The sequence below is a fragment of the Zalophus californianus genome, chromosome 17 (assembly GCF_009762305.2).
Source record: "Zalophus californianus isolate mZalCal1 chromosome 17, mZalCal1.pri.v2, whole genome shotgun sequence".
Classification (NCBI taxonomy): Eukaryota; Metazoa; Chordata; class Mammalia; order Carnivora; family Otariidae; genus Zalophus; species Zalophus californianus.
Window position 1 is genome coordinate 10,021,286 of NC_045611.1, and position 72,089 is coordinate 10,093,374.

Consider the following 72,089-nt stretch of genomic DNA (forward strand, 5'->3'; position numbering starts at 1 on the left):
CTTAGAATATCTGGAAAACATAGAAAAGATAGAAGAAAATGAAAAGCACTGCCATATGCAACATTGAGATAAACATTAACACTGTTTTTTGCAGTAATTTCAAGTCAAATAAAAATGTTTATCTCTATGTAATGGCTGCTATCATAAATATACAGTTAGGTGTTCCCCTTTGTATACATGGTGAAAATTTCCCCCATATCATCGAAACTTTGCTGAAACAATGACTTCAAAGCCATAACTGGAAGTCCGTTTACAAGAGGGCGGCTCCCATACGTCAAAAAGGCCAGATGCCCCACACAGACGGAGCTCGAAGGAAATGTGCTCGGCGGGTTAGGCATAAGATTCACCGTCTGTCCTTGCTTGGCATGACTGTCCTGATAGATGGCTGAGTGGTACTGAAGAGAGAGTCTCATGGCTCCCAACCCAGTGCTGATTTCTAATCTTATTTCTTCCATAAATTGAACGATACCCTTTTCCCTCTCTGAATCTCAGTTCTTTCTCCTCCATTTGATGATTGCCAAGATAATCTCAGATCTAGGGTGTTATATCTCTAGACTTAGTACGTTGGTACCATGGACCATATGTTCATTATTAGTGTTATTGTTATTTTACATTTTCTTTCTTTCGATGCCTATAATGTTGTTGCTATATTCCAGACACTGACATGGTTTCACGTGTAACATTGACAGTCACCCTATGAAATAGGTGTCATTATTATCCTCATGCAAGAGACAAGGCGAGTGAAGCTCAGAGGGCTGCAGGGGTCAGTGGGGAGCAGAACTTTCGCTCTGCCTTACAATGATTCTCCAGAGAGCAGGCTGCTTCAGAGGAACTGACCGATCATCACCTGGAGCTGGGCGCTCCCTCGGTCAGTCCATCAGCCTCTTCTGTTGATCACCCAGTTCCTCACTTGTTGGCTCACTGGTTATGGAAGACAGAATAATGCTTCCTCCCCACCACAGATGTCCATGTCTTAATCCTCAGAATCCATAAATTTGTTATGTGGCAAAGGACAGTTAAAGTTGCAGGTGGAAGAAGGTGGCTAATCAGCAACCCTTAATATAGGTGATAGCCAGGATTATTCAGGTGCTCCCAGTATAATCACAAGAGTCTTTAAAAGTGGGAGCAGGAGGAGAAGACGAGTCAGCATCAGAACGATGTGATGTGAGAGACTCGGCCAAGCAATTGTTGGCCTTGCAGATATAAGGAGTCAAGGGCCAAGGGGTGCAGGTGGCCTCTAGGAGCTGGAAAAGATCGGGAAACAGATTGTCTCCTAGAACCTACAGGAAGAAACAGCTCTGCTGATGTCTTGATTTTAGCCCCGTGAGTCTGTCATCAGACTTCTGACCTCCAGAAGGGTGAGGTAATCATTTCAGGTTATTTTTTTTTTTTTAAGATATTTTTTATTTATTTATTTGACAGAGAGCACAGGTAGGCAGAGGGGCAGGCAGAGGGAAAGGGAGAAGCAGGCTTTCCGCTGAGCAGGGAGCCGGATGCGGGGCCCGATCCCAGGACCCTGGGATCATGACCTGAGCTGAAGGCAGTCACTTAACTGACTGAGCCACCCAGGCGCCCCTTTTTCAGGTTATTTTTATGCTAAGTTTATGGTGATTTCTGTGGTAGCTATGGGAAACTAATACAGAGGGTGTGTCCTGAGAATTACTAGAAGTCTGGAGTGTTCCAGTGTTGATGCCCACGGGGCTCGGTGTTGTTGGGGGATGGGGCAGCAGGGGGTCTAACAGGTGCTAGTATTTGGAGCAGTTGGGCAGCAGCTTCAAGGTCTGTGTAGTTGCCTGATTTTGAACAGGACTCAGCCAGTTGTCTGGGGCCTGGGTGGGACCAGCCCCTTGAAAATGATTAGACAGCGTCTTCAAGAATGAGTCAGGCAGATTTTAAAGGGACATAGAGGGATGCCTGGGTGGCTCAGTAGTTAAGCATCTGCCTTTGGCCCAGGTCATGATGCCCGGGTCCTGGGATCGAATCCCACATCAGGCTCCCCTCTCAGCGGGGAGCCTGCTTCCCCTTCTCCCTCTGCCTGCCGCTCCCCCTGCTTGTGCGCGCTCTCTCTCTCTCTCTCTCTCTCTCTCTCTCTCTCTCTCTCTGTCTCACACAAATAAAATCTTTAAAAAATTGAAAAATAAAAATAAAGGGACATAGAGTAATGGGGTCTGGGATGCTAGAGCAGTGCTGTCCAGTGGAAACATAATTAGTTATGTTATGTTTTCATTCTTCAGAAAATGTTTTATACTTTTTCTCCTCCAAAATTCAGACTTTATAGAGGCAATTTAAGTGTTGCTCAAGAAACACTTATTAATTATTGTTGTGGTGGTTCATCTCATTTTTAACTGAGCATTTACTTAACTATATTTTTTTCCATAGCATGTTCGAATGTGTTGCAGTTCAAATCCAAAATTATAACCCCTTCATGGGAATTGTTAAACTTATCAGTAGTCCTGGTGTTTGTTGGTTACATATAAAATTTTAGAACTTTTTCTAATGGGAATTGTATTGGTCTGTTGTTGGCTCAAGGAAAATAAAAAAGCAATTGAAATGCACATTGTTTGTTTCAAGATGATGGAAACAGAAAACAATTCTGAACAAGAAAACATTACCCAAAGGCAAGAAGCCAAAAGAACAATAGTGGTTAATAAACTAATATAATAAATCTAAGCCTAAATCCTTTCTCTTACATTTAAACAAAAGGGCAATAATAATTCTATTTCATAAGAGCATCTCTGGGAGTTATACATGAAAATATTTTTCCCCCTAGGCAGTATTTGAATTTTCCTGTTCTGTCCTCTATTTTTGAAACAATTTAATATCTGGTAACATCTGCTCGGTCTGCATGATCTGTATTTCATACTCAGAATAGAACATATGGCAGCATATAAGAACACACTGCCTGTTGTTAAGGAGTCTTTTATTTATTGACTGTATTTATAACTTTTGTGTTCTCTCCAAAGGAACAAAATTAAATAAAACAAAAATAAGAAATTGGGCATGGCAAGGCAAGGAGCCTGAGGAAAGAATCCATATGATAACTCTGTGGGTTAATATATTTACTGTGACTGACTTTCCAATTTGGCTCTGAGTTTTCTAGTAGCAAGAGCAAAATTAAAAAAAAAAAAAAAAAGGAATTTAAAGTATACAGAGTCCCCAGTAGCAGAAAGTTAGAATAAAAACAAGTTTATAAGGGATTTTCCCATCCCTACATATTTTTAAAAATTTTAAATCCAAAAAATACTTTCTCATTGCAATCACTTGGTCTATTCAACAGTTGAGAACCCATCACTGTGTTCTAAGGTAGTTGTTCTCAAACTCTGGCAGGTATTGGAAGCTCCTGGTGGGCGGGACCCTCTTAAAACAGATATCTGGATCCCATCCCCAGAGCTTCTGAGTCATTGTGGCCTCGGAATTTGCATTCCTAACAAGTTTCTAGGTGAATATGATACTGTTGGACTGGGCACCACACTTTGAGAACTACTGATTTCAAGGAGATTGATAGAGATACGTGAATGGAGACACCGAGTCTGGGAAAATATCTTTACGAGAAGTTCCATGGTACACACAACAGCCATTCTGATACAGATGTTCCTTGGAAACATCTTCAGCAGAAGCCAAGGGCACAACTCTGTGGAGGGGAATTTTACAATGTGCACAGTTAACATGGTCCAACAACATCCATTTGCTGTCCATCATTTCAAGGATGGAGTGTCGAGTCCCTAAGGAAATAAATGAATAATATACTTCTAAATGTAGATTATTTTCTCTAAATTTTGTTCCTTTTAAGCTGGGCTTTTGATTGAGACTCAGCTTTTTGAGTCCTCCTATTTCTCTTAGTTGGTTTCCAATTCAGGTTGGTTGTCTGTACACGTATGAACATAAGCGTTTGCTTCCGCTACTTCCAGAAATCCCATTGAAATGACTGTAGAAGAAGGAAACCGTATTTGCCTCAGAATGGGAGAGGGAGCTTTCAGTGGGTCAGTGAAGGTCATGAGTAGCCAGAAGTGGTCATGAAGATGGGGTCACAGTTACCCCCATTAAAAATATTTTTATTTTGTAATAATTAGATTTATTGGAAGTTCCAAAACAAAAAACAAAAAACACAGGGAGATTCCATATAAGTTCGATGAAGGGAGTTACCCTTCACCCAGTGTTCTCCAATGGTAACATCTTGCATAATTTGCAGAATATCAAAGCCGGGAAATACACATTGGTACAATCCAGAGTTTAGTCTGATTTCAGCAGTTTTATATGCACTCTGAATGTGTGTAGATGGGTACAATTTTATTGCACATGTTTACTCATATAACCACCACCACAGTCAAAATACAGAAATATTCCATCACAAAGTTCATCCAGATGCTACCCCTTATAATCACAGCCATGCTGTGCCTCCTCCTCCATCCCCAACTGCTGACAACTGCTAATCTGCCTGCTTCGGACTGGTCCCTCCTGTGGGGAAGCCTGCTTATTGAGAGGCCTCCACCCTGAGTTCCTGGTCTGTCCCCTATTTCAGGGAAGAGGTCCCAGTAGGGGAAAAACCTAATCAAAAACAAACACACAACCAACCAAAAAAAAAAAACAACTAAAGATTCACTTCAGTGACTTATATGAACTGATGAAGCCCTGCTTTGACAAATAGAGTCAAGACCACCAGACATTTGAGGGAAATCTCAAGGGCCAAGATGAACAAATAGAACCCTTGCCCCTGGAAGACAGAAATAATTCAAGGAACAGAAGAGAAATTTAACAAATCCTAATTGTGTCAGTGATTGTGGCCATTTAAAAGAGTGGGCAAGGGGCGCCTGGGTGGCTCAGTTGGCTAAGCGGCTGCCTTCGGCCCGGGTCATGATCCCAGTGTCCTGGGATGGAGCCCCACATCGGCTCCTTGCTCAGCAGGGAGCCTGCTTCTCCCTCTCTCTCCCTCTGCTTGTGCTCTCTCTGTCAAATAAATAAAATCTTAAAAAAAAATAAATAAAAGAGTGGGCTACTATAAAAAAGAAGAAATGGAGAACTTAGGGTTCTTTTTAAATCAGCGGTTTCAACCTGGGGTGATTGACAGTATCTGGAGACGTTTCTGGTTGTGTTGGCCGGAGACACTGGACTGTCGGCCTCCAGCAGGTAGAGAGGCCGGGGTGCTGCTAAGATACTTGAATGCATAAGGTGGTTCTCCAAGACAACCAGTGTTCCATCCTAAAATGTCCGTAGTACCAAGGTTGAAAAACCTTGCTTGAAATTAAAACTATTATTGCCACAATCGTCTTAAGAAAGAAATGTTCCTTAACACCTGAAAGAAACATTATAAAGAATCTCTCAGAATGTAAAACAGAAGAGAGAAAACATGGAAGAATCGCTGATGTGGATGATCGATACATGAGGGCCCAACTCTCGATGACTAGAAGTTCCCCAGACGGAGAACAGATTCAACGGAAGCGAGGAAATAAATAGTAGAAGACAGCTTTCCCGTGTTGGGCAAAGACACTAGACCAAAGCAGGATGAAAGGAGAAAGACTCATTTTTTGGACACCGAGGAGAAAGTGGCTGTGAACATACGAGAACCTGCGTGAGGTATATGGGAACTCAGCAACGTTTGCCATTTTTAAGGCCAAAATTAGTTCCAAATAAATACATCTAAAAAGTTTCCAGTTTGGTTTGCTGTTTTCTCTTTATTTGTCCTTGCAGATAGATCTTGATAATAGATGGTTTGGTTATGGGTCTCCTTGTATATCAGTTTAATACCATTTCCTTATTCATGCCACAGACCTACTGAGGAGTTGGTACCAAAACCCTGCCCCTTCTTGCCTAGCTCCTGCCGCATTGTCATGGAAGGGAACCTCAGTGATGATCCAGGCAAAAATGTTTATTTTCCAGGGGAAGAAGCCAAATTCCACACAGTACAGGTTAATGATCCAAGGTCATGGAGTCAGAAGGTCTGATTCTCAGACAATGGGCATTCCAGACAGTACCCAAGTAAAAGCAAACCCATTGTGTGCTAGAGTTTTGTCTGAATCACATTTGTGAACTTTAATGGATAGTGCTCAAATTCATAGACTTTGATGATTTTTTCCCCTGTGATTAATAGTCCTTTGTTTACACTTCTCAATGCCCTTGTAGTTTTCTTGAGCAGTATAGTTATTAATGCACATTACAGTTTTGTTGAGGATAGATTCTCATCTTGCATAGCACAACCTCACAAAGCAAATAGTACCACATCTTATACTTAATTGGAATTAAATGAATGTTAATTAATTCATTCAACATAAATGAGAACCTACTGTGTACCAGATACTAATTAAGGGGGTATACAGTGGACAAGGTAGATAAATTCTTTGCCTTCACAGAGTTTATATTTTATAGGGAAATGGACAATAAGCTAATATAATTTCAGGCAATTAAAAATGCACAGAAAAAAATAAATTTGAGTGAAGGGTGATTAGCTTGTTGTTTTGGATAAGGCAGGCAGGAAAGGCTTTGCATCTAGAAATGCCATTTTCAGAAAGAAAATCTACGGTCATCTTATCAGCTTTGTGCCTCCTTAACAATGAAAATTCAGAAATATATAATCACTTTTCATTACCTTATCCCTTTTAGTACTCCCTCTGGGAAAGGTAATTGGACTTTGAGAATTCCAAGACCCTTTTCAGGGCTGAAAACCTATGACAAGAGACATACTGCAGAGCAGCAGAGATTCCTATCAGAAATGTCATAAACCTCAGAGAGCTCAGGTTTTTGGGTTGAAATGATGGGTCTCATGAAAGCGTCTCTGTAAGCCATTCCTTCAGCTCCCACTGTGGTGTGGTGTGTGTGTGCCTGTGCATGTGTGTGCATGTGGATGTTAAGTGTGTGTCTAAGGTTGCACCTGAATGTTGACTCCCCGCCTCCCATCATTTCTGGCTCATTCTTCACCCTACAACCTTGGCTGATGAGGTCATGGAAAGAGGAGCCACGGAAAAGGAGGCAGCAAAGGGCAGCTAGGCAGGTACCCAACGCTCTCTTGGGATGCCATTGTTTTGTTTTCATGGTTTAAAAAAATGAGATGCAGGTGTTCATATCTTGCTTCTTCCTCTTCTCTTCTTATCCTGCGATGTCTTCCTTCCCAAGTGCACATTGTTACTCAGGCGATGCTCCGAGACTTAAGCCAACATCCTAGTAGAGCTTCTAGAGGACGCCAGCCCCAGATGCTATCTGAAGTGGCATGAAAAACCCCTAGAAAGAGCAGCAGAACTCTCCAGCTAGACAAGCTAACCCACAGACCCTTGAGCAAGAATGCAATGGCTGTTTTAAGCTACTGGGTTTGGGAATGGCTTGTCATACATGCAGCCGTAGGTAACCAGAATAGGCTATAAACTTCATTTTTCCACTACATGAGCTGAGAAGATGGAAGTGTGTTTTGCAGTATTGTTCTGAAAACAACAACAAAAATGGTGCCAGTGCTTTGTGCTGGAAGCCAACTGGTACTGGAACACCAGGGGGCAGCCTGCTAATGGGAGGATCCAGACTGCCCTTTGCTGCAAGCAAAGTGCTTTGGTGGATGTTGAAATTAAAGCCAGTTCCAGGATGGCATATCTAGAAGGTTGAGAGTCCCTGTCTGGTTTGAGGCGCACCTGGAAGGAGTTGCTGGGCAGTGCAAAATTACTGCTTCTGGTGGGGTGAGGGTGGGAGGGCAGGATACAACCCTAGACATCATAATTAGAGGATATTGTTCCGGAAATCAGTATACCCAAATAGAGGCTAAAATTAGTTGTGCATTCTTTGCTGGGCCCAGCTGCTACCAGGGCATTTGGCTCCCAGCCTTGGACACCCCCCACCTTCATTTTCATGCTTTTCCTCTCTTCAATGTTAGATTTCTTCAGTGCAAGAACTATGCATTCTTTTTGTTTCCTTGAAATCCATGTAGAATCATTCCTTTCTTGAAGGACTCCTGAGGCTTCAGGGATGTTAGGGCATCTGTTTAACTGGGAGATGCTAGAAATGTGCTCCTTTGCGCGAGAAAGTAACCATCAAATAACACATAGCCATAGTTTGAAAAAGCTATCACATGTATGATAAAGATTTTGAGGTTGATAGAAGCACAGAAGAGGTGTAGAGAGGTTTTGACTTTGCCAGAGGTCACATAGTTAGTATTAAATGGGGAGTTGGGTTTTGAGCCCACTAATGATTGGTTCCTAAGAAGAGTACTGCACATGGGGTATTGTTCTTGGGTCCTTATTAATGGTGTCTCACATTTTATCTGAGTGCAATAGATGGAGTGGTCAGAGGAGGAGGTAGATGTGGGCACCTAATGGGCACTTTGAAGTTGAGCTTGGTTGTGGCAGAGGGCAGTCAAAGGCAGAGGGAAGAGCAAAATGGAGTCCAGATAGCCTGTGATGGCTTTGACAATGCATGAGGGGCAAGTTCAAGTATTTCCTCAAGTATTATCTTATCATGTTCTCATATCAATCTTGCAAGCCAATAAAGGAAATAGAAGTTAATCTCCCCCTTTTCCTCCCCTCTCCCCTCCACCCCATAGTGCGTGTGTGTGTGTGCGCCTACGCACCTTCATTACCTTTATTCACATATATGTAAGACATTTTTCCTCATGTATACAGCATATATGTTGGTGCCTTGTCCAGCTCTCCTTTATGAGACCAGTGTATACATCCCCTGACTGCTGGAAAGTTGGCTGCTAAGGGTTCATGGCTGACCTCCTTCTCCAAAAAATTATCATCACCCGAGAATAGCCTCTTCACCTAGGAGAAATCATTCCCTCCACCCTGGGGACATCTCAGTGCCTAATACGGAGGGAAAAAGCAAGGAAAAGACTGACGTTCTTGTCTTAAGGTGGAGATTACTCTAAGATAAAACATCTCTAATGCTCCTGGTCTGTTTATTCTTCTCTCATGAGTCAGGCTAAGGCTAGACTTTATCTGAGATCATATCCTCGTTCAGCACTTTCTCCCTTTCTCTCTTGTTTCACCGACCTTAGAGGTTTGTCTCAGAGAGCATTCCCTCAGTCACATGTATCTGAATCCCTGTCTCAGGCTCTGCTTCCAGAGAACCTGACCTGTACATACACACATACACTCACACACGCACACATATGCACATACATGCATATGTACATACAATGACTTCATTTTGCAGATAACGAAATTGAGGCTGCTGAAGTTAAAAAAAAAAAAAAAGGCTTGGCCAAGTTCACATGAGATGCATTAATGTCAAAACTATGACCAGAAACCTTCTATTCCGAATGCAAATCTTGCCTTTGTTCCAAACTAGGTTGGCTCTAGCCTATAATAGTCCTTCATTAATTCCTTGGCTTTTTTGGAATTGATCATACATGGAGGAACCTGTAATTTCCTTTTGTCAATCCTGCAAGGTCAGTTCTAAGTAATCTCATCCTGGTTGATTTCAATGAGGACAGGAATATGGGTAACTTAACTAGAAGGTGGGTCACAATTTTCAACAGGTTTTGCTCTGCAGAGTGAAGTGAGAAATGTGTGGCACGGAGATGCTATCACTCTCCGGGGTCAAACATCTCTCAACCCGCAACGCATGGAAATTGTGGAATGGGGCTGTTGGAAATTTTACACATTCATAAATATTGATAGGCTGACAAAGAATTTTAATTTTGAGATGTCTGACTCTGATTATTTCTGAAACATAAACACCTTTTAATTCTCCCCTTAGGCCAAAGATCAAGCTTTGGCTGTCGTCTTTTAGATAAGGCATCTGACTATTCGATGTAATCCAGATTTGTACACATTTCTGCCCAGGGAAGCTAACCATTCAGCTGTCAAAGGAATGAGAAAGCTGGCTCTTGCCTGGGACCTCCTTGTTTATTTTGCTGTGTTATCCTCCATAGGTTTTGCCCAGGAATCTCCCACCTTGGGTGGGGGTAGGTAGGGTTCTCTTGAGTAACCCTTTCCTTTCCTTTCTGTTTTCAGATGAATTCTGATCCTCATTTTAATAGTTTTTTTTGAAGATTTTATTCATTTCTTAGAGAGAGAGAGAGAGAGGGAGGGAGTGCACAAGTCGGGGGGAGGGCAGAGGGAGAGGGAGAAGCGGACTTCCCTCTGAGCAGGGAGCCCTCGAACATAGGGCTCGATCCCAGGACTCGGAGATCATGACCTGAGCTGAAGGCAGCTGCTTAACTGAGCCACCTGGCGCCCCATCAATTTAATGTTTTTTAATGAAAAAACAATTATTATGGTATGGCAAGAACACTTCACATATAAGATCTGGGCAGATTTTTAAGTGCACTATACAATATTACTGACCAAACAATACAGTGTTACTAACTATACCCGCAGTGTTGGGCAGTAGGTCTCTAGAACTTGTTCATCTTGCATTACTGAAGCTTTAAATGCCATTTGCTTTTTGTGTGTTCGACTGTTTTTAAATGCCTCACATAAGTGGACTCAAAAATATTATCAAAAACAAACAAAAGCTGTGTTGGCGAGGGTGTGGAGACATTGGAGCCCTGGTGCACTGTTGGTGGGAATGCAAAATGGTGCAGCTGTCAGGGAAAATGGTATGGAGGTTCCTCAAAAAATCTTAAAAAGAGGCTTTTGCTTTTCAAACGCAACATTTGAGCAGCTTCTCACTGCGTTTGCGATGTAATCCAAACTAAGAGCTATGGTCGGTACCATCCTACCGCCTCATCTCGCCTCCTTTTCTCATCTCTCATTCTTGTTCACGACTCCGGCCACAGTGGTATTTGTCCCACTAACGCTCTCTTGGTCTCCTGTGCGGGGTCTTTGCTCCTGCTGCCCCGTCCTCTCGGGGTGCCCTTCCCCCACAAATGCTCTCGCTCTTAATGGATAGCTCATCCCCTCACAGAAGCCTTTCCTGACATCACTGTTAATTCATGGAAGAGTGCTCTACTTTATATTGTCCTTCAGGAGTTTTATCAGAAAATGCAAATATTCATCTGCTTCTTGTTGAAAGTAAGGACCGTATCTGTCTTGGTCGCATCCTCTGTTACCCCTGTCCTGCTTGCTTTTGGGTTATTTGAACATTTAAAAAATTACCTATTTTTTTTTTTTTTTACTCTTCTTAAATTTTATATGTCTGTAAAGTTTTTAAGTAGTTGCTTTAGGGGATAGCTAGCTACAGCTTTCCACTATCTACTGAAAATCAGCAGCCTACCATTTCCAGTGGAATGTAAACACCTTCCCACGGTTTGCGTCATATACGTCTGTACATTACACCCCATGCAGCTCTGTTCGCCCCCTCCCCAGCTGTAGGTCATCATTGCCTCCTATGGTACACCTTTATATATTGAAAACACCGTTAGACAATGTTTTAACTTTCTTCTAACCTTCAAATGTATTTTAAGGGATTCAAGACAAGAATGGTCTATGAAGTTTTTCTTTCCTTTGCTTGTTCTTCATTATTGTTGTTCCAGATTTCCATCTGGTATTATTTCTCTTTCTGAAGAATTTCTTTTTGTTAGAGCAGATCTGTTCTAAATGATTTCTTTTTGTTTTGTTTTGCTTTTCCTCATCTGAGAATGTCTTCGTATCACTTTTATTTCTGAAAGATATTTTCGCTGGATAGAGAATTTGCATCGACAGTTAATTTATTTCAAAACCTTAAAAATATTGTGCCATTTCCTTATGGCCCCATAGTCTCTAATGAGGAATCTGTAGTCATTTCAATTGCTGCCCTTTTATAGGTAATGAGTTTATTATTTTTCTCTACTTCTTAACTTTTTGGAGTTTACTCAGGTATGTCTTTCACCAAATTTGGGAAGTTTTCAACTATTTCTCTTTCAAAAAATATCAGTACCATACTCTTTCTCCTGTTTCTGTGATTCTGGTCACCTGAATGTTAACATTTTTCTCCTTATCACATAGGTCCCTGAGGCTATGTTCGATCTTTATCTCCATGCTCAGATTGAATAATTTCCATCGGTCCATCTTCAAGTTCGTGGACTGTCTTCTGTCACCTTCATTCCGCCTTTAAGTTCACACAGTAAGTTTTTACTACAGTTGTGTTTTTCAGTCCTAAAATTATTTGATTCTTCTTTATATCTTCCACTTCTTTGATGAGAATACCTGTATTTCCTTTGGCTTCAAAGTGTTTATAGGCAGTATAAACTGCTTATAGCAAATGCTCAAGCATTTTATACTAGCGTCTAAAAGGTCTTTGTCAGATAATCTCAACGTCTCTGTCACCACTGTGTTGGGGTCTGGCAATTGTCTTTGCTCATTTGAGTGCATTTCTCCCCTCGTCGCCGTATGCCGAGTAATTTTGGATTGTATCCCGAACCTTTCTAATGTTATATTAAGAGCCTCTGGGTATTTCTGAAATCCTTGGAGAATGTTGATGTTTCAGTATGTTTTTAGCCGTTGACCTGTTAGTGGTCAAACCCCAAGTTCTATGGGCTGTGATTCTCAGGTTCTTCCGTGTTCCAAAGCTTTCCAGTGTTCCGCGGATCTGTCCCGCATGTGCTCCACCTGGTGGCGGGTCTGGGTCCTGGACGGTGGTTTGCTCATTGATGGGTAGGTTTGCTATGCTGAATGGGATCAGATCCAAGCATGCACTGTAAGGGGGCTGAGTCCAAGGGTTCATAAACACATTTATGGGTCTTTTTCTTGAGTTCCTCCGTCCTTGTGATCTCTACAATGTTTTTTGGTTCTCTGGGGGCGCCTCCCTTTGGTCCTCTGACTAGAAAACGGGATTAGTCCTTTCGGTCAGCTGTGTCTGGACCATGGTGGGAGGACAGAGAGAGAAAAATGAAGGTCGCTCCTCACCCTCTTGGGACTGCACCTCCACCAAACTGACAGAAACGTGCCTCTCCCTCAGTCTTGACTCCCGTGGGCTCCCGTGACGGGTCGCTGCCATCGCCCTTACAAAATTGATTGGGGGTGTGAGAAAACAGAGCAGTGAGGAAGAAAACAAAGTGGGACATTCCCACACTCTCTTCCGGAGTTAGAAGTTCCCTGTTGAGGCCCTCAGGCTGGAAGGAGGTGACTTCTCTTGCAGCTTGTTCTGCTCCGCCCTGGTGTCTACTGCCAGGTGTAGAGTGTGCAGTTCAAGCCAAGGTAGGCCGGGGTGGGGGCGGGGCGGGCCGTGGAAGACCCACCGCTGGCTCAGTGGTGTTTCAAATTCTGATCTTCTTCCCCGATCTGTGTGCCACTGTTTGCTTTTCCGAGTCCTCAAATTGCTGCTTCTTGAATTCCGTCTGTGTTGTATTGCTATATGTTGTGGGAGAGGCCGGGTGGGGGGGGTGTATTTCTTCCCTGTTCCCTGGAACCAGAACTCCTTAATTGTTAATTTAAGCAGCATACATAACCTCTTCGTATTATTGCTATTCATCAATCCAAACAGCTGCCCGATTTTGTTCTTGGGGAGCAAGAGGAAATGGAGTATAGCAAAAGACCTGTGTACTTGGAAGCTGTGAGTTCTAAGTTCTCACCCTAGAGCTGCTATGGGATGGTCATGTAATCCTAGACAAGGGGATATCTCTGGATCATTGTGTCAACCATGAACATTGTCCTCTTCTCTGCCCAACTTGCCCCCCACCCAGGGTCATCGTGATGGTCAGATAAGATAATGGAGGTGATAATACTTGGAAGTACAAATGGTATGCAGAGAGAATGGAGTTTCCTCCCGCGACCCACGGAAAGTGACGAGGGCAGTGTTCTTGGGCCAGGGGGGCAACAGGCACTTCTGCAGGGGCTGGGGCCAGCAGCGGGTCTGTGCTGTCGACCTGCCTCCCCAGGACACTCTCTTCCACTTGTGTACTCTCTGTAACATCATTCCCAGGGCTTGAACTTGTATTCTCGCTCACATTTCTGGGCGGCATAAACAGTGCTGCTGGTGATCAAAAGAAACCAGAATTCAGAGATGGGGAAGGGTATAGTATAATGAAGAGATAAGAATTCTATCCAAGTGGCATACTTCTGAATGGATCAGCACTAGTCTTCGAGGACATACAAAACTCTAAGAGCTTAGTATTAAGAAATTATTATTATTAATAATTTATTTTTAATATTATAAATTATATTAATTTATATTTATATTATATAATATATAAAAATTAATTTATATATTATATATAACTTAATATATAATATATAAATATTATAACTTATATTATAAATTATATTTATAATTATATATTAATAAATTATAAATTAATATTATTGAGAAAAGGGCTAGCTTTCCTAATTTTCAGTGTACATTATTGGGAATATCTCCAAAGTATCCTTTGAATTATTAATACTAAATGGAAATCAACTCTGATAAAAAAAGGTCGGGGAGTAACTATGTGAGGTATGGTGTATACACATCATAGAGTGTGATATTATGAAATCTTAATTAAAATCGTCACCTCACGTTGAATTTTTAAGAGCATGGATGTACCTGTCAGCTCTTCTCCTAGGTCGCACAAGTTTTCTTTCCATCACCACAGAATGTTGTGTTTGAGGGTGCTGACCTCGAAAATTGTTTAAAAGAAATCTGGAAGAAAACAATTCTGTTTTCACAAAGTGAATACTACTTGTCTTTCCCCATTCATATATGACATCAGTAAGGAAAATAAATTCACGCCATGCCCATGTTCAGCATTCTGAAGCTTGGACTAGATCGTGATGTTGGCTGTTTCTTGTTCTGCTATTTGTGTAACAGTTACTCTGGATGAAAGTGTTATTTATTTCGGAACTTACTTCTGATCTTTGACACAGTTTTCCTTTTTTCCTCAAGCATCCACGCTAGGGAAATGGTCATCACTGAGTACAGTCAATAATAATAACCATAATTATAATAGTTAATAAACAACCACTGCTCTTTGTTGAAAGCTCAAAGTATGATAAACCCTGTGCTAAATGCTCCTTGGCAGGGATGGCCAAGTGCAGACCCAGCGTCACGGAAAAAACTGTTCCAATTTTTGCATAGAATGGGGAATGCAGTTCTTCCCCCAACACACCCCATCACACCTAGAACTCTTCTAGAAGTACACAGTCTGACAGGACTTGAAGCTCATGGCAGAAGGCAGCATTTCATTTTCATTGCTCACTGAAGTTTTCAGTGAAAATTAAAGATTAATGAGGCAAGTGTCTACAAGTCAATAAGAAGAAAAGGCCAGGACTCTGAAACATTGGTAAACAGTATAAAGCTTTGTAGTGCACAAATGTCCACAGACAGGGAAAGCTAATACCAATGCAATAAAAACCACGGGCTAGCCTTTCATGGCGTGAATGGTGCTGAACTCCCAGCGTTTGATGAATGACTACCTCGTGCCAGGGGGTCACTGGGGAGTGGCGGGGGCTTTCATGTGGTCGGGACAGCTGTGGGCAATCTTCGAGTATGGATTACCCTGAGGAGAGAAACATCTACGTGTGCAGGCAGCACAACGTTCATAGGGGGAGTTAGAAAAGAGATAAACATCAAGAACCAGTGTACATGCTGGATGAAGTCTTTGTGGGATTTTCAGCTTGATGGCATCAGCTCCTTGGCTTTTGATGGCTGCTCGGAGTGAGATCATTTTGTGTCTGATCTGATACTTACATGAGGGTAATTAGGTTTCACTGTACATTATTCCTGTCCTCTTCATAAGTCATCTGAGATGGGGCCCTTTGGCTGCCTCATCCCTTTACTAAGAGGCTCAGAGAAGCTCAGTCATTTGTCCAAGGTGGCAGAGCTGGTAAGTGGCTAAGCTGAGACTTGAACTCAGGTCTGTCTGATTCCAAAGCTTGCGTTGCCATGCAATTGAAAGTGAGTCCTAGCTTTAGATGAATATAAAGCTTATTGCTTTCTCATATAAGAGTATTGCCCTTTTTGGCAGGGGAGCCGGGGCGGGGAGCGCTGTGGGTGTAGGGCAGGGTGTGTCTCTTGACTCTCAAATCCAAAAAGGGCCACATATTAACCTCTATTTCCCTTCTACTTTTGGCTTAGTATCCCCAGTTGGATCAGAAATCAATGGAATGAGTTTCCCTTCATTGTTTTCGAGAGGGAAATGCCTGTTGAACTTTGACAACAGTATTCATGGTTGCCAGAGGCCCTCAATTTATTATTCCTCTCTCAGGAGTCCTCTATAAGTTTCCTTTGAAGAGAGTCTCCTCATCAATATTAATAATCCCTTGATGCTGTGCACATTTGTGTTGGTCAGAATGCCTTTGTGCATATGAGCTCATTTCCCCCTGAAATTTTTATGGGAACTGTCCACACATTAAGCACCGTGTTAAGTGTAGGGACTATCAAGAGTTGCCCCCCGCAACTTGGTTTTATGCGGTAGACCAGATACTGTCTCCATTTTATATACAATTCTGTGCCTCAGCGTAACCTTCTGTCCCCGCCTTTCACAGCTTCTGTGTCCTCGTTTCTCATCTGTCAAGGTGCTCACGGGTACAGGCCCTGAAACATGACTTGCTCATTTTTATCTCCCAGCTTTGGCCGATGCTCCATCTCTTCTTGATCTACTTTGCTGCCGCTCTTCTATTTCTTCCAATCCAAGGTGCCGTCTCCTCTCCTCAATGGCAGTTCCTTGAGAACTGGAGGACCGCTTCCTGCTCTACACGTTAGTGTGCTTGTGGCCGCCATCTTCTATTTGGTACTGGGAGGATAAGGCTGTTTGATACCACCATGTGTTTCCTAATGTCCCTGCGGTTGGTTTCATGGCATATCTAAATTATGGAAAGGAAAAGACCATTGATAGGCACTGTAAATAAATACATTAAAATATGATTCAACATGGACGATATTTGTTGGAAAGAACACTTGGAATAATGCAGAGACCTGTGCCAGATTTAACACCAAAATACGTATTGTTTAGCCAGCAATATGTTGCTGTACGCATGAAAAACTTTTAAAACCTCGATTGCCAGTATCTAAACATTGGGAGATTTGACAGAGCAGGCTGGACCTCTGGCTTCACTTGAAAAATCAGGAGTTCTGACAACACTTGGCTTATTTTTTGGGTCATGACCATCAGCTGAGGTTGAGAAGCGAGTGCCTCTTACATGTGAGCCTCGGATTTCCCATCCCCCCATGGCCCCCCCTGTGGCCCGTCCATCACTTCCTGGCTTATGGAGGTTGATGAGAATGAGTTTGCCATTCACCATCTAGTCATCCTGATGACTTCTTACGGTGTTAAAATGAAGGTGAAGTGCTTCTTGTTAACTCTGACTCTGTCTAAAGGAAAAAGAAAAATAGCCTGAAAGGGCTATGTGTTTGAAGAAAAATGAGAGGGAGCATTATTATTATTACCGTCATTATTATTTTGGCAGAGTGGAAAACAGAACTGTGGGTTTCACAGACAAAGACACTGTTCGTGTAGAAGCCGAAACAAAACAAACCCAAGTTGCCATTAGGGAACAAAGCTGTCTCACTCCGCTCTTTGCCAGGTGGCCCTGGCAGGCTTTTATGGAGGAGGAGGAAAGGCCTGAGGGTGGGCCGGGCCCAGCTCCTGGCCTGGCCAGGTTACTGGGGTGTGACCTTGAGTAGGTTGGTTTGATCCCACACTTCCTCTCCACGAAACTGGAATGATGCCTACAGAGGGGTGCTGTATAGACCTGCAGCGTGGTGCGTGAGGACAGATTTGTGTCTGTTCCAGGCAGCCTTATGCTATGACAGTGTGTTGGCTGTACCTGCCTGGGGCTTACCAGACGCTCAGTGAATGGATGTATGCCATGGGCGAAGCACCTAGCACAAAACCTGGCTCACAGAAGGCCATCACCAAATTTTAACCTGTTGCTAAGGAATGAATCATGTTTGCCGTGGAAGGCAAAGACTGCTGTCTTCCTAGTACCTAGGCCTGCCTCACAGCCGGCAATGGCTGCTCATTTGTGGGACGAATGGTTAATGTCTAGGAATCTGTCATTCGGCAACTGTAAAGAGCGTGGCAGCAACTACACCAGGCTGCCATTTTGGTTTGGCTACTTTTTTTTTCCTCCCTGGGATGAGAGGGTTGCTGCCATGTGCCATGTGGTATCGGTCTACTTTATTTCCCTTTTTATGGTTCTGGGAGATGGTTAATGGAGGGTGGTATCTTCTCAAGAATATTTGTTTCCCTTTTTGAGGGCCTCTCTCATGTTCCCAGCTGGCCTTCACCTTCCCCTACACCTTAGGAATAACTTGCCAGCGGGCCGAGGTGCTCTAGATAACGCAGTAGCTCTCACGGGCATCTTTAGTAACGGAGGCTCCGAGTGGACAGGTCAACCCACAGAGTCACGGGGTTTATCATTAAATCCGAGCACCAGTCTTGTTCAGTCCCGGGGAGCCAGACTCGAGCAACACATCCAGGCCAGCCATGACTTTGCCATCTTGGCTTTTCTTCGGGGGTCTTTTCTTCCTTGACATTGGTAAGTGGGCTTTGAAATAAAGGTTCCATTACCGTGTTTGTGAAGGAGAGAAGAACGAGTCAAGATCCACCTCAATGGCTCATGCTTCTCATGCTAAGCACGTATCCACTTCTGTAACTCGCAGATGCTTGTCACTAACCTTTCCAACTCTCTCAAGTTCCTCATGTGCTTCGACTTTGGTCTTCGGAGTTTGAGACCCAATGGAGGCCATGGGGATGAGGCCTGTGGAGTGCCCGGCTTTGTGTTAGGGATGTTCGTAAACGCTGACTTGTTGATTCACACAAGTTAGTTTAGTCCCTGGTGTATAATGGCTCCTGATAACTCATCCAAAACAACTTGGGGTTCTCTCTTGTGCTACGGTTGCAAGTTAGTTTTATTATCTCCCGGGAGAATGTATTCCAGACTCTCAGGGACTGTGATGCTGGGCTCACTGGAACATTTAATCTCTTAAAGATGAGTGGTTTTGTTGTTGCTGTTCTTTTGTTTTATATATCCTTTTCGAAGTAGGTGGTAATTGTGGTGGTGGTGGTGGTTTGTGCAGTTTGTGTGGTCAGGGATATCTATGAGGCATTAATCGAATATTTGCCATGAATTTTGTACCATGCAAGGCTTCCTGGGGGTAGGGAAAAATGGTGATGTGGACACGTAGTAGGTAGTCAATAAATACTTGTTAAATAAGTCTTTAGTTTCTGTTCTTTGACTGGACTGATAGATATTTTTAAATAATGTGCTTTATAAAAGATGTAACAACGATGCATGTTCCTTGTGGATCACATGGCATATATAAAAATGTAATCACTTATTCGATCAACAACTATGAATTGAACACTTACTACGTTCCGGGCTGTGTGCCGGGCACCAGGGACCTAACACGGAACAATGAACACCATCTCTTGTGGAGTTTATATCCTTATGGGGAGAAACCCAAAATGATCCTAAGTAAGAATTGTATCTTTTTGTCCCCTTCTCTTAGCCTAAGTGCCACGAAAGAAAACCAGAATAAAAACAAGTGATCGAAATAGACCACGACGTCACCCCCACGCCCCCCCTCAAGTCACTGCTGCTAGTATTTTGGTGCATTTCCATTTGGTAATCTGTGCCTGCATTTTGTGCGAGGGAACGTACAGTAACATCTGGATTCCATTTTGTTTCATTTTATTTCAATTAATGACCCATGTTAGGTTGTCGAACAAGGTAGATGTGCGAGCACCAGCCCGCGTCTTCAGGCTTTTCGAGATTACAGGAGGCAACGTTTCCAGTGAGGCGCTTTGGCCCCCTCTACCTCCCCTCATTCCTCGAGCCCACTATCCCAGAAGAAAGCCTGGCCTGGGCCCAGCGCACCTGGGACAGGCAACCTGGGGCAGCGGGGGCCGAGCCCGGCTGCGCAAACACACCCTCCCCCACCATCCTGATCTCCAGACTGTGGGCCTGCCATGGCTGTTTTCAGCTGAAATCGCATGAAAAATGAGTTCTTGTGGTGTTTTCAATATAAATAGTGGAGATGCCACAGGAATTTGAGCACTCAAGGGATGTGCTTTCTTACAGGGCTTTATACGTCCTGAGAAGACCCTGGAGTCCTGCCTTCGCACCAGCCCTTACCCCTTGGAGGCGGGGAGTGGCTGACAGTGTCCACGGGCTGGGAGTGTCCCCCACCAGGGGAGGGATCCGTCTAGCGCCGCCAGCCCAGAGCTCGCCGGGCTGCCCAGGCTGAGACCGTGAGCTCCGGAGCGACAGACTTTTTCTGTAAAGAGCCAGATAGTAAATGCTTTAGGCTTTGTGGACCTTATGGTCGCTGTCCTACTACTGGGCTCTGCTGTCCTAGCATGGAGGTGGCCCCAGACACTATGCCAGCGAATGGGCATGTTTGTGTTCCAGCAAAACTTCATTTATATATTAAAAAAAAAAAAAAAAAAAGGCAACGTACCAGATTGAGCCTGTGTGCCAGTTGGCTGTCACCTGCTCTGAGCCAAAGAGCCCAGGATCCCCCCTGGGCTTCCTGCTGGGATGGTAGGTGCACGTTCCAGCTTGCTCATTGGTTCAGTGGGGTCAATGAGAGCACTCACATGTGGTTCCTATGAGTCTCCGCGGAACAGCGTAAGAAGGGCCCCAGATCCCGATCCAGTCCGCCCCATGAGAGGTTCCTGAACAGTCCTTGCTACCGCCCATCTCTGTCTTTCCGGGCTGCTCTGGCTTCTGGGCGCATTACTTCTTCCAGTTGCTGGAACTTTGACTCATTCTCCTCTTTCAGAATGCAAGTCTTCTCACTCCTACGTATGTGAGTCTTACTAAGAGTAAAGGCCAGTTGGTCCCCAAACTTTCCCTTGATTTCTTTTCTGCAGGTTGTTCACTCACATCTGTATCCTCCCTTTCCCGGCACCTAATGTGTGCTTCTGAATGGTCCTTGTTCCTTTTCTCTGCTGATCAGTTCAGTCATCAGACATAGGATGTAGACTGTCCATTTTCCATCCAACTCAAGGTACGGTCGGCACGTGTCTTAATTAACACTTGAAGACCAAAGGCCCTCTGAGGTCAGGGTCTGTCCTGGTACCCCAGAACCTTGCATTTGGCTTGGCATAAAACACATCCTCGATAATGTGTTCTATAACGAGTGGAAGGCATTTAAATCCTGTTTCTGACTCGACTTTCCAGTCCTAACTATTTTTGCCCAGGAGCCTGGCACACAGTAGACATCAAATTAACACATGGTGGTTGAGTTCTACCTCCATCTCATTTACTCAGTCTGTAGTAGCGTTTCTTTGCTTGTGGAACCTGGTTGCCAAAAGAGTCCTTTACCTTTCACCTTGATGCTGATGGAAAGGCTGGACTTCTGGTTCGGAAGGGGGTTCTAACCCTGGGACAGCAGGACCCTGGGGTGCATGGAAGGTGTGGATGGTGGCCACGGGTCCAGAGTTCCCTCTGGGTGGCCCATGAAACCAGAAGGGATGATGATCCCTCCTGCCTCTGCACTCTAAATTATTCACATTTCCCAGGCAGGACATCAGACTCCTACGATCAGACTTGACTGCTCTGTTTCCCCTCCAGCTGACCTGAGAGCTTTTATGGATCTCAGAAAACGGCACCACACTTGGAGTCAGTGAGCCTTGGGTTTGAGTCCCAGCTTTGTGGTTTTGTAAGATTACTTTATCAATGGCAGGGATTTCAGTCTCCCCCTTCTGTGGTATGGGAGGAATAAAAACACCTGTCTTATATAGGTCTGTTGTAAAAAAAAAAAAAAAAAAAAAAAAAAAAAACCAAAACAACCAACCAGCCAAAAAACCACACAAATAGAAGTGAGTTAACACAGGTAAAATGCAGTGACTGGCATAGAGTAGGAGATCAATAAATATGTGCCATTTTCCTTTTCTTTGTCTTGTTCACTGGGGTTTGAATTATTCCCAATCCTCCCCCTTGTGGACCTGCTTTGGGAGACACTGGCTTTATAGGAGAAGAAATAAATGTTGGATGAACCTCTAGTCCAGGGGTTATCGACCTTGGCACTGTCGACGTTGGGTCCAGGTTATTCTTTGCTGTGGGGGCTGCCCTGTATATTGTAGGATATTTAGCAGCCCCCATGGCCTGACCCAGTAGATGGCTGCAGCATCCAGCCCCCCACTGGTGACAACAAAATCTTGTGCAGATTGCCAGGGGTTCCCTGAGGGTACAGCTGTCCCCTTTGAGAACTACTGGACTAATGAACCAAGGTCCCTAGCCTGGTGTGGGGGACAGAGGAGCTCGGAATGGGAGGGGCCCCTGGAAGGGGACCTCCTTGCTCCTTCCCAAGAGAAGTGTCCTCTATGGGGGTCTAAGTGCTGAAGAGGACAGAGGGCAGAGAGAAACAAGACCTTCAGACTCGAGGTCTAAAAAGCCAACAGGTGCTTTGTTTCTGGTCCCCGTGAGGGCAGTTGCCACCTACCTAACCGGGAGCTCAGGAACAGTGACTGGGCATTACTGTCCCCCCCCCCCCGCCCCCCGGTGGCCTCCCTCCCCGTGGTACACCTTACTGGTGTCCTGCTTGTGCTTTTGTCCCCACCAATCCATTCTCCACACCGTGGCCAGAGTGATTATCTTAGCAGGCAGGTCTGATCATGTTTCTCCTTCAAAAGCTTCCAAGGGCTACCCTACTAGGAATAAAATTGAAACTCCCGCCCTGGGCCCATGAGGCCTCATGTGATCTCTGCCTCCTCTCCAGCCTTGCCTCTTTCATGCTCTGCCCTGGGTTTCCACAGCCAGCTCATAGGGCTTCTTTCTTTCCCGTGATCCACCAAACTCTTTCTGCCTCAGGGCCTTTGCTCTTGCTGTTCCCTCTGTCTGCCTTTTTAGACACATGAGTCCTTTATCCTTTCAGCTCTCAGCTTAAATGTCTGTTCTTCAGGAAGAACATTCTATTCTAAACTCCCTGATCCCCAATAGGCATAGCACCGTGAGTTTTTTTTCTTTTATAGCACTTACCATGTGCTAGAATTATTTGGTTTGCTTAAGTTTCTGTTTCTTCCACAGGACAGACAAGTTCTGGGGCTTCATGAAGCTTCCAGTCTCATTGGTTTCTGAATCCCTCACACTTATTCCAGTGCCTAACACAAAATAGCTAAGTGACCCGTGTTTGCTGGATGAATGAATGAGTTTCACTTCCCTGATTTCACGGTGTTATCAAAGTAACTCCCGAAACTCGGAGACTTTGGGCGACGTAGCCATTTTTCTGGTCAAAATTATAGGCTCACCAAACATGTTTCAGCTTACCAGATTTATGAAAACATACATTTACTTGGTCCGGGGAGGTCTAGTAAGGTTATTCTCTGCCAGCATTTGGAGTAGAATCAGATCTGTTCTTTTTATGTATATGTGTGTGTGTGTGTGTGTGTGTGTGTGCGTGCAAGTGTGTGTGATTGTTTTTTCTCTTAATTTCTAAACAAGCTCTGAACTTTCACTGTAGTTATAAAAGTAAAAACTAATAGTAACATGGATACTACTACTTGTAATAATAATAATGATACTTAATATGTGAATAGTGCTTTCCGCTGAGAGGAATTCTGGGGTAATGGCTAAAGACCACTGCCATTAGAATCTGGGCCTCCCCTCCAGAACTATTGGATCAGAAACTGAGATGAAGCCTGGGAATGGTCACTTGTAACCAGCCTCCCAAGAGATTCTGATGCCCCTACCCCCCAAAGCTTTAGGATTCCTGCCCCATTGGAGAGGGCATATGCTTCGGGTTTACAGCTGAGTTTTGGGCCCATCCAACCCCAGCCCCAAAGCTTGCTAGATGTGTGATGTAGAAAGTTACGCTGAGCTGCCTCCATAAAAGAGGTTCAATAATATCGGCCTCCCTGGACAATCATAAGGACAAAATACAATTTTTTTTGGAGCACACACTGTCAGGCACTTTGGTAAGCACTTCTCATTGGTGATTTCAATGTACATTTCTATAAACTTCCAAAGGAGGGCATCATTTCACTTTTCATCACAGGGTTCTGCTATGAGGGATACTATGCCCATTTTGTAGATTAAGAAACTGAGGCTTATTGCGTCACTTCTTCAAGGGTGACGGAGACCCCTAGCCGCTAGCTCTTGGGCACATGTCAGGCGTTTGGCTGTGCACGGAGGATTTTTACCGCTCACCTTCCTCAATAGATGGTTGTGCCTGATTCCCACTGCCAGACCTTATTCAGTGTTAATGTCCAGGATTCCGTTCAAGGATAACACAGAAGAATCTAATGAGATTTCAACAAGAAGATCTCAACTGTGAAGCCGGTGCCAACTTCCCAACACGGCGAGCAGGAAATGAGTCTGCTGGACTCCTTCGCCACCTCTAGAAACAAGGAAAGAGCCTCAGAGTGATCAGTAAGTGAAGGGATCTTCGTTGTGTGTCCTGGTGATGGGGGTCCAGCTACCCTGTATAATAACTGTCTTGATATCCCTTACCCCCAACCCAGTTTACTTTTGGCTAACACCCAGGTGGGGCTTTTGCCACCAATATAAATATCCTTTCTGTGTCCCCCTTCCGCAGGAAATAGCTGCTAGGGAGGGTGAAGGCAAAGGTCAGCTCGTGTCACGTGAACTCCGCTCAAGTACCTCTTGTTTCCCTGGGCCAATTAGCTGAAAGGATTTGCAGGTTTCCCCAAGTGGAGCTGATCCCAGTTGCTAATTGAGATGAGGCAGGAAGCAGAGGCAGAAATGAATTGATGGAAGTGGGCAGCGCTTTCCTTACGTACTGGCTTTGCTTGAAAAGTCTGTTCGGGAAATTTGTGGGCATTATTTTATAAGTGTTTCTTTGACCTTAGACTTCCATGCACTCATTGTGAAAACACCCGATTAGTGAAATAGGGTGATTGTCTGAGTAATACAGGGTAACATGGCATGTGATCATAAATAAAACCCAAACACTTGCCCAAAGGCATGGGGTGGTTTTCTCTGAACTTCAGGACTGCTGAAGACTCTACCCCAGATCATCACGGTGGTGTGGACTTGGGGACCATAACTAGACCTGGCCATGTGGTGGTGACACAGAGGAAAGTTTACCAACTCATTTTGCTTTTTCAAAAGGCTGAATACTTTGCCCAGGGTTGCACAGTTGGGATTTGTGGCCAGAGTCATCTGGCCTTTAAAGCCATGTTCTTTCCATTTTATCATAGATTCACTGAATGGGAGCCTAGGGTTCCTCCCCCCACCTCCCATTTAGAATTTCCTTCCTGCTCTGTTTCATCAATGTATTTACGGTTCAGAGAATCAGCTGTATGTTGCAAGTGTGTTTCCACGAAAGGTGATTTTGTATCTTAGATCTCAGAATGGTCAAGGGGTGTTCATGTTTCAGAACAGCAGACACCAGGTACTTCTATTTTCCTGCTGCCCATGCCAGCTACACATAGATGGAGAGCAATTCAGTATGGCCTTTGTTTTTTCCCCGGTCGTTTGGCTTTGTTTAGGGTTGCTTTTCTTTTCTTTTAGTATTTTATCTATTTATGTCAAAGAGAGACGGCAAGAGCGAGAGAGGGAACACAAGCAGGGGCAGGGGCAGTGGGAGAGGGGGAAGCAGACTCCCCGCTGAGCAGGGAGCCCGATGCGGGGCTCGATCCCAGGACCCCGGGATCGCGACCTGAGCCGAAGGCAGATGCCTAACGACTGAGACACCCAGGCGCCCCTAGGGTTGCTTTTCTTGATGGTTACTTGGAAGTTTGAGGAATTCAGGTGCTAATTCTCGCTCGTAGCTCTTAAGGGTAGGAAACAGGACAAGGTGGAGTTTCTAAGCAAAGGATTAGAGACAAGAAAATGCATTGATCTTTTTAGAACCCCAAGAAATTGCCACTTTCCTTCTAAATTGCCCTTTCTGCTTCTTTGGAAACTCCTTGTTACCCGTGCAGCTCCTAGGAGTTATATATGGTAGCAGATAGAACGTCAGGGTTTAAATGGCCCTAGGAGCGTGCACGGTCCAGAGGTGTGCTGTTTTGATGGTTGCCCACCAGGTGGCGACCTCTCCAAGGGAACGGAGACCAAAATCCAGTTTGTAAGCAACCCTTAGTCTCTAAATGTTTATGGGGCCGCTCCCACAGGCTTGGCACTGTACTGAAAGCTTAAAAGATTTAGCCTCTGCCTTCAAGGAGCTTACCAAATATCTACCTTCAGAAGTCCCTTGAATTAGACCATTTCTCAGCTTCTCTGTTCAAGTCAGTCTTTATATTCCTTAGGTCTGAGTCCTTGAAAGAAAGAGTACCGTGTAGGACAGACAGGAAGTAAACGTCCTTGAGTCCTGCTGCGTGCCAGGTACCGAGCTAGGCGCTTTACACACGTAATCTTCACTGCCCCACTGGACAGAAAGGGAGCTGGACGAACATTTTAGTATTTGGAACTCCAATGCCACGGAACTAGTAAGGAGTAGAGGCAGCCTCCAAACCCAAATTCATCCATGGCCACAGGCTTTCCACTCCTCACTTTCTCACTGAGGGAAACTCGGGGAACACATTACTCCTGAGAAGTCATCCCAAGATAGAAATGGCCACAAAAGCCTTTAGATAGTTTCGCAGATGTCACATCCTTGGGAGGTGATTATGAAGGAAGACTGAGTTTTTGGAAGCACGCCTTGACCCTTGAAGGGTGATGCCAAGAGAGCCAGACTGCATTCCCACAAATTTTCCTTTGAGAGAAGGAATCCTAAGATATTCTTGTATGCTTCAGCAGTAGGTTGGCTGCAAGTTTAGCGTTTAGGTATTTCATCCTTCCTGGTTCATTTTATCTATTTTTTTTTTAAAGATTTTATTTTATTATTAGAGAGTATGTGCGCAACATGAGCGGGGGCAGGGGGCAGAGGGAGAGGGAGAAGCAGACTCCCAGCTGAGCAGGGAACTCAACTCAGGACTCAATCCCGGGACCCTGGGATCATGACCTGAGCTGAAGGCAGATACTGAATGACTGAGCCACCCAGGCGCCCCAATTTTATCTATCTTTATACTATTTTATGTGTGCATGTATGTATAATATAGTCTAAAGCTAATGTGATGTATATGAACATAGATCTAGATCTCATCCCTACCGGACTGTAAGCTAACTGAGGGTGGGGTCCTGAATGCGTTTGATATTACCACACAGTCTATTTGGACCTTTCTATGCCAATGGTTATTCTTTGAATTGTTTCTTATGCAAATATATTTCCCTCCCCCCCCTTTAAAAATCTTATTGTGGTAAGAACACAAATCTTAGGTGTAGGATACATTATTGTTGACTCTCGGTAAAGCGCTTACAGGAAAACATGGGGAAAAGACCCATGACATTGATCTTGTCAATGAGTTCATGGATAGGACATCAAAAGCACGGACAACAAAGAATGAAAATAGACAAGTGGGACTCCATCGAACCAAAAAGCTTCTGCACAGTGAAGGAAACAGTCAAGCCAGTGAAAAGGCAACCTCTGGAATGGGAGAAAATATCTGCAAAGCATATATCTGACCAGGGGTCATCTCCAGAATAAGTCTACCCTTTCTTGCCTTCACGTCTGAAAATGCTGCTGCTGGGGAGTAGAGGATCCGAGCCGGTGAAGCGGAGATGGCCCCAAGCAAGCCCCTGGGGTGAGGACTCCGGTCCGGGCAAGGCTCTCAGGGAGGCCGTGAGAGAGGACGAGAGGACAGAGGAGGGTGCCAGAGAAGACCACAGGTTCCAGCAGCGTCCCGCAGAGGGGCGTGTTAGCCTGATCTCACCGGGAAGACTGGAAGGCAAGCCATGCCTGAGAATCTGGGGCAAGGGAGATGCGGATTTCCTACTGCTGCACCTGTCGGCTGTTAACATGTTAAGAGCCACCCCCAGGAGGAGAAAAGCCAGCTCCATTGGAAGCCAAGGTCAGCCTCTTAAGATCTCCCGTGGCTGTCATTAAGTATGCAGAAGCTGGGGTGCACACAAGGAGCCCAAAGACATCATGTGGGGTATCAGCATTGTAAGCTGTGCTAGTAGGCTCTTAGCCCTGAGGTCTTTATGTAGATGGTTTCCAGTTGTCATGGAGACCTGTGATTTTGTTGTAGTGTTTTCCAGCTAGACTCTAGCTGCTAGCGTGATAATTTATTGAGGCACTAGCTCACACCTGAAATTAATGAATTCTAACCCATATTGTTTCTGACCTGCAGTCAATGTGCTAAAGATTCAGAATCCCGGGACCTACTATTCACTTTGCGGACGTTAACACACTTTCTCCCTCTCCATCGTCTCTGGATGGCAAGAGGAGGCATCCCTTAGCTGCCCTGCTAGGACCGGAGCCATCTGATTTGCTGCCAGACCGTGCCTGCCACAGGGAGAGACCATCATGCCCCAGAGGAGTAGGGGGGATGGTTGGCGAATGGCCAGTAATGACAAACACCCACTGGAATTCGTAGGTATGAAGCAGTTGAGGATCTCTGGCCCGCTTTGTGCCAAGGTGTAGACCCCGTTACAGGGTAGTGCGTGGACTGGGGACGTGGGTCTCAGATGCTGCAGTTGGATGTCAACTTTCCAGGTCACCTGTAACCTCTAGGATTTGAAGCTTCAGATCTTCACCTCAGTCATTCCTTTGGGGGCTTTCAGATTTGGCCATAGTTGAGGCTGGGCAGCATGCGTCTGGGGGGCCACACCAGGATCCTGTTGAAAACCGTGAACCACCACTGGTCAGAAAATCCTAGGTAACACCATGCTGGGCTGCGCTGGGGGAGGCTGTAAATTACATTCAAGGAATTGGGTGAAACTTCCTAAGGCAGCTGCTGCCAATCATGTTGGGAGGCCAAAGCATCCACGAGGAGCAGACTAGCATTTTTACACCCCAGGCAGGAGCTGTTCTTCCAATTTCCTGGTCAGCTCTAGGTTCTCAGGGTCACCCCTGTGGGAAACACTCACAGGCCCTAGGACACCAGAAAGGTGCTGATGTCCTCGGGACAATCACTCCAGGGAAGGTAATTACACCTCCGTGTTCTCGTTTTGGCATTTCCATCCGCTGAAGGCTTGCATTCAGCCTGAATTGCTTAAAGCTGTAGCAGCTTCCCGCTGCATGATGACAGCCCCTTCCAGGTGTGGACAGTCTGGGGAGCACCGTGGGCTGGAGGATGGCGGGCTGCGTTTCCCAGCCTGTTTTCCTTGACTGGCTGACAGCAGTTTCCCCTTGGCTGTCTTGCAAACAAGTGCTGATTGCCTCCAATTGATCAGCCGATGTTACAGTAACAGGAGGCGGCCGTAGGCTTCAGAGAGTGATTAGAGAGTCAAGTGTGGTGTGTCAACTTGGGGTCCCTGACATTGCTCTTTCCGGGTTTGGGAAGGGGATAGTAGTCAAGAGTCCAGCACAGTTTGGGATTTTGAAGTCTTTAAAAGTGGAGGTACTAACAGGTGAAGAGCATTAACAAAGGATTTGAGGCTCCCGGGGACCAGTCGCCAGTGCAAGCTCCTACACCTGCAGGACAATTGAGGGGTGGGGCCAGAGTACTGGGGACGCTTGCTACGACCATCCCGGAATGGCTTCCGTGAGGAAGTGATGCTGGGGCCCAGAGGCGTTGAAAACTGGGAGCTAACTGGTTGCAGAGGAGGTGGGCAAGTCTCATGGGAGACAGACATGACAAAGGCAGGTAAGCCTGGACACAGCCTGAGATGTTTGGGGAGTGGAGAGGGGGCCAGTGTGGCTGGAGGGCGATGCTTAGAGGGGCACATGGGAGCTGTTGCTGGGGAGTCGGGAAGGGACAACCCTGTTGCTCACAGAAAGGAGTTTTATTTTCTCCCTATGATCACAGGAAGCCATTGAAGAGTTTTAAGCAAGAGGATAACATCCCTTCCCTCATCTTGGGTGCTATTGCCCTCAGATGGCAGAAGCCCCTCTCTGACCATATCTCTGGAGTCTTCTTTGAGGCTAGTGCCTTCTCAGTGGTCATAGCTGACTGGCTCTTGACTCTCACCTGCTCCAAAGGTGGCCGGCGTTGGGGGGGGGGGTTCCTCGTAGCATCTCCTTGATCGAGCAACACCATTGCCCATGATAATTGGAGCCTCACCACTGTCAGCACATCCCAAGATGGTGCCTCTGGTCCATCCGGATGACTCTTCTAGGGTTGCCTACTCCCCCAGATACCAGAAGTGTGTCTGTCTTGGAGTCTTATCCCAGGCTGGGTATCCTTCCGGCAGGAATGTGGAACCATTCCCCAGTGGAAAATCTGTGACTCGCAGCCTCCTTACTTATGTAGTAGTTCATACAAGGACAGTTAAGTGTTCACGTGAATTATTTCACTTAGTTCTCACACTGACCGCATCTGTTATCCCCCTTTTCCAAATGAACTCAGGCTGGGAAAATTTGAGTAGCTCACTCCAGGGCAAGGGGTCACTTCATGGCAGAGCAGAATTCAAACCCAGGTTCAGATCTTAAGCTCTTGGCCACTCTGTTGTATCATCGAATATGGAGATTGATGCCGAGGCTCAAGCTTTCTTACTTCGTGCACAAATATTTAGCATCCCCCAGGGCCATTACTACCTCCACACCAGTCCAATCCTTTAGTCTTTGTGTTCCAGATCTCTGGGTTCTAAGCACCATGGGGAGAGCACGTTAATCACCTCCTAGCCATCTGGGGTCGCAACCCTAATTCCCTATCAAAGAAGTAGAAGTTTTGAGTCCTAGAAACAAATGGGACCCTCTGGCTCAAGACGATTTATTCACTTTCAGGGTGATAATCTGTCAGGGTCAAGAGTGAAGAGAAAAGGGAAAATGAGAGGAATTAGCAAATTGATGTCTTAGGTCCAACTGGAGGTGAGCCATAATTTGTGAATTAAGTTTACATCACTAAGATCGCTTTACAGACAAGCAGCTCGATATTAGAAATTACCAGTGTTTATTTGCACAGATGCAGTGGAGAGAAACATTTCCACAGGGTCATGTCAGCCCAGCTGATGGACTGATAAGGGAAGCCACACCATCCGCCGACAGCCAAGCCTCTGAGTACTTTTAGGTTCACTGTTAACCACATTTATGATAATATGAGAGGAAATGGATCATTTTGGTTTCTTCCCCATTCAAGCTCTAATTTATATTTTAAACCAAACACAGGCCCCCTTTTTCTGCCTGGAGTCTCCTTGTATGTCCCTGGACCTTCCAGTTTATATTTGCTTCCAGGAACACTTGCTGATTTGAGTTGTTTATGTCTCCTGGGATGCTGGACTCATATCATGGTGTTTGATATCCCATCTGATGCAGAAGGCTTTTGAGGCCCCTTTTGCAACTGACCAAAGAGGAAGTATTAGCGAATGGGTAACAGAGATGCTGAGAAGCAAATAGCCCGAATGCTAATTTCATTGAAAATAGACAGCAGACCATCATTTCCACGGTCTTTGAAAACAGGGAAGGGAATCCATGCAGTTCCTCTTGGTGTCTGCATCTGTGCGGGGTGGGCAGGGCAGAGAGGGGTTAGGTCCTGGGTAGTATCATGGGATGCTTCCCTCTGAGCTGGCCAAGGGGGCAGCACATTGCCCTGGGAGCCGGATTCTCGTCCTGATGCCTCTTTTTTTCTGGCTGTGTGACCTTGGCCAATCTCCCACCCTCTCTGAGCCTTGGTTAGTGGGAGTAAGATGAGAAGAATAGTCTCTTGAGTTGGCAGATACTGCCTTTTGTACCTGGGCATGATGACAAGATGTGCTCCTTGAACTCAAGGAGCACATTGTCAAGTAGAAGGACTGCTGTGTATCCCTGATCGGTGAGCAAGAATTTCAAGTAAAGAGATGATTTCAGTATATCTGAACAGTGTGCATGGGAGGGAAGGGAAAGGCAGCTAGCTCATGAGCCTGAGGGCTAAAGGAGGAAGGAAGTGATAAAAAGTGCTTTATGAAGAGCCTCAGTATCTAACTGGAGCTGAAACTTGGACACTTCCCGGTTTTAAAGCCATACAGGTCAGGATAGGCTCCTTTATGATGCAGTAATAAAAACCATACAATTCAGTGGTTTTATATAATAAAAGTTTGATTTAATTTTTTTCTGACACTCCCATTCAATTAGTTGGCAAGGGTGGGTGTGGTCTCTGACCATTGGGGTCGTTCAGAGACGCAGCCCGATGAAGGCTCTTTGTCACCATGGGAATCTGTTCTCCATGGCTGGAGACAGGGCTGTGCACAGACTCTTTTTTATTTTATTTTATTTTATTTATTTATTTATTTATTTTTTTATTCATGAGAGAGAGAGAGAGAGAGGCAGAGGGAGAAGCAGGCTTCCTGCGGAGCAGGGAGCCCGATGCTGGACTGGATCCCAGGACCCTGGGATCATGACCTGAGCCGAAGGCAGACGCTTAACCATCTGAGCCACCCAGGTGCCCCTGTGCACAGACTCTTAAAGCTTTGGTCTAGAGAACACAGTCGCACTTCTACTCACATTTCCTTTATTGGCCAAAGCAAGCCACATGACCATGCCTAATTTCAAAGGAGTCAGAGGAGGGCAATCCCACCATGTACCTAGAACATGGAGAGAGATAAGAAATTGGGAAGACCTCTAATGTCTTTGGATATTTTCTGTAGAAATACTGCTAGCCTGCTTGAGAGTCAGAAAGTGAATTTTGCTGGTTTATTCCCTGAAATCGTATAGTATCATAACTATAAATCATATGGTATCATAACTTAAGGCTCAGTAAATACCATTCCTAGGTATATATATATATCCCCGAGAAATTCTCTTCTAGATCTGCCAGGATGAACAGCAAGGCACTCTTTCATTCAGGAAGGAACTGGGGGATCTTTCATTTTCCGGCAGCTAGAAACCTGGATTATACAGTGGGCATACATTATGGAGTACTGTGGTAGGCAGGAAAATACTCTCCGCCACCACTGCCCTGCCTCCTCCAAAGTCCATGTTCTAATCCCTGGAAGCTGTGAATACATTACATGGCAAAGGGGGATTTGGGTTACATATGGTGAGTTTGCTAGTCATCTGATCTGAAAGTAGATTATTTTGGATTACCCATATGGGTCCGGTGTAATCACAAAAGTCCTTATGTGTGGAATGAGGAGATGGGAGACTCCATGTCAGGGTGATATGATTTGAGACTTGACCTGTCATTGCCTTGAGGATGGGCCACAAACTAAGGAACCAGGTGTCCTCTAGAGATGGAAAAGGCGAGGAGACGGATTCGCCAGTAAAGCTAGGGAGGTTAGAGAACAGATTCATGCCTGATATCTTGACTTTAGCCTGGTCAGACCCATTCCCGACCTCTGACCGCCACAACTGTAAGATTAATAAATTGGTATTGTTTAAGCTCCTAAGTTTGTGACAATCTCCTGTAGCAGCCATAGGAAACTAACGCAAACACTGTGCAGCATTCTAAATGAACTCATTGGACATATAATGTACAGATTTCATAAAAATTCTAATTGAGAAAAGTAAGAAACAGGGTAGGGTTTTGAACACAAACCCGGCAATGGGAATTAAGCACATAGGCACATATGTATACATAAAACATAATTTATAAGGTCATGAGCATATTAAAGGATGCATATTAAATATAGTATGGTTCGTGGGGGAGAGTATGGGAGTGGAAATCAGGGGTAAAAGGAAGAAAACTGAAAGGGCAGAGGCTCTGCATGGACCACGGAGAGTGGGCTCAAGTGAGCAGTGTGACTGAACATAGACCTTTAAATTTCTATCTCAGGCGGGGGCACCTGAATGGCTCAGTTGTTAAGCGTCAGCCTTCAGCTCGGGTGGTGATCCCAGGGTCCTGGGACTGAGCCCCACGTCGGGCTGGCTCCCTGCTCCGCGGGAAGCCTGCTTCTCCCTCTCCCACTCCCCCTGCTTGTGTTCCCTCTCTCGCTGTGTCTCTCTCTGTCAAATAAATAAATAAAATCTTTAAAAAAATTGTTTTTCTGTCTCAGGCGTTAGATGCTTTGAGTTTACAGGACTTTTTAGAAACCGTGACTCTCAACTTGGAGGGGCAGTTTGAACTAGTGAGAAATCTGGATTTTGGACTACCAAAGCAAGGCATGAGCTTGGGGACAATGTCCTTCTCACTGTAGTGCCTGGTGCAGTGCCTGGCATACACTAGACCTTCTGGAAACAGCCGCAGTGTGGCAAAATTCATGACTGAGGGAGGGAATGAGCTGAGTGAGTGAACTTCCAAATCAAGCCCGAGCTCAGACGCAGTGTTAATTGTCAGATACGGTTGCCTAATTGAACAATCCACGCCAAGTCCCCACCACGCACCTGCTGGGTGTTGGACACGGAGTTCCGTGTTGGGGATTAAGAAAAAAACAAAGTTAAGCATGCCGTCTGCTTTATGTCTTCAAGTGGTCATTTAAAGTGTAAGTAGGTGACAGCTTCCACACAGGAAACAACACGGTAAAAGCCTCCGCTGAAGCACAAAGTGGCCGGTGGTGAAGTAGGGATGATAAAGAACATTCTAGACGTGAAGCACAGTACTTCACTGTATCAGCTGCTTGAAGTGCTCATCTGGAGTATTTGAATTAATGTTCAGCTCAAGAAAACCCTCTCAATCTTGCCCGCCTGACTCTGAAGTCCAGGGCAGAGCGGAACTGGGACAATGACAAAAGGGCACTTGAGAGTCTGAGTGCGGAGAGGTGACTTAGCTGGTGTGGTGCTGGAAAGACAGGCAGCCTTCGAGGAAAATGAGGAATAGGCTGTCCCTGCCTCTGCCTGGGCTTGGCCTGGCGGCTGTGCGGCTGAGTTAGGGAGGAGGTGACCCACACAGCCAAGCTGGCCTGCCTCTCTCCTCCTCACCAGTTGGCCTCCGTCAGGCAGTTTTGATGAGCCCGGCCGCCTGGTTCGTTTTCCTCTTGGAAAGAATTGGGGGAAGTTGACCGGCATAGAGATAAGGAGGCAGATCTGTTACCTTGGCCACGGCTCTTGGCAGGTCCTCTCCAGGATTTCCCGGGGCCATCTGAGCGTCGTGGGGGAGATGAGAGGTCAGGCGTGGGCTGGGTGGGAAACTCTGGGATCTCCAAGGCAACCATATAGCTGAAGGAAGAAAAAAAACCCTCTGGTGCTCAGCCAAGACTGGCGTTTGTGGTTAGTAATCAGGATTTGGACAGTCTTTCCATCTGGGGGGAGACAGATGACTGTAAAGAAACCACTGGTTCTTCAACTTTACTTACGGAGCACCTTGTGGTAGACTGGTCCAAGGTTTTGAAATAGGTACAAACCAAACCAAAAAACAAATATCTGCTATCTCACTAAAATCAGCTCCCTCCCCACCCACCCTTCAATCCTCTCATTCACTAGGTCTACCTCTTTCTCCTGAGAAATCTGTTTTCTTTACTCTAAATCACTATTTCTTAACTACTGGGGTAACTTTGCCCCTCCAGGGGACATTTGACAATGTCCGGATTCATTGTGGGTTGTCACAACCGGGAGGTGCTATTGCCATCTAGTGGGTGGGGGCCAGCGATGCTGCTAGACATCCTGCAAGGTGCAGGAGAGCCCCCCACAAAGAATGATCTGGCCCCAAATATTGAATATCTAGCTCCTCTTCCAGGCCCCGGTTCCCATGTTGTTCCCGCTGCATCGTGGCGTTCAGCACAATGGCTCAACATGTGGGCATGTTGAGTTTAAAGGGACAGCCATCCATCCAAGGGGGTACGTAGAGAAGAATAGAATCAATGAAAGCAGACATGGGATTCGCTCTCTCTTGTCGGGAGCATTAATGAGCGTACAGTGTATTGTTCTAGTTAACCCTTGAAACAGATCTCTGACAGAGGTACATCATGGTCTCCTTTTTATAGATGAAGAAAATAGAACACACCCAAAATAAACTCTTGCTCAAGGTCATCGTGTTGTGGAGCTGGATTTGGATCCACATTTAGTCACGTGCCTTTGTGGCCCGCCCTCCCTCTGCAACACCCCTCCCTCACCTTTTCTGGGTTCTACCCACAAATTGAAATTTCCAACCTGGACAAATGACTTCTCTCTTATTTCTATCTAGTCATAACTACCCTTCAGAGTTGAAGCCCGTTCTCTCCTGCGGGAGCCTTCCCTATGTCCTGTGATCTTCACCGGCCCCCGTTTCCCCTGCTCCTCTCCAGTAGGTGTCTATGCAGGGTCTGAGAGAGTTTTAAATCCAGAGGGGACTTTGAAGTCCTAGCCCAGGAGACTGTGCAGGAGCGCCTGTCAGAATCCAGACCTTTGTGGGGATAAATTATCTCGGGGCCTCTCCTAGGAATGTACTGAGTCAGACTCTAACAAGGGGTAAGTGCCTGTCTTAAAGGACGCCTGCTGCCGACCTAATGCTCTGTTAGCAGAAAGGGAAACTGCGGCCCAGGGAGGGGAAATGAGCTGAGACCAGCACTCAGGTTTCCTGATGGCCACTTCAGGTCTCAGTATGCAGCACGAGGCCTCTTGATTCCTAGGTCTTTCCCCTAGCCACAGATCGAAGAGAAGCTAAATAAACATTTCCTGGCTGAGTGATACCAAAAAAAAAAAAAAAAAAAAAAGGAAAAAACGGCCTTAGACAAAAACATTTTTGTCATATTTGTCTTCTTCTGGCCCCACCCCTACCCTGAATCCTGCAAGTGTTAGCATTTTTTGCAGGTCATGTTATTCAGTACATAGCTCATCATCTTAAACGTCATTTTCCCATTTTCTCCTGACCTGAAAGCAATGCATGTCTCTCACCACTCCTGAAAAATGTTTATTTTCCGTCTTTTTGAACTCTTTCAGCTTCCCGAGGCTAATTAAAATGCAAGAAAAATAAGTAACATTTATTGGTTGCCTTCTGCACGTCAGGGATTGTGTTTTGATACTTCAAAATGCACAATCTCCAATCCGAGCAACCACTCCATAGCCCAGATGTTTTGTCCCGATGAGAATGAGACTCAGGCCAAAATAACTCATCCAGTGTCACCCAGCCAGGAAATGCAAGTGGCGGGCAGTAGGTCTGACAACAAAGCCTTGTGGGTTACCCCACGCTGGTTCTCAGCATCATACCAAATTCAGATGATTGAAACCACGCCACCAAGTTTCCCCTTTACCCTGTGCTTCGACTGCGACTACAGTTTTCATATCAGGTGTACCTGCTCTGAATACGGTTTGCTTGATCGTTTCCTGAAAGAAGATGTATGTATCGGCCAGAAGGTAGCCAGGAAAACAGAAACAGTCCAGGTCTTTCAAACGGAGGTGCTATAGGAGAAGGAACTGGTTCCATGGCTGATTAGCAACAGCTCTGCTGTACCTGGAGGAATGACAGGAACTCTCCAGAGTTCGGAAGCCAGGGCTGTCCACCAGGAGCTGGAGCTGCAGTGGAGATTTACAGGAACCAGAGGTGGCGGGGAGTGGGGGTGGGGGGGAGACGTACCCAGGCTTCTGTCTTCACTGCTGTGATCGCCTCCTCCACCAGTGCCTCCAATCGGTCAAACCCACGCAGGAGCCAGAGGCCAGGGGACTCGGAAATGTGGTTTTCTAAAATACAGAGGCAAGCAGGAGACGGCGGGGCACAGAGAGAGAGAAGAGAAGAGAAGAGGCAAATCACCACATGGGCAAGAACAGCGAAGCTTTCCTCTCATCCCTCAGCGGAAGAGAAGCAAACCCTGCAGCCATAGAGCTAGGCGGACTTCCATCTGAATCCTGGCCTTGCCATTTCTGGAGATGGCAGCTGAGCCCTCCGACACTGGAGGGCTCCGTCTTGAGTAAAGGAGTAAGAACGTGTCCCCCATTGTGGCATTGTTAGGATGAGAGAGGCGTGAAGTGCAAAGCTCAGTTCCTAACACAATATGGACCCACAGCAAGTAGAAACTATTTTTATTGTCTTTTGGAAGATTCTGTACAATTAGGATTTGACCACAGTGTTCGCAGTGAGACTGGGTGTTGCCACAAGCGCGTCCTGTCACCCCGGACAGCGGTAATGATGAGGCCCCGTTCTCTTCCTCTACAGACAAGCTCAGAAGACTTTTGAAAGTAGAGCTCCAAATTGTATTCAAGGAATTTTACTGCCTCTTTTCCCCATGTTTTCTGCCACCTTCCCTCCCCAAAACACACGCATGCACGCACACACATACACACTTATACATACACTTTTCTAAATTTAAACCCTGGTAGATGTTGAATCTCATACATTTTCTGGACCTGAGTTATTTCACTGACACCTTAAGTTGCCCGCTTTTCCATCTGGGGCTTCGGGGAAGTCTAAATCCAAGCTCGCAGAGGAGGGAACTTCCTGAAGCTGTAATTCAAACGCTCATGCTGTCTGCCCCGGAGAGACACAGACAGTCTGACCTACTGGGGAGGTCACCCCAAGTGTGAGTTTCTTGAGGACACGTGTTCTTGTCCAAGAACAATACTCTCGCTGGTGACCCTGGTGTACGGTAAAGATGGAAATGATTCATTAGCGCTTGCACAGAGTGCTCTGGACGGCTCAGGCAACCGGGGGCATTTCATTGTCAGCTCGGTTCCCACAGAAACCCTCTGCAAGGCTCTTTGTTCAGGCGCCCTGGTTGAAAGTCCTCTTTTGAACAGAGGTGCTTTTCCTTTCTCGGGAAAAGATGAGATGTTTCTGCAAAGTGACAAAATCAGGACATAAAGAGAAAGGTAGCCCTGTTAACATTGGAATTCACGGAGGCTTGTGAAGGTCACATGGCAGCCCAATCCCATGGTAGAAAGTGCCTCGGATTTGGGACTCAGCCTGCCAGCAAGTAGCGGAACCTAGATTTGGATGCAAATCTGAAACAATCATTTACTCATCTGTTAATTCAGCAAATATTTAGTGAGTGTGTCCTGTGTGCTGATGTATTTTAGGGGCGAGGGATAGAACAGTGAAGAACAACCAAAAATATCCCACCTTCGCAGTGCTTAGTGGGGAGACAAACGATACACGAGATGAATACTTACAGTATTTAATACATTTGATGTTTTTAAGTCTTAAGGAAAAAACCCTACTAGAGCAGAGAGGGAGTTGGAATTTTAGACATGGTGGGCTCTCTGCGACAGGACGTAAAGCCTTGGAGTAGGTGAGCAGAGGGTGGTTATCTGGGGGGAGGGCAGATCTGGTCCAGGGAGCCTGAGGGGGGGTGCATGCCTGGGCCGAGGAGGCCAGTGTGCCCAGATCATGTCTCCTTCCTAAAATGCCCCCTTCAAAACCGTTGGCACGTTGTCCATTCACTCAGCAAAAGATTTTAACCATCTACACTGTGCTTGATGTTGTGGATGGAGGATGTTAAGAATCTTACGTGTCACAGTACAATTGGGGAAAAAAATATCAGACTAGAGGGATTCTGAATTATTTAACCAGTAGGTACCAGGAACCTGCCCCAGTGGATGCTCTATCAGGAAATGCAGACATCCATGATACAAATCAGTGGTGAACCTTGATACACCTGACACGGATTTCTAGGGGCCAAGATAGAGAAGAAGCAAGGCAAGACTCCAGTGTCCTTGTTCTTAAAGAAGCTCTGGCGGAATTAGAACCGCTGGGACATGCGCAGATAGAACGAGCCAGCAACCTGTAAATAAAGCGTGGCCGGATGTTTCAGTCTTCCTCCTGCCCCCAGACATCTTCCCGGCCCACAAGGGCTGGCGAAGACACAAAGAGGGAACAAAAGAGGAGCTTTTGTAGTGTAACCCAAAGCAGACCTCGGAGGTGGATGTTTCGAGCTTAGTTGGGCTTAGCGTTATGCTAAGATCCACTCTATGAGAAATGTCTGATGGTTTTATAGACATTATCCCGAGGCAAGTTAGGGCTGCATCCGGCACCCACCTTCTAAGTAGGAATCCCATGCTGTGTTGGCCTGTTGGCTGAGTTCCAGGGGATCAAGACCCCAAACGCAGTTTTCCACGGAAGGGGGAGCTCCTTGTGGATTGTGACCAACTTCTAGCAGCTGAATTTTCTGCAGCTGCTTCTGGGCTCACTGTGTGAGATGGATCAGCCAACCCTGTGACTTTGTCTGTTTTTCTTTCTCCTCTTAATGAACCATACCGTCTCCTCCCGCTAACAGTGTTAAGGGCATATCCAGTAAGGGAGTTACAAAGTACTGATAAATATAAACAGTGAAAGCTAATTAACTAGAGGCCTGAATTTGAAAGAGAGAGAGTATGTGTGTCTAAGTTCATTTGGGAAGTTTCTGGACTCATAGGGTAGCAGGGCTGCCTGAATTTACAAGTGTGAAGCTATGCAAAGCTTCTATACGGATTAACATTGCCTTTTCTTTCCTACTCTTCCTGTTTTCCTCCTGGGATGTAAATATACACTCACCCTTCCTTGTCTCCAGTTCCAGGGGGGTAAAAGGACCCACTAGAGCCGAACGAGAATTGAAGGGGGGCAGCTGCCTGGGAGGTGACATTGTGCAGTGCCAGCCTCTGGGGAGGTCGAAGGCAGAGGCCCATGGAACAGAGCTGTCACTTGAGATGTCCCATTCACAGTAATGCTGTGAGCTCCATCCAGAGCCCCTTTATCAGATACGTGGACCCTTCCCCCAGCTCATGACTCTCATCTGCTGCCTTCTCTGGAGAATTTCCTTCCACTGGTAAGAACTGTCTCATCTGGGAAGTCATACTCAAAGGGGAAACAGCCCACAGCTGATGGCCAATGGATACAGGCGCACCACAGCGCAATCCCCTTGCTCCAAGGAAGACAGCCCAGTGGTGTAATTCATGCCCCAGAGCCTCCCTGGGCCAGGCTGTGGCTGGAACTTACCTGAGATCATGTGCTTATTCATTTCTTTCCTTCCTTTCCTACCTCACTCTGTCCTTCTAGGTTTCTCTTGAAGAGCATTCCCTCAGTGAATGACATGCACTTGAATCTGTCTCGGGATCTGCTTGTTGGGGACCCAACCTAAGTCATATTCTGTATTAGCTATATTGCTATGGAACAAATTACCCCAAAACTTAGCAGGATGAAACAGCAATAGACATTTACTGTCTCACAGTTTTTGTGAGTCAGGAATTTGGGAGCAACTTACAATCTTTCATGAGGTTGCATTCGAGACCCTGGCTGGGGCAGTGGGGATCTGAAAGCAGGACGGGGGCTGGAGGGCCCTTTGGAGGATTGTTAGTTGGTGCCTGGCTCGTCCACGCTGGCTGCTAGAGGTTTCACTCCTTGCCCTGCATGGACTTTGTCATGGGCCTTGCGTGTGCTCTCCATGAGGCGGTGGTTGGCTCCCTCCACAGGGAGTGATCTAAGGGAGGTGCTGCCGTGTTTTTTCTGCCCTCACCAAGGAAGGCATCCACAGTCATTTCTGCAGTAGCCTATTGATGACGCAGGTCAGCCCTATTCATGATCAGAGGGAACTACACAAAGCCATAAACACCAGCCAGGAAAGTGAGGCTCTTCGGAAGCCATCTTGGAGTCTGGCTCTGAATTGTGATAATGCATCCTCATGATCTTGAGCTGTGCGGCCCTTCTTCAGTCTTCCTATGTATTTTCTGACAGTAAGCTTCTCCCCCCCCCCCCCCAAATGGACATCTTAAATCCTAGTCTGGGGGACTCGAAAACTGTTGGTCTTAACCAGCAAGCTTAACTGATGTCTCCATCTTGAGTAAAAGAAACAACAGCATGAACAAGATGTTGTGCTTTGATGGCTCTGCAAATACATCCTCACTCTAATTACGTTTTATCACGCCTCTTCTGCTGGTTGAAAATGACGGTGCTGCCCACACTAACTGTGAAACCTTATTCTCCCCTCAGGCTGCTACGTTCAGGAACATTCAGTTTAGGCAATATTAAGTGACTGAGAGAGATAAGTCATGCAGGACTGAGAAGCGGGAAGCTTGGGCCAGGAGCTGTATTTCCGTTTTAGATGCGCGTCCAATGCACAGATACAGAGGAATGCTGTTAATTTATTGTGAAATCGATATAACTCATTTTCCTATCGCCTTATCATTTTCTTCTCTTACAGGAATCTAGGGAAAAGGTTGTAAGGAAATCCTATTAGAAATCTGTGGAGGTGGAGATAGGGTCTCTAGCACCACAGTTTGGCGAGAATTCTGAATTGTTAGCACATGCCGTCTGTGTGGGTTTGGTTGATGCTGGGGGCATCCATCTTTAATTTCCTCCCCTGCCTCCTCTCAAGGTCAGTCTCTTCTAGCCCCTTTCTGATTTGACACGGAGAGTCGTTGAGATGTAGAACACAGGGCTTTGGGATTAGGCACACCTAGGTTTAAATCGTTTCACGTACTTGCTGTGTGATCTTGAGCAAGTAAATGAACCTCTCTAAGCTTCTATTTTCTCATCTGAAAAACTAATACCTACTTCCCATAGCGGTTTGGAGGATTGAATGAGGTTCTGCCCGTGTTAGCACTGCTCGGCACAGTGCCTGGTTATGGACAGCGCACGAGGAGTAGAAGCTGCTGGATTTAGTCTCCATCTGCCATACCCGCTTCCTCAGCCACTTCCGGCGGCTGTGCATCAGGGTAGAGCAGGGCTCCCCCAAACCCTTGGAGCATTTTTACTTTGGTCTCAGGTGGGCGGATGCTTAACCAGCTGAGCCACCCAGGTGCCCCAGAAGTGGGAATTTAAATCTCCTGCTCCACTGTTCCCACTGGACAGACCCAGTGCCCATATTATGTGGGACTCCTTATGGAAAGAACATGGGCTCTAACAGAAGGAAGAACTTTGAATTCAAACTTCACCACCTTCCAGCTAGGTGGCCTTGGGAAACTTACTTCCCATAGGGTTGCCGTGGGATTATAGTGTTAATGAATGTACTGGTCTAAGAACAGTGACTGGTACACAGTAAGCGCTTAGTAAATGTCAGGTTATTGTTCTCCTTCCTCACTAACGTGTAGCCGCCTCTTGAACCTGCCTGAGTTTTCCCTGTTGCATGCAGATGTCACACTCAATTGGACTGGGTGCCGTTTTCCAAATAGAGGATGTCCTTTCCTCCCCCCTTCCCTCTGCAAATTCACACCACCATTTAAGATCAGAGTCTAGTACTATCCCACCCAGAAAGTCCCCCTGAACTTTCTCAGGCCTTCTGATATCTCCCCACCTGAGAAAGCAACAGAAGCTCTGAGGGTGTTCAAATCATCAGGGTGTGTTCACTGTGGGCCAGCCCTGTGTGGGCAGAGGGACACTGCATCTTCGGCCTCCCTAAAGATTATGGATTCATGGCTGGAATGTGGCTAAGCAAAGAGGCCATCACAGCACAAAAAGTGCTCTAACAAGGCGAAACAAGGTCTGGGGAAGCACGAAGGAGGGGCGTCTCGTCCACACCTATGGACTTCAGGGAAGGCATTCGGAGGAAGTGACCTATAAATGGAGAGAACTGAAGAGTGTGGATGTTATCCAGATGGAAATGGAAGAGGTGTGGTAGGAATTGGATTGTTCTAGAGAGAGAAACGAGCATGTAGGGAGGCCTGGTGCTTAGAGGTATCATGACAGTATAGAGGTGCTGAAAATTGTTCACTGTGGCTGCAATAGAGTCTTGAGGCTGAGAAGATGAAGGAGACGAGGCTGAGGCTGGGTCTTAAGAAGCCAAGATGTTATCCTGAGGACCATCGACATTGAGCAGAAGAATGACTTGATTCGATTTCCATGCTGTTTTGTTACATTTGCTTCTGTTTTACCCACAGTTATCTCCCTAAATAAAACATCACATCTCGGAGTCTTAATCTCTAGCTCTCTAAAATAGGGTAATAAGTTCACAGTTTTGCTGAGAAAACTGTAGGAAATAATGTGTGGGAAAGCATATCGTGAACCTTAAAGCTATCTACACACGAGGGGATAATTATTAATTTTGGATGGAGGCGGCGGCCTCATGTATTTTGCTCTGCTGGAAGAAGCTGAGTCCACATGCTAGCATGCCCACTACTCGGAAAAGCTGCGTAACTTTCAGATGCTGATATCACTACTTCCAGGGCACGGATGAGGGTAACACCAAATGCAGAGGGTTCTAATGAAATGCTTACAGTGTGCAATTTTAGGATGCACAGTAGTGTTTCATGAATGGTAACCTCGACACAGCCACACCCACACCCATGCTCCAAATTACTTCCCTCGTGTAAGGACAAAACACCTGTCTGCATCTTAAAAAACAAAAGAAGAGCTAGCATAGCACTGGGCAGAGTGGTAAATTATGTCTTTAAAATTAAACTAGGTAGTGGAATAATGATTGTCTCTCCTACTGTGTTTGGCATTAGACCAGCTAAGTCAAAGCCCTGACCTCAGCTCAGTTTCCCTCACCTGCAGGGAGTGCACACACCCATGCCCCCCGCCCTTATCAGACTTCTTGATCCATTAGTATTTGGAGTAATGGTTCAGATTCCTTAATATATATAAGTTTGAGATTCCTTAATGTACACAACTGCTCTGAGAGCAAATAGAGACTCATCCACGGTCTTCATCCCTGGTCCTCTGATAATCAACAACACTGACTCTGTGGCATAATTTCAGGCAGCGATGAAAGACACTCTGAGGTCTGAGATACAGGAAGGTAAAGCATTCTGACATTTGCAAAATATTATCCAAGCTTTCCTGGGACCCAGGGAACTGCTGATAATTTTAGCACTTCTTCCTTTATTGCTAGGGGTTTTCCACTAAATTACACATACAATTTGGCACACGTATGGTGGAATATATGTTTTTCATTTTCTGGGACTAGATAAGGCCAGAGCACAAGAGATTAATTAAAAACAATGGGCTGGAGTAATTCTTCTTCCCACATCTAGCTCTAGGAGCAGCTTTGCACATCAGTCTTTGGTTTGTGCTCATTCACGTAATTTAGAAGCATGATCACCCTCTCCTGATAGATGAGGTACCACAAAGAAGGTGGAGGAGAGCTGCAGAGTCATGGATTTCTTACGTTCCCGAGAACAAGGGTCTTCGGAAAGAATAATCCATTAGATTCATCCGTTTACAAGCTCCCAGTTTTGTTGCAAGTGTGACATTTCTTAACTGTGGATTTCCATGGTATTAGCCTTTATGTTGGAAATCTGGCATTATTTAAACATCGACGAACCTAAAGAGTACCTTCTAGAGTACCTTCTAGTTTGTATCAATGACTTAGCCCCTCCGCTGCAAAGCCTTCCATGTACTATGCAGAGGCTCGTTATGTCCTATCTGTAGCTCAAGGACAGGCAGTGCCAATGCCATGGTGGCCTGGGAGGTTGGGTTAAGTGGAAGTACTTACTCCGATTACAGACCAGGGTCTCCCGATCACTGTTTTCTCCTGTGATCCCCATCCACCTGATGGTGACATGACCTAAGGAGCTGGTCCTGCCCTCCTTACCTCCTCCCTCCCTTCGGACATTGATTGAATATATACTGTGTCTGGGGAGCAAAGCTTAGTGCTCTCTCTAGATGGATAGAGAATACTTATACCCAAGTGCTTCTATACAGTCTCGCATAATTATTTCGACTTGACTGTTGTCCTCTTGGAATCCAGCCCTGCAGAGAGGGAGAGGGATTATTTTATGCTGAAGGGATGTGAAGGCCCCTAATGGGAGAAGTAGTCTTTAGGAAGGGCCTTGCAAAACAGAATGACAAAAGAAATGTAAAGGTATTTCACCAAAGAAGAGATGCAACTAGTTGGAGAACCTGGATAGGAGTTCAACTTCAGGAGGGAAGGGAAGATAATATACGTAAACTGTTACATTCTATATATCAACTGGCAAAGAGTCTTTTTTTTCTTCAGTGCAATTCCCCAAGGCTGGCTCAAATAAAATAATACGACCACATTCAGACATTACAAGGCATCTGATATATCAGCTATTCTGTTTTCAGTAATCTACCTGAAAGGTTAGGAAAAGAAAGACGCCCATATTTATTAATTATTAATTACCAAAAAAAGGAAATGATCTCAATTACCCGCAACCAGGCGATGATTCAGTGACTGTGTAGCTCTCCTAAATAACACCTATGAAGGGCGCCTGGGTGGCTCAGTTGGTTGGGCAACTGCCTTTGGCTCAGGTCATGATCCTGGAGTCCCGGGATCGAGTCCCGCATCGGGCTCCCTGCTCAGTGGGGAGTCTGCTTCTCCCTCTGACCCTCCCCCCTCTCATGTGCTCTCTCTCTCTCTCTCTCTCTCTCATTCTTTCTCTCAAATAAATAAATAAAATCTTAAAAAAAAATAACACCTATGAAGAGTTCATAATAACATAGCAAAGTTCTTAGGAAATACTATGTGGACAACTTAGAAAATGTTTATACGTATGTATAATCAAAACTGTTGTGCAAAGATGCACATAATAAAGCATGAAGGAAATACACCAACATGCCTCCAAGGGTTATCCTCAATATTTAATACTGACACATCGTGGTGGGGGTTTTGATGGGTTGGTGTTTCAGGGGTGGGGAGGGAGCTGTGTGAAAGGGAATTCAGGGAGCTCTCATCGTGGGCCGCCCAATAGATAACAGATCTTATTTAGAATGATTTTTGATGACTCAGATTTCTACCACCAAAGCCTGTTTCAAGATATTTTTTTGTAGCAAAAGTGACAGAAGCTTCAACTGAGCCCAGCAAACCAGCAGGCCTTGATAAATAAATGGTGGTTTTAGGTACATTAAATAAGATCCACCCTGTGCCGCCCTTCCTTGGCCATGGACAGGGATTTGAATGGAAAAAAGCCAGCCTGGGGAGAAAAACACAACTCACAGGATAAGTTTACCTCCCCAAAACTACGGCTCAAAAACCCAAGAATACTTCTGGAAAAAAAATTACCCTTGATTTAAAACAAAGGGAAACCAAAGCCACATTTTCTCCTGCTACTTACCTCTTTCCTCCTTAATGGGGTTGGAAAAGTATGAGAACGTGTTCCAGGACTGGCCCCACTATTTGCTCACTGCATGACCCTGGCCAAGGGTCTCCTCAGTGTTCCCATCTATAGAATGTGTTGGAGTCAACTCCAAACAGCTGGAGATGGAGCTTGAGCCAGCTGAACTTAAGAGCTAAATTTCTTAAGGATGAACACAAGACCACAAAAATCCATGTATGTTTATGTTTATCCTAATCTAACATAACAACCACCAAGTAGAATTTGCCCAGCAGTAGGATGCAGTATAATCAAATTTTAGCCTGTGTCTACTCCTGTTTGAGAAACACAGGGTAGTCCACTGATCTACAAGGGCTCTATCTTAGCACCCCTGCACCTCTGGGGTTTAATGTCTCACTTAGACCCCTCTGAGCTCTGCACTTCGGAGACGGGCAACCAGATCCAAGATTTTTTTTTTTTTTTTTTTTTTTAGCAGCCATTGTGGCAAGCAGGAAAACAGTCCACATGGGTGTCTTCTCTAGACTAGGATCTTGGTAAAACATCCTGTGCATTTTAGACAAAGCATGTGGTGTTTCCCCAACTATCAAGGATCTGGGGGGGGTGGTGGGGGGGGAGAATTTAGTATCTATTACAATGTACAGTCTCACCCCTCTTTCCGTCATCCTCAAACCTAGGGCCCAGTTAAGATTTTTATTTGTAAGAAAGATGTTAACACTGATACTAATAATATGTAATAAGTATCATATTCCATATTAAGAATACAAATACTACTGCTAATATTAGGTGACTCAGTAAGGCATTTTAGAAGCAAGTCACTGAAACTTCTCTGGGTAATCAATAAAAATATGTGGGTTAGCTCATAGGATTGAAGTTGGAATTGGACAGTCATTTCTGCAAGCACAGGAACCGGGACTTTTTATAGGATGAGATAGCAGGAAGTAATCAACAGCTTCTTTGGGGTAACATTATTAATATGAATCATCTCCATGCATTCAATTTGATTTAAGTTATCAAGAGGGAAAGTAGACCGTGCTGGCTGGGTTTTCAGAGTGATTGTCCAGGAGAGGAAACAAATTTCTACCTCTTTGGACAACTTGTGTGACCATCTACAAGAGGATCTATACTACCACTTTATGTAAATTATTCCTAATCCTTAGCACAGACTTTCAAAGATGTATTCGTTTATAGTTTCTACAAAGCCCCCCACGGTTCAGAGAGGTTAAGTAACTTGCACAGGGTCACAGAGTAGAGTTGCTGAGACTGAAACCCACGTCTTTCTGATTCCAGCTGACTAGGCTGCTCTCCATGGTTCTCACTCATCAGAAAATGATCCCCTCATGGTCCAAACTCTATCTGGTGAATCCACAATTTGTATTTACGTAATCTGATTATCATTCTCTTATATTTGGCAAAGTTTGAAGTCCTGAATCAGAAGCCAAAAACTCAGTATGACCAAAAATCTCTATGCCTGCCTACCAAATGCCTTCCTTTGCTGTGCCTACCCCTTATTCCCTTTCTTTCTAGAAACAGCCCAGCATCATATTGTATATTCGTTTATTTGCATTGTGTCTGATTCCCTCCTTGAATCTATGTCCTATAAGAGCAGGGGTTTTGCATCCACAGGTTTTTTTTTTTTTTTTTTTTTTTTTACTTTATTTATAATCCGGGTAGGGGGAAAGGCAGAGGGGAAAGGAGAGACAAACTCAAGCAGACTCCATGCTGAGCATGGAGCCCAACGCAAGGCTCAGTCTAATGACCCCAAGATCATGACCTGAGCTGAAAGCGAGAGTCAGACGCGCAGCCAACCACGCCACCCAGGTGCCCCTTGCAACCATAGTTTCTAATAGAGGCACTTGATAAATAGATCTTGAAGGAGCGAATGTGGCTGGCAGATGCAGACCAGGGAGCAAATTTAGCTCCTCCCCTTGTGTGGTAACTAATGGGAAGTCTATTCCACAGTCCAGTCCTTCCCCCTACTTCCCTATTTCAGGTCATTTCTCCATTCTCGCAGTCAAACTTCAATCTCCCAGGCGTTTCCATGAGTTTCGGTCTGGTCTTTAAGCCAAATGTCCATGCCTGTGGCTACCTGAAGGGATCATCAATTGCATAAAATGAAGCTAACAGGACATACTACTCACAGTCTTCATTTCTTGACCTTTTTCCTTAACCTTTTTCCTATGGAGGAGTGTGATGGTTTTGGCAATAGACCTCACTGATCAGTCTTTGAAGTTTGTATTTGCTTCACTCTTTAGACTTAAAACTCAGCACCATTGTGGTGGTCTCCCCATTCATCTGGACGACCATCCTGGCCTCCCGTGCTGGTGACATCACCTGCGGAATGTGAAGGCGAGGGCCCCCTCCTCAGTCAACAGGCCTCCGGGACCCCAAAGCCATGTGCAGCTCCATACCACAAGTACACCCCATTCACCTGGTCCTCTGAGTAGAAGTCAGAAATATCCTGCTCATGTCCACTCAAGTCCCAAGTTCTGCCGTCTTTATTCTGCGAAATCTCACCATCTTTCCATTCCCAGGGCAACTGTGGTTCAGGTCTCCATTATATGTCCCCTGACCCACTGCACCTTCATTCTTCCTCAGCTCCCTGCACCGAGGCTCACCTCGCAGGTTCTCAGGGAGTTTGTAGACTGCCCAGGCACCGGGGGGACCGGAGGTTTTTGAGCAGGGAGCCTCATATTCATTGCTCTGGGTGTCGAAGGTCCCTCAAGCAGCCCCTGGTAGGATAGAGGCCCTTCTCCTGCTGGAACCGGCTGCTCTTCACGCCTCTCCCCCTGCACCCCACAGCCTAGCCACACTGGGCCCCAGTAGTTCCTTTTCTCCTTTGGTCTGATTTTTTTTATTTCAGTATATGTGCTGCCGAAGCGAGCACTGATTTTTTTTATTTCAAAGGGAAAATATGAATAAAGAACTTCTCATACTGCCATTCTCCACCCTCTGAAATCTTACCCATATTTCAGGACCCAGCTCACTGCCATGTTTTCCATAGTGCCTTCCCTCATCTCTGTGGTCAAAGTCGGTCTCTCCCTCTCTCTCTCTTTGGGCTCCTATTACATTTTCTGCTTTCCTTAGAAGACAAATAGCATCTGTGTTGTATCATGACCGGCATCTGTCCGCCACGCTAGACCAGTGATTCTCAAGTGGGATCCTTCCATCGCATGAAAAAGAATCACCCGGCAGGGAGGGCTCCTGCTAAAATGCGTATTCCTCAGCCCCACTCCTTGCGCTGCCTGGCATTTAATTTACTCCTGTTCTTTCCAGAAACAGCATCCTAACTTCCCCATGGGGAATTTCTCCCCTCCCTCCCAATTTGTAGTCAGCCTTGATGGGATAATTATGGAAGGTGCTTCGCCCTCTCTCACTGAAGGATAAGCAGGTGACTTGTTCTCTACTCTCCCTGGCATTCTGAATTTGGAGCACCAAGAGGACAGAAAATCGTTCCCTGAAGATTTAGTCATGAGTTTCCCCAATCTAGAACACCCACTGCTTTTTTGGCTAAATTAAACTTACAAATGTAAGTTTTGGAGGAATCTGTGATACCTGATGTCACGAAGACCTGTAGCATCTCATTTAACCGAAGAAAAGCTGAACATCTAGGCCTCAGAAAGGACCGCGACTGTAGTCCGGTTTTGTTGCTTCTAACCTAAGAAGTAAAACGTGGAACCACTGAACCAGCATATAAGAACCAAAAGATACGCATTTTTTTTTTTCAAAACATCCAGTTCTTCTCCCTATTCCTCTTCCCCTTTCGCTTCTCCTCCTCCTCCTCCTTCTCCTTCTCTCCCTCCCCTCCCCTCCCCTCCTCCTCCCCTCCCCTCCTCCTCCTCCTTCTTCTAATAAACTTAATGTTTTGGAGTAGTTTAGATGGACAGAAAAGTTGTGAAGATAGTGGAGGGTTCCTTATACCCCACACCATCTCCCCTGTTGCTAACATTCTACTTCTCCAATACTTCCTGCAACTTAAAACACCCGCTGTGGTTCATTTATGAAAATGAAGAAACTGACGTGGGTACCTTACTGTCAACTCAATCCCAGACTGGGGATTTCACCGGTTTTCCCGCTAATGTCCTCTTTCTTTTCCGGGATGCAGTCCAGGCTACCATATTGCATTTAGTTGCCGTGTCTCCCTGGTCTCCTTCGGTCTGTGACACTTCCTCAGCCCTTCCTGGTTGTTCATGACCTTGGCAGTGTTGAGTTGCACTGGCAGGAGTCCCCCGTCTCTCCCAGTGATTTTGACGCCACAACGGACTCTGGGCGTCCTGTTGAAAGGGCGCATGTCTGCACCGTCACTGTGAGGCGTCACGGGTCCGGTGTGTGCCCGGCCCAGGGCAGGAGCTCACTGGTCACCACGGACGTCCTGAACCCTGCAGCCTGTGCCCCCTGCATCAGACTCCAGGCCTCGCCTGTCCCTGCGATCTGCGTGCGGTCCCTTTTGTGACGGGACTCGGAGAAGCGCCCACCATCCAGCAGAGCCGAACGCATTGGACTCAGGTCGGATTTTCAGACAGAAAGAATCCCGTAACTACAAAGGAGGCCTCTAATTGCCATCACCTGACCACGTTTGACATCTCTCAGTTTATTCACGAATGCGTCCCTTGCAGCCCAAACCCACCAACAGTAAGGAGGACAAAGGGGACTCTGGCGCTCTCACATCAGGGCTGGGAAGACAGGCTGTTGCTCTGGGCATGTTTGTAAATTTCAAAATATTTCAGATGCTTTTGCGCCGCTGCTTCTTCTGGTTCAGCGGGCAGAGGGAATGCGCGAGGAGGACGGGGCTGCCTCTCGCTGAGCTGCTGTTGGACTACGGGTGCGCTTGGCGCTGCCAAAGGGGGGGCCGCCGCCACCACTGTGTCGCCGTGTCCAGCTGACCAGACTCAATGCAAACACTGAAAACAACAGCAAAAGTGCTCATCGAGTCTAGCTGAGTGGATCTACTAAGTACGTCCCAGACGTCAGCGTCTAATGCTGTGGCTGTTCTAAAAAGCAGACGATTTTAGCTCTCTTACCAGTGAGTAGCAAATGATGACAGAATAAAGCCTCGAGAGGTCGAGAATGCTCAAGACCAGGCAGAGCCCGCAGGGGAATGCAAATCTCTATGGCACACAGGCCACCCCGCTCTGTCGTGGCTTTTCACGGACCCCAGAAGCCGCCTGCCTTCTTTCTCAAGGATCTGTGCACATGCGCATTCACTTGTGTCTGGTTATTTCACTATTAAATAAACAAAATCAGGATCTTCGCAGTTATTTTTTACGATTAAATACACTTCAGATCCAGCCTTATATGGTATGGCCTTCGTCAAAATTTCGTTCCATGAGACAACTGTGTCAAAACCCTGTCGGGGGCATCTCGGAAAGGCCCATTCGTGGAGCCCAGTGCAGCAGACCTCTGAAACCAGAGCTCTGGGGTGTGGCTAGCAGGCTCAAAACAGGCCCTACAGTTGAGGCAAATTCGTCCTGAAGTTTGAGAAGCTCCGCCATGGGGAGGTGCACGGGGCTGGGAACCGGGGCTTACATGGGTAGCTTTCGTTGCTGGGACTTTTTATCTGGTTAACCTTGGACAAATCAGAGCCTCCACTGCAAAAAAGGAAGAAAAAAAAAAGGTGGTTCCTCACTTCACAAGGTTGCTGTTAGGATTAGAAGGGAAAACATGGATGTGAGCCCGCTGTCCTGAGAAGGAAAGCATCTCCCAGTTACAACTCGGGAGAGAGAAATCCAGGTGAGGACAGCGTGATGCTGTGATGTTGTGTTTCTCATCTGACGGCAGGGAAGGCATGTGGTGCTTTATACCCCCACATGGAGCACAGTGGGGTTGAAATAAAGCCTGGAGGGAGAGATGATGGACTCTGAAAAACAAACTGAGGTTTCTAGAGGGGAGGAGGGTAGGGGGATGGGTTAGCCTGGTGATGGGTATTAAAGAGGGCACATTCTGCGTGGAGCACTGGGTGTTATGAACAAACAATGAATCATGGAACACTACACCAAAACAAATGATGTAATATATGGTGATTAACATAACAATAAAAAATTTAAAAAAAAAAAAGAAATAAACCCTGGAGGGATTTGTGCTGTGGGAGAGCATTGATAGGAAGACCGAAGAGCCCAGTGGAAGGGTGATAATGTACAGCACAGGTTCTGGACCAGGGTTTCTGCGTCTTGGGGCCTGATGGTCTTTGTGGTCGGGGAGCTGCTGGGAGCATGTTGGGAGCTTTAGCAACAGCATCCCTGGCCTTTCCACCCACTAGAGGCCAGCAGCATCCACCCTCCCTGGTCGTGACAACCAAAAATGTCTGCAGACCTTGCCAAGTGTCCCCTGGGGAGGCAGAACTTTCCTGCTTCTCGGGAGGGAGATGGAACTGGTTCAAATCCGGGCTCTACCCATTTACCATCTGTGTGATCTCGGGCAGCGCGATTCCATCTCCCGGAGCCCCGGTTTTCTTAGCTATAAAATGCGGGGGAGGGAATCATACTCCCAAGTCCCTACTCCACTGGGTTGTTGTAAGAATGGCACGAGAAACTGTATTCTCACGAGTAGAACACTGTATGTTAACTCACTGGAATTAAAATAAAATCTTAAAAAAAAAGCATAAAAAAGTGTGTAGCAAAATCCTTGGTTCTGTGCTATGTGTGTGTGTTTTAATAAATCTTGGAAATTTGCCAGACCTACAAAATTTGAGATACTCCTTTTCCTCCTTTGTACAGAAAGGGATTTTCAGAAACGCTGAGAATTCTTAACTTTAGTTTCAAAGTCATGAGCCGAGAACATTGTCACTGGGGCGGGGGCACCGACATTGAGCTCAATCAGAGGCGTGATTTTACCCCAGAATCTGATTGCTGTCAGCACACTGACACGCCATGTTCTACAGAATGTTGCCATTTTGGACCTGGCTCCCGCCAACATTTTTCTTCAGGCTGCAAGTGAAAATCATTCATCTCTTCTCAATGTGAACTTGCTGGTTGGACGCACAGGCCCAGCCGAGCCCGAGGAGGTATTCGGTTTAGCTCTCCCCTGGTCTGGCTCTTTGAACACGGAGTCTGCAGACGGGCTGATCTTTCAAGAGGACGAGGGGTTTTTAACATTTGGGACAAATTAACCCGTTTGACAAAAGCAAAACAGTTCCCCTTTTAAGATGAAGTGCTCCTTAAGTGCCTATACAGTTTCCAGACCAGACCGGACACTTCTCCCCTGTCTGCGCCAAAAGGGGCACTGGACCCCGACGTGTGAGCAGATCATCAGACGCGGTTCTCCCGTGGGCTCGACTCTGTAGAGTTGAGTGATCGGGCCCCCAAACAATCTTGGTGGAGCCTGAACTCGGCCTGAACCCGGAGCTTCCCGCCTTTCCTGCCATGACTGCCAATGACTTTGGTGTGGCCCTTATCCCCCACCCCACTGCCCCGCCTCCAGGCATTTGAATACCTTCTCTTCTGTGGCTTCTCCCTCAACAGTATAAACCTAACGTACAGCTCGAGTCGATTCGTGCTTGGCATGGGCCCAGTTTTCACAAATACTAACCAGGAACCCAAGTCCTTTCCTCTGGAACCCCTCCTATTTCTTCAGGGAATGTCACATCCTCCTGCAGGTGGAATGCGGGTCCCAAGGACTCCAGCTGATGGATGTCTACTTCCCTCGACGACACTGGCTTCCCAGAGTGGCAGGAACATCTGTGGGTCGCCCGCCCTTTGATTAAATACTTCCAGAGACATGGAGCCCATTACCTTACAAAATGATGTGTTCCCTTGTGGGACACTGTCAGCTCCTATTCTCCACGAATGCGGTCTGGTTATGTCCTTCCTAACACCTGTCAACATTTACAACTAGTAGCACATTTATCTGTTCGTTCATTGACTGTCTGGGTCCCTGCCCCCAGTAGGTGTAGACTCCACGAGGATAGGGAACTTTCTGATCTAGTGCATATTTGGATCCTCTCATGTTCTCCTTGAGTATGAGCTGAATCGAAAGATAAATTGGTGAATTAAAGGGTTTACTGCTTGAGCCAGACAGATCTCCTGGGGAACAGAGTTTATGTCTCTAATCATATATCACCCCTAGCACTAGCTTGGGGGCCAAAACCTGGTGTGGTGGGAAGAATACAGATTTAGGAGTCAGAGAAACCTATGTTAAAAGCCTCACCTTTCCCACTTGCCAGGGTCTTAGGCAGTTCACGTTTCTGAGCTGTAATTGGTACAGTTGCTTCAATTAGTGAAATAAGTTGGATTCTAGGACAGTACCCAGCTCACACATTGTTGTGAAGATGGAAAGAGATTTTTCTAAAGTGCTTAGCAGTGCCTGGGACACAGTAGGTGTTTGGTAAATAGGATTTGAATTGCGTGCAGAAGGCCAGATGGTTATTACCAGCATGGTCGGGAGAGCCCTGGTACCCACGGGCGCTAAGGGTGTGGCATGTCCATCTTTCAGAGATGAACAGACTGAGATGAACTGTTGGCTCATTCCTGAAAGCATTTTAGTAAGAGCAGGCATCTCCAGATGTGGTGGCATCAATATGGGGGGCCCCAGCGCTCTGGCCAATCGTTCCACTTGATTTATAGTAAAATTGATTTCAAATGTGCATTTATTTTCCTTTCTCTCCAACTTGTAGCTGCCTGGACTTTTAAACTGTTTATTCCCCCAAATATCCCTGGATCCTGGATGCTATACAAACACAGCACACATGCACACGGGCGCGCGCGCGTGCACACACACACACACACACACACAGCCCACTCTTCAGGCATTTGTCTGTCACTGCCCTAAATTGAGAACAAATCACAGTCAGTTTAAATCTCTGAATTTAATAAACACCAGATCCCCCAAATGTCAGAGAGTCTAGTCTTTTGCAAGGTCTTTAACTTGTGGCTCCTATTTGAGACTCAGGAAAAAAGTGGTAAATGACATGGGGTTGTGGGAGCAGATGGGTTACTCGCTAGGCCAGGAATGTGAGGACAAGTGGTTTGGGGCCGATCTCACCATGCAGCTAGACCATGTACAGGCCTTCTGGTCTCTGTGGACCTTGCCAGGGGTCTTAAATTCCAATTAGGATGGCCCACACTTCTGCTTTATGACGAGCAGTTAGCTGCCGAGCCACAAGGATTTGCTTAGGAAGATGTTTCCAGAGTGGAAGACCTTCCAATTCATAGCACGAGGTCAGCTCTCCATGGCCCAAGGAAACCTCGTCTGTGCCTTCATTTTGCAAAGCTTCACGGCAGTTTTGACCACGGCTTGTACTATACCAAAACTCTGCTTCTTTTTATTGTTGTTGATATCATTCACAGGAAGACCTTTTAAAGTAATGAGGTTAAGGGAAAGGGCATGGGACCAGGAGTTGATGCTAGCCCTTGATCTTCCATAAAACTTTCATGGGTCCTAAGAGAAGTCACTTCCTACCTTGGGACCCTTGCTTCCTCATCCATGATCTAAGGAAGGCTTTAGGTCGGTTGCTTTAAAATTGTGGTCTGTGCAGTATTGGGAGTTGTATAGGTTTACTCTTGCACAGTACCCTCACCAGAGCAACCTCAATGTGGTAGCATGAGTGATGGCCCCCCAAGGGCATCCGCATCCAAGCCCTGGGACCTATGATTATGTTTCCTTACATGGCCAAAGGGACTTTGCAGGTGTGATGAAGTTAAGGGTCTTGAGATGGGGCGGGGTGGGGGGATTGTCCTGGATTATCCTGGTACGTTCAGTGCAATCACAAGGCCCCCTGTCAGAAGGAGGCTGGGAAGTCAGCGTGAGACAAGGAGATGTGGTGAGAGAGGCGGGGGCGGGGCGGGGAGGAGAGGAGGGGAGAGGCGGGGAGGGGGGAGATGCTATGCTGCCGGCTTTGAAGACAGAGGAAGGGGGCCATGACAAGGGCTCGGGCGGCCACCAGAAGCTGGAAAAAAGCAAAGGAATAAATTCTGTCCTGGAGCCTTTAGAGAGGAATGCACCCTGCCTACTCCTTAGCTTTAGGACTTCTGACCGCTGGATAACAAATTTGTGGTGTTTTCAGCCACGATGTTTGCATAATTGATTGTAGGAACAATAGGAAACAAATGTACACACTTTACTTGATTTACACATTGGGATTTCACCTAGGATTTTCTCTGAGGAGGGATCTCAGTGGTTAAAATGTTTGAAAGTCATGGGACAGCTGAACCCTGAGGTTCATCTCAGCTTGAAACCACTGTGTCCTTAGTTGTCAAAGGACACCTCTGGGGACAAAGAACATGAACTCTTGAGGTCTCCGTGGGGACTAACACACCGTTCTTCAGCAGTCAAACCCGTTTGTCACATCCTTCTCCATGGTCAAGCCAGCTGTACCTTGGGATCCTTTCTTCTCCAGTCAGCCAACCCTTCAGGGTATGGGGAGAACCTTTTGCTCTGCCAGGATGCCCTCCCTGAGAGCATAAGGGAAGTAGCGATTTCCTCTCCTCTTCAGACGTTTCCTGACACTGTGCCAAGAAGCAGCTCCTCTTTCAGGATAACATCTCAGATAACTCTAGCAAGTTCTCTGCAAGAGTGCAAACCACAGGAGGGCGGGACCACTTCTCTTTTGTTCACCATGGTATTCCCTATGCTGGTCCTGCTGTAGGTGCTTAGTGACTCTTTTTGGAATAAGTGAATAAACAAATAAAAGATTGGCCCTGGTGGGAATGTAAAATGGTACAGCTACTTTGAAGGATGGTTTGGCAGTTTGTGATCAAGGTAAACTTCACCTTACCATTGGATCCAGCAGTCACGCTCCTTGGTATTCACCCAAATGTATTGAAGTCTTCTGTTCACATGAAACTTGAGCAGGGATGTTTATAGCAGCTTTATTCATAATTGCCAAAACTTAGAATCAACCAAGATGTCCTTCAGAAGGTGAATGGGTCAGGAAACTGTGGTACATCCAGATCATGGACTATTACTCAGTGTTAAAGAGAAATGAACTATCAGGCCACAATAAGATGCAAATGCATATTACAAAGTGAGAGAAGCCAATCCGAAAAGACTACATGCTGTATGATTCCAACTCTCTGACATTCTGGAGAAGGCAAAATTGTGGAGACAGTGAAAGATCAGTGGTTTCTAGGGATTGGGGGGAGGGAGGGAGGAACGGGCAGAGCACAGAGGATTTTTAGAACAGTGACATTTACTCTGTGTGATACTAGAATGGCGAATACAGGTCATCATACATTTGTCCAGATCCAAAGAAGGTACAACACCAAGGGTGAACGCTAGCATGAACTATGGACTTTAGGTGCTCATGATGTGTCCACGTGGGATCATTGATCGCCACTCTGTGCCACACTGGTGGGGGATGTTGGTAAGCGGGCTGCTGTGCACGTGGGGAGACAGAGGGCAGTATGTGGGAGCTCTGTACTTCCTGCCCAGTATCTCTGTGAACCCAAAACTGCTCTAAAAAATAAGTATAGTGTCGCCTGGTTGGCTCAGTCAGTTAGGCATCTGCCTTTGGTTCAGGTTGTGATCCCTGGGGTCCTGGGATTGAGGCCCACATCAGGCTTCTTGCTCAGCGGGGAGTCTGCTTCTCCCTCTCCCTCTGTGCTCGCTGGCTCTCGCTCTGTCTCTCAAATAAATAAATAGAATCTTTTAAAAAAAAGTGAACTTGAAGAATTTGACCCATAATTTATGGAGCAGTTTAAATTCAGCCAATTGTCTTAATGTGTAGAGATTTGTAAATAAATTATTTAAAAGAAATTCGGGAAACGAAGTGATGATAACTAAGAGTCAACAGAATCAGCCATGTTAAATTAATCCTGCCTTCCTTGTTTCAGTATAGGGTGGTTAGAGAGACATGCTAAGGCTCTAAGATCTCTGGTTTTCAGCAAGGCGTATGATAGTCATTGAGAAAATCAGAAAAACCTGGCAAGATTATTATATGTTGAGCACCCATGTTGATATCCAAAATGAGGTTGACGGACCTCAGGTAACTGGAGGTGTTTAGTCAACAGAGGGAGATAGCACTTAGCTGGAGTGTGGCAGAACAGAACGGAACCTCAGACGGGATATTAAACCAGGTGAGTTTATAATCCGCTCTCCGTTCCTAAGGGTCTATGATCCTATAAAAATATATATTTAATCCAAGTACCAGAATTCTCAGGAAAAAAAAAAAAAGAACCCTCACACAGTACAGTTCTTTAGTCTTTTAGGACTTTATTAGCTTAATTCCGGCCAGTTATTATTTTTTTTTTCATAGCTTTCATGAATCTAATTCAAAACACATTGAGAAGCCAAACCTTTGCTGGGCTTGAGAATGTAACTAATAAAAAGGCAAATACATCAAGGTTGCCAAGCACTGCAAAAGAGAAGTATATGACACCAGCTCTAATGTGAGAAATTGTAGAGCCTTATTTTTGTTCTCCTTTTGATAGGAAACATAAGGGTGGTTTCAAGCTCTTGGAGAAAAGCCCTTGCAATACTTAGCAATGACTTTAAAAATATCATTGTTATCAAATGAGAAGACCCTTCACATCATGGCAATGAGCGAGGTATAATCCAGGCATTGCCCTTTTCTCTGGGGAGCTCCATGCAAGGCTGTGCCTCTCAAGTTTAGTAGACTTTGGCAGCCAGAGAAACCTCAAATCCTGCTGAAAAACTGAAACCTCACATCGCGGTCCCCAAGGTGATGCTGTGGTCATGCAGGTGGCCTCCCAAGAGCAGTCACGAGGACCAGGGTCAGCCTTTGGGCAAGGAGCCTCTATCTCCCCTTCCTTGTCTGGTGCCCCCGCCTTCCCCTCTGCAGCCCCAGCCAATACACAGTGTTTGGTATGGACAGCCAAACTCATGCCCCCTGATCAGAAGACCTTTGTGGAAACCCTGCAGACAGAGAATCCACCTGCCCATTCCTTTTGCAGAGAGATGAATGGTTTTGCCAAGTGAGCATAGCTCCTCTCGTTTATCCTAAGCGGGATCCATTAAGCATATTTGAAATATCTTTTATTGTAAAAATCCAGAGGTGTAGATTTCAGTGTCCTTCCTATAGCTGGTACGCAGCAAGTATGTGTTCTGTCACATTTCCTTGTTGAATTTCATGGCATTCGCAGAACAGTCCTGGGCTATCTAGAGAACGACTTTCCACGACGCCTAGGTTAGAGACAAAACTCCTGATTACAACTTCTGGGTCCCTTTAGAGCATCTTCTAACCCCTCACATCTGCTCTGCTCCTTTCTCCAAGACTGCTCCTTCCACCCGGGAGGGCCTTTCCTCCTCATCCAGTCAACTCTGACACATTTCTTCAGACTTCAGTGCAGCTTTCTCCCCTCCCACCACTTCCACACATGATGCTCTAGGGACACCATGGGTCTCTCCTTTTTAAAGCCTATAGTTCCAGTTTTTCATTCCCCTGGGTGATTACTGATCAGTGACCATCACTTCGACTATGCTGTAATTGACATGAGGGCTTCCAGCTTTTTGCACATTTTATCTCTAATATGTTGCATAGTGTCTAGCATATTCTGGAAGCTCCATAAACCGTCGTTGACTGAATCAGTGTACAAATGAATGAATTTCCTCTACTTGCTGCCCTCAATTGGTTGATGCACACCTCTCTGGGCTTCAGTTTCGTTCCATAACCATCTGGATAAGAATACCTCTAATTCTTTTCTTGTAGTGTTTTTATTAGAATCATATGAAGTACTGAGGGCACCTGGGTGGCTCAGTCTGTTAAGTGTCTGGCTCTTGGTTTCGTTTCAGGTCATAGACTCGGGGGTCTTGAGATCAAGTCCCGTGTGGGGCTTCTCGCTCAGTGGGGTGTCTGCTGGGGATTCTCTCCCTCTCCCTCTGTGCCTCCTCCCATGCTCTCTCACTGGTGCTCATGCTCTCTCGAATAAACAAATAAAATCTAAAAAAAAAAAAAGAATCATATGAAATACTGCAAAGCCTTCAGCATATTGTAGGAGCTCAAATATTTCCTGAAATAAATGGCTGCATTTGAAAACATTTGGCAACATCTCACATTTGTGATATACCTTACATCATATATTTTCTCTTCACCCCGAAAACATCTCATCCTGGACCTTTCTTTCCCTTTTCCCACTGTAACTCTGCCACTTGATACTTTCTCCCAAGGCCACCATGTCTGCGAAGAACAGACTTACAGTAATGATAATATCTTACATTTGCATATTTCTTGTAAGTTTATGAATTGCTTAGCAGCACTATTCATACATTTCACTTAATAGTAGTGGATTTAAAAAAAGTGTATTCATATAATAGAGTATCATACAATAAGGAGAACAAGTGGTTAAAGCTAATCACAACATGGTTGAATCTAACAAACATAATATTGAGTGAAAGAGAGGGCACAAAAAGATACCTATTGCATGATCCCATTTGTATAAAGTATGAAAGGCACAATTAATTATTTGTATTAGAATCAGGACAGTGGTTACCCTTGATGGGAGAAGGTATTGGAAGAGGGCAAATGGAGCTTCTGGGTCGTGCCCTGTTTCTTGAGCTGGGTGCTGGTTACACACGTGGACTCACTGTGGGGAAATTCACAAACGTATGCTTCTGAAAGTCACCTTCTTCTATATGTGTACTTTACCTCGAGAAGTTTTGAATTGGTGTTCCATACATGATTTAATCCAATTTTTGCCTCAACTTTGTGAGCTCAACGGGGCAAGTATTTTTAATTCTATTTTGGAGAAGAGGAGAATGACACCTGGAGAGTAGCCACATGACACTCATACCTGTCCCGTGCATTATAGCGGAGAGTGAAACCCAGGTGTTCTTAGCCTAGAACTCTCTCATTCCACCATATGATCCTCAGCAGGTAACAAAATACTGTTTAAATGTGCACGCCTCCCAGCGGCCCATAAGGAGTGGCGGGAGTGGTGGCAAATTTAGGTAATTGCTGAGGGTGTAATCTCAGATTATGGAAGCTTTCTGATACACCCCAAAGCCCACCATGTTGGTGGCCGCCTGCTTGGCTGTCCCCCATTCCTAGTTGAAAGACAGTAGAGAGGTGTTCATAATGGAGAGCTCTTCTTCTTACACCACCTCCCACATGAGATGCTGATGGCTACACAGAGAGATCCAAATGCGTTCCGAAGACTGAGGCAATGACTTTGAGGACATGCGCAGAATATGATGGTGCTGAGCAGATGTTGAGCAGCTGGGACTCTCTCTAGCATATCCAGTCAGGTCCCAGATGAACTGAATCTCTGTGTTCTTCTGTTCAGCACCCCACATGCTAATCTTTGCAATGGGAAGGCAGAATTCTGGCTCGCACCTCATCACAGAGGGCTTAATGGAGGAGAAGAGATTTTTGCAGGGGTCTTTAAAGACACAAGGGGCTTGGTGGTTGATAGGAGGAAAAAGGTTCCAGATGTAAGTACACTATAGGAGTGGTGCAAGTTATGGGAAGACTGGCTATAGGATTCCATGGGGGCAGAGGACACATAAAGGGACAAGGAGAGATTTGAGAAGTTTGCTTCTAAAGATAGAAAACGTATGAATCTCAGGAGATTTTATTTAAGGGGCAGAGCTTGAGCCTGTCAGCTCCAGGGCCAGAACCCAAGGCTCTTAACTTCTAGACCTGTGCCTTTTGTTTTACTCATCTGCTGTGTGACCTGAAGCAAGTCATTCCACCTCTCTGAGCAGGAATATGGTCCTTGATATTAGAGCTTGTGGTTATGCCCCCACTGGAGTATGACAATGCGTCCTAGCAACCAAAGCCTGTTTGTGGATAAGGAACAAAAAAACAAGTTTGAGGGATCATAAAAATATGTTCCATTGAAGGAAAAATGAACAGTCCACACTTTCTTTTGCAAAAACAATGGATACATACCTCAAAATATTTGACAGATCACATCTAAATAGAATCTTTATTAAAGATAAATGCAGAGCATTCTTTTGACTCCCCCTTTTTTTAGGAATTGAGATGATTTTTATTTGCTTTTGTATTGTTTGATTTTCTTACTATTTTCTAAAGTTGCATCGTGTCATGGGACTCAACTTGGACCCATTTTCATGTTGGCTTTGTTGAAGAGCAATATTTTTTTTTTTTTTTGAAAATTGAGGTTTCTTGAAATCTGGTTTTATTTTCCCAGTAAAAGCATGAAACTCCGTATTTTGATCTTTCTCTTCTTCTATATCTTTTGCTTCTTCATGGATATTAATAAAAAGTTCCCTATGTGATAAAGAAAAATGTGCTTATGCCTCTCGCAGAAGTTCATGAATCAGAGTTCATATTCCTTTCACACAAATATTCCGACCTGCCAGGTTTTCAACGTCGTTAGAGCGGTCCAGCACACATTTGTGGACATTCATCTTATATTTTGAGTAGGACGCCTTAGCTGTCATCCTTAAGTCCCACATATCTCAAAGGTTATGTTTTTACCCCTGGATGGCTTCAATCAGTGTGATAGACACAGAGCCCTGGCTGTTGAAAGTGGGTTCTCTTCTGGTAGACTCCTGCTTATTTTGGCTTCGTCTCTCTTGCAATCTCATATTTTATTGAGTGCATAATTTCCTATCAGTTTCAGACACCAGAGTCACCAGCTGAGAAAGAGTTGGGAGGGCAGTCTTTGACACTGGTAAATTTGATTGTGCTTTAAAAAACCCCAACCAACACACACCATATGCTGCCATCTGAAGGAAAACTTATTTCCTGGTCTCAACTTTATGGCCTTGGATTTCAACATGACATGAGTGATGTGGAAGGGAAGTACATTGGGAGGATAAGATGAGGCTAATTTGTACTGGGAAATTATTTGCAATTGTGATAAATAATCCCTGGCACATCATAACAGAAAAGTTCAACCCTTGAACTGAATTATATATGTTTGCGTCTCATAAACAAGGAAGAAAATACATTTTTTAAACTGCTGTGTTTGCAGAGTCCTTTCCTTCCAAGGCACCCTCGTTAATAATCATAAAGGAGCACATTTCCAAGCTCAGAATCACATTAATCTCCCTCCACGTGACCTGATCATGCACTTTGGGGAGAATGGTTGGGACGCAGTTGCCTTCGTGTATCCTATGTGTTTTTTCCTTGTTTTCTGGTGGATGGCTGGGAAATACAGAGTGGGGGAGAGCATTGGAAAAAAAAAACCAGTAAGATAAAAAATGAGCATGTCAAGAAAATTAGACATTTTCTGGTTAATCACTGAAGCGATGATGGAATGACGAGATGAGTGGGCTTTTTTCTTTTTCCTCTACACTCAGGGAAGGTGAAGAGGGAATAATGTTTCTGTTTGTACTCACGAACCTTACCATCATATCTGGAAAATTTGATAGGGAGACTTGACTTTTCTTTTGAAAGTGTGTGCTTATAAATGTTACAGAGTTGGATTTTCCAAGAGAGGGAGGTTATCCAAGGGTTGAGGAACAGGGGAATGGCTATATACAAGACAGCTTGTGAGGATTCCTCAAGAAGGTGATAGGAATGGCAGTGGGGAAAGAGAATGGTGGTGATGAAGCAGAGGGAGGATAAGATAAACAAACAAGACTGACTTGTGTCTCCCTCCAAGGCTGCTTTCTGAAAGAGGATAAACCTCCAGATGATGACTAAGTGATACCTGTGGAGGTGGAACAGTAAGTGTGGAATCTTGGGAGAAGTGAGGAGTGGTCAAATGCGCAGTCAACGGAGGGGTCTGCTGAGAAGAATGTCTTTTTCTGTAGGGTACTGCCATGCTGGACTATTATGGATGGCCAGTACCCAGTGGTGGCCTGGATGACCTAGCCAAGGCAGCAGTGACAATAATGGAAACCCCTATGACAGATCAAAATCAGGCCCCAAATTCAGCCTCTTGGGACCCTGCTACCCTTCCACCATGGCTGAGTTCAACCACTGAGTTCAACCTCCACATTTATCAGAGGCAGAAAATGGGTCGTAGAAAGATTAATCCCCATTCATACAGTGGAAGCAGGGGCTACAAGGCGACTGAAGCAGCCTGAAAATAATGCAAAGGCGTGGGAGGAGAGACCCAGGAGGGTCAGATAACGTCCTGACACCTCACGGGTTTTCGGGAAGATCAAATGAGAGCAGTGTATGGAATCACTTAACGCGTAATCAAGGTTCTTACTTCTGTCACTTAACTCTTTTTTTTTTTTTTTTAAAGATTTTCTTTATTTATTCATGAGAGAGAGAGGGAGAGAGAGAGAGAGAAGCAGGCTCCCAAGGAGCAGGAGGCCCGATGCGGGACTCGATCCCAGGACCCTGGGATCATGACCTGAGCCGAAGGCAGATGCTTAACCATCTGAGCCACCCAGGCGCCCTGTCACTTAACTCTTAAGTAAGCTCGTCCAGTGTGTGTTTGTTAAGCATTTGCAACCATTGTATAATGTCTTCTGACGGACCCTAACATCAGACCCTAGAACTCCTATTTCAGGAAACTTATGGTGACCCGTTTGCAGGTGGAATTCTATAGTCGGGCAAGGAAGAAAGGTGACCGGGGCGCCTGGGTGGCTCAGATGGTTGAGCATCTGCCTTCAGCTCGGGTCATAGTCCCAGGGTCCTGGGATTGAGCCCCATGTTGGGCTTCTGGCTTGGCGGGGAGCCTGCTTCTCCCTCTCCCTCTGCCTCTCCCCCTGCTCATCCTGTCTCTCTGTATCTCTGTGTCTCAAGTGAATGAATAAAATATTTAAAAAAGGAAAAGAAAAAGAAAGAAAGATGACTGTGGCTTGGTCAACAAAAGAACACTGTCAGGTTTCACAGGGAGAGCTCACCTGTGGTTTAGAGGCCAAGGAAAGTATAAGGGAACTAAGAGAAGAGGGGGGCGGGTTGGAGTCTAGCCCTGGAAGAATTGCTAAGGTTTGGCCAGACTCTAGAACCTTAGAACTAGAAGAAAGTGTGAGAACTCTAGTTTCCTCTATACAACTATAGGAAGTTCCTGGGCATCATCGCCCCAGGGATTATCTGCTTAAGCTCCCAAGGAAGTCTTTCTCACCTTCTCCTATCCTCAAGTCAGGCAACCTTATAAGGCTGTGAATGTCTCCATCTCTTGAGAAGACAGAGCTCAGTGATGTTCAGTGACCTGCTGGGTGTGCCCAGGCGGTACGGGGTTAAGCTTTGTAAGTGGATGTGAGCAGGTGGGAGCCGATGCTTCAAAATCAGACAGGCCTGGGGTTGAATCCTGGCTCTGCCACTTCATCGCTGGGCAATTTCCGTAACCATGCAGAGCCTCGGTTTCCTGGTGCGTAAAGTGGAGACCGTAACCAGACATCCCACACAGTTATCATGAGATTTCAACTAGAGCCACCAGACAGTGGCTGTGAAAGTGTCCAGTGTGTTTAGGACTTGACAAGTGATGTGTTTTCAGTGTCAAGGGAGAGAGGGGAAAGACACCCAGATGGGGGCTGAGGGTACACGTGGCCTTGAGGAGGGAAGCAAGGAGGAGTCAGGATCACGTGCTGGGTCTGGGAGTCCAGTCTTGCCTGCTGCCCGCAGCCATGAACTTGCACTTCTCTGTAGGTTTTGCTCGTTCTCTCAGCCTCAGCACTGTTGCTCTCTGGGGCTGGACAAATTCCTTTACTCGAGGTGGATGTAGGGGAGGGGCTTCTCCCGTGCATTGCTGGCTATTTAGCAGCATCACTGGCTTCTAGCCATTCGATGCCTGCAGTGCCTTCCCCCCCAACTCTTGCCAATCAGAATCGTCTCCAGACATTGCTGCGTGTCCTTCGGGGGAACAGACCTCACCATGGTCCAGCCGCTGCCCCTGCTGCGTGGTGACGGTCTTGGCACACACGCTGGTGGCAGCTCATGGCCGAGAAGTCCTCGCATGACTTCACCAGGACTATATCATAACCTGCCCAAGACCGTCGTTTCCCCCTTAATTCCCATGATTGTACCACATTTCTTTGTCGGTTTTCAGCTCTGGGAATTTGTCTTACAGCAAGCATCAGAAAATGATTAACGCTGTCTGTCCCGAAGCTGTCGGACCACCGAAAGGTATCCGTGTCCCAAGTACAGTGTGAACTTACTGTGTGACCCCAGCGAAAGACAGCATGGTTTATGTTTTTTACTGTAAGAATTTCATGGGGAATATTTTTCTTCATTTTGTTTTCTTTTCCAGCTGTTAGAAAAACTAACATTCTTTTTCCTCACGTCCTGCTCTTCTCCCTCTGTCATTTAAAATAATCACGGGAATTTCAGTGAAGGGTTGGGGAGGTCTTAAGGAGGTCACCTAGTTTAAGCCAGGTCTGTGTGGATATTGAGGATGGTCTAGCCCCTGGGGGACTTGGGTGTGCCCTTCAGGGTCCAGGCTCCTGGATGTTCCTCTTGGTGGAAAGAAGAAAACTTGGATCTCCATCTGGGGACGAGCTGGAGGGCTTTGGTATTAGTCAAGCACCTGGCTAAGCATCTCGCCCCCTTGTCTTACTAAACCCACACAAAGGTGTTACATGAAACGGGCATGGTAGCAGTTGCTCTGTAAAGAAAGTGAGTGAGGCTCAGATAGAGACTCCCTGATCCGGTGTCTCACAGTCTGTAATGCCAGCTGGGATTCAAGCCCAGGCTCTCTGCTACCACAGTTCTGTATCCTTCGCGGCAATGAACAAGACCTCCACAGGGATCGGGGCTGGTGTGTTAGGATTTTATCCAGCTTGCTCGTATCATTCCTTTCCTTGAAGATTAATACCACGTATAGCCTTAAATCCATGAATAGACAACTCTGTAGTCGCTGGCCAGGAGGGCCAGGCAGGGAGTTTGGCTAAATCACAAGAGGCCTGCAGATGACTGATCCTGACTGACTGCTTCTACGTCAGCTCCAGGATGTACTGATAATAAATCGGTGTTGGTACTGATAAGTGAGAGCCAGCGAAAATGCAGAGGCAAATAGAAAATCAAGGGACTGGGATTCACATCCAAGTCTGGGGGACCCTGGACAAACTATCTGTTTTTTTCATCTTTGAAATGGGAATGATGATCCCAATTCACTGGCTGGGAGAGTATCGGGAACAAATGAAATTGTTCCTGTCTCCTTCTGCTCCACCTTGTTGTTGGTATCTGGCACTGACAGAGCTTTCTCCACCTGCTTCTCCACACCTGTGCTTGGAACTCGGCCTCGAAGGTGGGGATGATGCATCCCTTCCTCCCTGCATTAGCACCACCATCTGAGGTCCTGCCAGTTCCTGGGGATGCTTCAGTGAAGCAGGACTCTTTTCCCACGATACACCGGACCTCCCAAACTTTGTCCCTTTCCAAGTCTGGGGGACCCTCACTCCCCCCAGGTCAGCCACTTAGCCATGCTTCTCTGAACTCTCTCCTTCCCTTTGCTTCCTGTCTGGAACGGCCTCATCTACTGTGCTTGGTGGGCGCCAACAACCACGATGTTGTTTTTTTCCCTTCTCGGGACTTGGGGTAGGCAAAGGAAGTGCTGACCCCTGCTTGTTTTTATTTTTCTTTTATTTATACATATTCACATGAACAACCTTCCTTCTTTTGTTATTTTGTTTTATGATGGTAACTGCAGACAAAAGAGAAGAAGTTGTGTCTCCTAGTGCAAACATGTTGTCGGTAGGATACAACCAAGAAATGCTTCCCACTTATTTTGATTTAATACAGAAAACACTTCCACGGGGGCACATTCTTCTTTCAGGCACTGTTCAAAGCACCTGATATATTTTAATTCATATAATTCTCAGAAGAAAGGCAAGGAGGTTGGTTCTTCTAAGATCTCCATTATGTAGATGATGAAACAAGTGTAAGGGGTGAAATAACTTGTTTAAGACCACACAGCTAGGAAGTGACCCCTAAGTCTCTAATCTTAACCACTGTGCATTTTCAGTCCTTGTGAGGGTATCTCTATGGAAAGTCTTACGTTGGTATAAAATCCATTAATTTATTATCAGATGTAAAATGTGACCTCCACTGCTTATTAAAAAAGGATAAAATTGCATGAAACTGAGACCTGGCTGTATTATTCTACTTCTTAAAAAAAGTGTACTTCTTGATGTGTTTGCACCAGTTCTGAGAACTTCTACCAGGGAAACCATTAGAATTTGCAAGACCACCCTTGAAAGTCCCTTTAGCTCCATGTGTCTGGGGGAGGAAACTAAGGCAGCTCCCACTAATGGACTCACTGAGTTGTTTCCCTTTTCATGGGGCTTGGAATGGAAGCAGAGGACTCCTGGTCCTTCCCCCACATCTCCCTCAAACATGCACATTAGGCAACAGCCCCCACTCACCCCATTTATTCCCCTAGTCTTCCTCCTCTATTCTACCTGCACGATCCTGGCAAAACAGGTCCATGGGTTTTGTCTGTTGATTTCATTGGTTGGTCATTTAAGAAAATCTCAAAATAACTCCCAAATAAATTCTATAATAATTAAACAGTTATGTACCTAAAAATGAAATTATAAAATGTTGATTTTTACTTTAAAAGATAAATGCTCCTGGGCGCCTGGGTGGCTCAGTTGGTTAAGCGACTGCCTTCGGCTCAGGTCGTGTTCCTGGAGTCCCGGGATCGAGTCCTGCATCGGGATCCCTGCTCAGCGGGGAGTCTGCTTCTCCCTCTGACCCTCCCCCCTCTCATTCTCTCTCTCTCTCTCTCTCATTCTCTCTCTCAAATAAATAAATAAATAAATAAATAAATAAAATCTTTAAAAAAAATAAAAGATAAATGCTCCTTTTAAGTGGTTGGGGAAAAAAAAAATCAAAGAGTCCAAAGAGGAGAATAAAAATGAACTATAACCAATCAGAAATATTCACTGTTAACATTTGGGAATCTTTTTCCCCCCGGGATTGATCCCCCTCTCCCTCTCCCCATACATGTGTATCTTGCACTTACACAATTTGCTTGCTATCCCGGTGTATAATTTAGTTTGAATCCTGCTTTTTTTTAACCCAACTTTTAATCAATAACACTTTTCCCATTTCATTAAATAGTCTCTTAAAGCACCCTCAGATTACTACCTGAATGAATGAGCCACAATTTTTAAACTGTTGCTCCACTTGTTCGATGTCTAGCTTATTTCCAATGTTTATGCCAAAATAATAAACATTTTTCTATATATGTCTCTGTCTGAGCTTTTTCCCCTTTCTTTGTCTGTGTGAATATTTTTGTTACAAGTACAGAGAAAGATGTAAATTTAATTTTCTTAGGATAGACTTGGGAAAAATCACTGGGGAGAGCAAGGGACATGTGTTTTTGTGTTTTTTTTTTTCTGAAGGATTTCATGCATATTATAAAATTATTTTCCAGATAATTTGTACCAATTTGCATTCCCACGAGAAGAGAATTAGAGTATCTGTTCCATTTCTCCTTTGCCAAAGATGTTTGACTTTTAAAAGCTTAGTTTGTTTGATAAGGAAAAAAAGTCTCATTTCAATTTTCATTTTCTAAAAATTCCTGGTGAGGGGCGCCTGGGTGGCTCAGTTGTTACGCGGCTGCCTTCGGCCCAGGTCATGATCTCGGGGTCCCGGGATCGAGCCCCGCATCAGGCTCCCTGCTCCGTGGGAAGCCTGCTTCTCCCTCTCCCACTCCCCCTGCTTGTGTTCCCTCTCTCATTGTGTTTCTCTCTGTCAAATAAAGAAATAAAAATCTTTAAAAAAATAAAATAAAAATTCCTGGTGAGGCTAGACATTTATCCATATCATTAGTCACTTTTTATTTTTACTTTAGGTGTTATTTAAAGGGTTTTTTATTGTTGTTATTGGACACTAGTATGTCTTATGTGAAAGGTACACATTTTTTATCAAATTTTTCCATTGGGATTTTTTTCCATTGGGATTTCGAGCCTTTTCTTATAAATTTTTATGAATATATTTCACTTGTTTATTTTTGTTTTACTTATCAATTTTTAACACACATATTTCTCGAAGGAAGTCCTGCCAATGGTGTCTCATGGTGAATTCAAAAATACTTATGCCTAGGCACATCTCGGTGAAATCTAGAAACAGATAATCTTTTTGTTGTCTTTTTGAAAATACTCTAAGTTGGGTATGGTACCTTCTGTGCTGATACTCCCATATGTCTCAGGAAATAAAAATATCTCATATTGTCTCTGTGTCTTTTCAGTTGGTTTTCTTGGAGATTTCCTTAATGTTTCTGCAGACTTTTCTAGGGTGCTCCTTTTTTTTTTTTTTGTCTGTTTTATGGATAAGTTTTCAAATCTCTTTAAGACATTAATAAAAATTTGCCTTTAAAATGATCTTCTGTACCCTGCATTATCTCTATTTTCTCCAGGATCATTTCTTTTTCTATTGATCACGTCTTCTCTAGTTTTTATATTGGACAGTTTCCTCAACTGTGTAATGATTGATATTTAGTATTGAACTAGGGTTCTGTGTGTCAGGGTGGGTTTGTGGAAAGGTGGACTTTGCATTTGGGGAACCAGAAGACAGTGAGTAGCCATCACACTGGGGAGTACTATATGCTATGATGTGAACAAAGATAAGGTGAGGTGGATGACATCTGCAGATAGAATTTAAATAAACGTCTCTTCCTATCACCCACTCCTCCATTTTCATCCCATATCTTACTCCAGTTCTCAGTCGTACCCATATTTACAAGTTCCCCAGACTCTACAGGGCTCCATATGACTAAAAAACTCCGTCCTCCACAGAAGGCTCATTCACACACCTGGGCTGTAACTTCTCTCACTCTGTGTGGCAAATGTTCCTGGAGCCTGGCCTCACAGCCTTTCAGCCTCACCGCTAGTGTCCACTATGGCTGCAGCTGATGGTTCATGTGGGTTTGGACTCACTTCACATTGACAGTAACTTGCCTCAAGCATATACAACATGAATTCCACATTTTGACCCAGAGTTTCTCATTCGTGGCAGATGTTAAAACGTGCCCCTAGTGAATCAAGTGCGAGAAGCCTATGAGTTTACAGAAATTTATGTCTCCATCAACAGCCTCAACGAGTGGGGCAATGGAAGTGAATGGATTGGTACTACTCTCAATTAGTCCTTGGGTGTACAGCTCATTTTGTACCATCCTCAGAAAATCTGGGTGAGATTGAGCTTCAGCTGCCCATAGCAGTGGCCCTGGTAATGTCGATAACACACTCTTATGTTGGCTTTTCCTCTCTCTCTGTCTCTCTTTGGTCCCTCACTACCGTTCCCTGGATTTCAATCTACCTCAAGTCCTGTTTCAGCTTGACTTTCAGGAGAACCGAAGATTCCTCAATAATCACCTCTATCTTCTTTCTTTGTTTTTCTATGTTTGCTGAGGACCCCTCTCCCATTCTCTTCAGAATTATGGGATTACGTTTAGAGACCACGTTCGCTATCATTCTGGTATTAACTCAGTAAGGAGTTTTGAATGTGTTATTAAATCTGTTGGCCTTTTTCCCTGCATTTTTAAAATTGCTCTTGAGTTTAGAGTATGCATTGTATACACTTTTTGAGGATAGGATTTATGTCAGTTTCTATAGAGAAAACAAATAAATAATTTACCGTGCCTGATTCAGAAAGTTTGTTGCATAAATGAACATACTCACAATGCCCGTCAGCCAAAGACTACCAGAGATTCATCTGCAGTTGAATAAAATAGGATTTATTAACCTGCTAATAGGGAGAAAATGCGTATCATCGGAAATGGTGGGTTTTCTCAAGAAGAGGGTGTTTGGAAGGACTCATAGGCTTGTGTTAGGTGATTATGGGGAGGGCTCTAGGAAGTGGGGCTTTGCTCTAGACTGGCTGCTGTCAGGATGTAAAAGGTAATTCTATGATTAGATATCATAATAATTTCTATCTAGAAGGCAGGTGGAATAAAGCAAAGCTCACGCTGTAATTGGTAAAGAAGTAGCAGTGGTTTATA

General features: G+C 45.4%; 1 long non-coding RNA gene across 1 annotated transcript; it reads right to left on the minus strand.

Moving 5' to 3' along the window:
• Positions 1 to 14,376: 14,376 nt before the first annotated feature.
• On the minus strand, positions 14,377 to 50,610 carry LOC113936135. Its single transcript, XR_003524204.1, has 6 exons — positions 50,415 to 50,610; positions 49,942 to 50,044; positions 37,046 to 37,149; positions 34,589 to 34,713; positions 23,910 to 24,099; positions 14,377 to 14,454 (listed from the first exon to the last, which is right to left on the minus strand). It is a non-coding gene; the product is annotated as an uncharacterized LOC113936135 (long non-coding RNA).
• Between the last annotated feature and the right edge of the window lie 21,479 nt (positions 50,611 to 72,089).